General features: G+C 41.1%; 1 protein-coding gene and 2 pseudogenes across 5 annotated transcripts; 1 reads left to right on the top strand and 2 right to left on the bottom strand.

Moving 5' to 3' along the window:
* Positions 1-6,491: 6,491 nt before the first annotated feature.
* Positions 6,492-9,926, bottom strand: LOC126931705 (probable ribosome biogenesis protein RLP24; annotated as a pseudogene). The gene has a single exon (XR_007717904.1). The product of XR_007717904.1 is annotated as a probable ribosome biogenesis protein RLP24 (transcript).
* On the bottom strand, positions 6,492-43,357 carry MDM2 (MDM2 proto-oncogene). 4 transcript variants are annotated; one of them, XM_050750069.1, is made up of 11 exons: positions 43,016-43,357; positions 42,223-42,307; positions 37,578-37,652; positions 35,169-35,302; positions 31,823-31,872; positions 27,978-28,045; positions 27,755-27,851; positions 22,886-23,046; positions 16,008-16,163; positions 15,243-15,320; positions 6,492-12,419 (listed from the first exon to the last, which is right to left on the bottom strand). In XM_050750069.1, exons 1-11 carry the CDS (start codon positions 43,027-43,029, stop codon positions 11,844-11,846), a joined length of 1,494 nt encoding a protein of 497 aa, XP_050606026.1. In that variant the 5' UTR covers positions 43,030-43,357; the 3' UTR covers positions 6,492-11,843. The 4 variants fall into 4 exon arrangements, with proteins under 4 accessions (XP_050606026.1, XP_050606028.1, XP_050606027.1 ...); XM_050750071.1 differs by having other exon boundaries at positions 43,027-43,357; XM_050750070.1 differs by lacking the exon at positions 43,016-43,357 and adding an exon at positions 42,435-42,718.
* Positions 43,358-45,446: 2,089 nt separating this feature from the next.
* Positions 45,447-47,046, top strand: LOC126930043 (SUZ domain-containing protein 1-like; annotated as a pseudogene).
* The last annotated feature ends 13,902 nt before the right edge of the window (positions 47,047-60,948 follow it).

Raw genomic sequence — 60,948 nt, 5'->3', positions numbered from 1 at the left:
AGATGCTACATTTTTGGTGCTTGCTCAGGTTTAGGAAGGATAGTTAACACTCAGGTAATAACTATTTTGAAGGCAGAATAATATACCTTAAAGAGTACACCTACTCAAATGTTGGTAAATGTTGACATGACTGAATCTAAATGGCAAAGAGTATTTTAGAAAAACATTAAGTCCCTGCAGATAAATGCTTAATTTAATTACATTCAGACTTGAACTGTTGGATGTATTAGAAATGTTAAAAGCTTTTTCTCAACATTTCCAAAAGTCTTTCCAAGAAATCGGTGTTATGTTTTGTTCCAGAAGCAAATTTGCATTTGTGATCTGTTTCTACAAATGGTATAAGTTAGCTCTATGTTTAGAAAGTAAAAATATCTGATGTTAGATTGGAAGTATCTCTTCCTGGGGAATCCAGAAAAGTAAGCATAGCATATTGTCTTACTGCAACAGATAAGTTGCTTATTGAGAACTCTGGTTGTTATTCTATATGGTAACAATATAGTTGGTGTATATTTTATGATAGATCCTTTATATTTTCCTCATGACTTTGGAAGGGGGAAGGGGGAGAAAATTATGATGACCAGACTAGTGAAAGAGCATTGAAAGTCCACAGTACTGTATCTAAAGTAGAAGTTTGGGTTTGTTATAGACTTTATATCGACTAATAAGCAGATACTGTACAGTATTGCTCACCATTTTATCATACTTTTGCATATGAACTACTCCATAGCCTTTTATAGATGTTTTATAGCTGATTTTACCAGTTTTCCTGGTAACTTGTTTTCCTTTTTTTTTTTTTTTTGAGATGGAGTCTTGCGCTATCGCCCAGGCTGGAGTGCAGTGGCACGATCTCGGCTCACTGCAGCCTCTGCCTCCCAGGTTCAAGCAATTCTCCTGCCTCAGTCTCCCAAGTAGCTGGGACTACAGGCATCCACCACCACACCCACTAATTTTCTGTATTTTTAGTAGAGACAGGGTTTCACCGTGTTAGCCAGGATGGTCTCGATCTCCTGACCTCATGATCTGCCTGCCTCTGCCTGGGCCTCCCAAAGTGGGCCTCCCAAAGTGCTGGGATTACAGGCGTGAGCCCCTGTAATCTTTCTTTAGTACTATAACTAAGAATTTATTAAAATGCACAAATTGTCTAAGACTGTAAAGTTTATTGGGGAAAGGCCACGACTACCTCTGAATTTAGTAAATTTAAAATATTTCTGATTCGCAATAAAGAACTAATATTCATATAAATAATATATGCTTTTTTCCCATTATGTTACCTGAAAATAAGTACTTATACAAGTGTAACAAAGTCCACTAAAAATAACTGATTACCACCAAATAAAGCTTGGGAAAGACCAAATTTAATGACCTTTTATGAGGCAATAATATTGCAACAACTCTTCAAAGTCCAGATAGTTCTTCCAGAACATGTTATATATATTATATATAACACATTCCAAATTAATTTGTGTTGTGGGGCAGTGTGTTCTATGGACAAGATGATGGATGGAAAGTATGCCTTCTGGTCAGAAAAAATATTTGAAAATTCACAATTTATATTAATGTAATAAAGAATCTGAGAAATGCAGAAAAGAAATGGATTTCCCAAACATGCTAAGCTATGGGACCATTTCCTTAAATAATACAGCCTCATACCATCCCTTGGACTAACATACCTATATTTCCAAACACATTTTGGGAAATACTGATATATAGAGAAGTCTTTTGTTCTGAATAACAAATTTTATTGATTTCCAGGTGCTTTTGAAATACGGAGAATAGTGGTAAACAAAGAATTAAGTCCTAACCCCTGCTAATACCGATTTAGTCATAGGACAGAGGATAGGCCCAAGTTTACATCTGCTCTTTGAAACACGCTCAACAAATAATAGTTTAAATGAGACATTGCTGAGTAGGAAATGGCTAAATTACAGGTACCAATTTTTAAAAAGTGATAAATATCTCAATTTAGAAAATAAGCAGGAAATAGTTTCTCTGTTTTCAAGAGGATTCATTACATAGAAACCCCTTAAGCAGAAGTTCCCTGGTATATTTTAGCTAGATTTCAATATTTAAATTTGCAGCTTTTTTTTTTTTTGCAATGGAGTCTCACTCTGTTGCCCAGGCTGGAGTGCAGTGGTGGGATTTCGGCTCACTGCAACCTCTGCATCCCAGGTTCAAGTAATTCTCATGCCTCAGCCTCTCGAGCAGCAGGAATTAACAGGCACGCACCATGACACCTGACTAATTTTTGCATTTTTAGTAAAGACAGGGTTGCACCATGTTGCCCAGGTTGGTCTTGAACTCCTGGCCTCAAGTGATCCGCCCACCTCAGCCTCCCGAAGTGCTGGGATTACAGGTGTGAGCCACCACTCCTGGCTAAGGGTTTTTTGTTTGCTGTTTGACAACTGAGAATAGAACTATTATTTCTCTCCTCTCTTGGAGTGGTCTCTCAGCGCTGTTAAGAGTCTACCGAATGTACTGATTCACACCTGTAATCCCAGCACTTTGGGAGGCTGAGGCGAGGGGATCACCTGAGGTCAGCAGTTTGAGACCAGCCTGGCCAACATGGTAAAACCCCGTCTCTACTGAAAATACAAAAATTTGCCAGGCATGGTGGTTCATGCCTGTAATCCCAGCACTTTGGGAGGTCAAGGCAGGCGGATCAGGAGGTCAGGAGTTCAAGGCTAGCATGGTGAAACCCTGTCTCTACTAAAAATACAAAAAATGAGCCACACATGGTGGCATGCACCCGTAATTCCAGCTACCGGGAGGCTGAGGCAGGAGAATCATTTGACCTTGGGAGGCAGAGTTTGCAGTGAGTGGAGATAGTGCCACTGCACTCCAACCTGGAGTGAGAGATTGTCTCCAAAAAAAAAACGGCCAGGCGCAGTGGCTTACTCCTGTAATCCCAGCACAGCACTCTGGGAGGCCAAAGCGGGTGAGTCACCTGAGGTCAGGAGTTCGAGACCAGCCTGGCCAACATGGTGAAACCCCGTCTCTACTAAAAATACAAAAATTAGCCAGGTGTGGTAGTGGACCCCTGTAATCCCAGCTACTCCAGAGGCTGAGGCAGGAGAATCACTTGAACCCAGGGGGTGGAGGTTGCAATGAGCTGAGATCACGCCATTTCACTCTAGCCTGGGCGACAGAGCAAAACTCCATCTCAAAAAAAAAAAAAAAAAAAAAAAAAAGTCTACCATTAGTGGACACCTTTAGTCTTCCAACAAGATACTTCCACCTCCCACCTTGTAGTTAAAAAATGCTTAACTTTGGGCTGGGTGCGGTGGCTCATGCCTGTAATCCCAGCACTTTGGGAGGCAGAGCGGATCACGAGGTCAGGAATTCGAGACCAGCCTGCCCAATATAGTGAAACCCTGACTCTATTAAGAATACAAAAATTAGCTGAGCGTCGTGGCAGGCGCCTGAATTTCCAGCTACTCGGGAGGCTGAGGCAGGAGAACTGCTTGAACCCAGGAGGCAGAGGTTGCAGTGAGCTGAGATTGCCCCACTACACTCCAGCCTAGGCAACAGAATGAGACTTCGTCCCAAAAAAAAAAAAAAAAAAAAAAAAGCAAGCTTAACTTTGAAGAGATTTGGTCTTCTCATACGCCTCCTATAAAAAGAAACAAAATAAATGTGAGAAAAGGTAGAAAAGGCCTTTGTCATAGGGAGCAATTTTTTCTAAAAAGGTTTTTCAGCAAGACCCTCTCTCTTAAAAAAAGAGTTGTTACAATTCTGACACCATAGCAACTTTTAAAGACCACTGTTTTCTTAGAATGTTTCTTTTTTTCCATTTATTGCACAAACAATAATTTGGGGGGGACTTTAAAAAATCATAATCAGGCCAGGCACAGTGGCTCAATGCCTGTAATCCCAGCACTTTGGGAGGCCGAGGCGGGTGGACCACATGAAGTCAGGAGTTCAAGATCAGCCTGGCCAACATGGCGAAACCCCATCTCTACTAAAAATGACGAAATTAGCTGAAATATCACAGCTACTTGGGAGGCTAAAGCAGGAGAATCGCTTGAACCCAGGAGGTGGAGGTTGCAGTGAGCCAATATTATGCCATTGCACTCCAGCCTGGGCAACAGAGCGAGACTCTGTCTCAAAAAAACAAACAAAAAAATTCACAATCAGTAAAATTAATGTTTAATGAACATAGTGTTATTTATTTTCTATTTTTTGAGAGACAAGTCGCCCTCTGTCTCCCAAGCAGAGCGTAGTGGTGCAATCATAGCTCATTGTAACATGGGACTCCTGGGTTCAAGTGATCCTCCCACCTCAGTCTCTCAAGTAGCTAGGACTATGGGTGCATGCCACCACAATTTTTTGGATGCAGGGCGTCATTATGTTGCCCAGGCTGACCTCAAACTACTGGCCTCAAGTGATCCTCCCTCCTTGGCATCCCAAAGTGTTGAGATTACAGGTGTGAGTCACCAAGTCTGGCCCAGGATGTTACTTTAAAATTGTCTTTTCATCTTCTAAATCAATAAGAACTTCATAGTTGCTTTCAATGCCAATCAACATCCTTTACTACTGTATACACAATGTATTTATTTGACATTTGAAAGGAGATACAAAAGGATGTTACAACCTGCTATGGCAAGAAGTTACAAAGGAACATATTGGTATGAACAGAACACCTCAGAGTTGAGTGTATAAAAAAGGCTTAATTCACCAGATGCAGTGGCTCACACCTGTAATCTCAGCATTTTGGGAGGTCAACATAGGAGGATTGCTTGAGCCCAGGAGTTCAAGACCAGCCTGGGAAACATAGCGAGACTCTGTCTCTAAAAAAAATACATATATATATGCATTAGCCAGGCGTGGTAACAACAGGCCTGTGTTCCCAGTTACTCAGGAGGCTGCAGTGAATCATGTTTGTGCCACTGTACTCCGGCCTGGGCGATAGAATGAGACCCTGTCTCAGCAAAAAACAAACAAAAAACTTCAAGGTGGGAGTAGGGGTTAATTCAAGGCTACCTAAGCTGGATTTGGGGTGATTATGGTCAAAAATGGATGCAAACAGAATATTAAACTGCCATTCATTAAAAGTGCTTACTACCTGCCAGACCCCGTACTAGGCTCTATATATTTACTGTCTCTAAGGTCACTCGGTAAGTAAATACCAGATCTGTGACTTTTAACTTCCCACTACAATAAGCTTATGAACTTCGTTGAAGCAAAAATGGTTTGAGAAGTGAAAATCAAGCACCTGTTTCATGGTGTTCTAAAAGTCTAAAATAATCCAGTAGAACATCAGAGATAAAATCCAAAAAGCAAGGTTTCCCCCCAATATTTAAATCAGGAAAGCAACATGATGATATCTGTAAACTATAACTGAACCAAAAATAGGACCAAACGTAGTGAAATCCATTTGGGGAGATATTACTGTGATCTTGAAAGAAGGCCTCCTTAATACAGGACAGTGGGCTGGGGAGGTGTGAACCAAAAATAGACATATGCAAAAGCTCTAAAATTTAACCCTGAGAAATAAATGAAATTCACCTAGAACATAATGGTAATGGAATACATTTAAAAGGTGAAATTTTGGGCTTGGCGTGGTGGCTCACGCCTGTAATCTCAGGACTTTGGGAAGCCAAGATGGGCAGACCACATGACCCCAGGAGTTTGAGACCAGCCTAGGCAACATGGTGAAACTGTCTCTACAAAAAATACAAAAATTAGGCCGGGTGCGGTGGCTCACACCTGTAATCCCAGTACTTTGGGAGGCCGAGGCGGACAGATCATGAGGTCAGGAGTTTGAGACCAGCCTGGCCAACATGCTGAAACCCCATCTCTACTAAAAATACAAAAAAAAAAATTAGTTGGGTGTGGTGGTGGGCACCTGTAATTCCAGCTACTCAGGAGGCTGAGGCAGAATTGCTTGAACCTGGGCGGTGGAGGTTGCAATGAGCCGAGATTGCGCCACTGCACTCCAGTCTGGGTGAAAGAGCAAGACTCTGTCTCAGGACCGGTGGCGGCGGGCAGGAGGTGATTAGCTGGACCTGGTGTCTTGCAGCTATAGTCCCAGCTACTTGGAAGGCTGAGGTGGGAGGACTGAGCCCAGGAGGTGGAGGCTATAGTGAGTCATGTTTGCAGCACTGCATTCCAGCCTGGGTGACAGAGCAAGACCCCGTCTCAAAACAAAACAAACAAAAGGTGAAATTTTGGAATTAGGAAAGATGCTATTTTTATAAATTGGCTTTAAGTTGTTGGCTGGACATTTAAGTTGTAGCATTCTGAAGGCAGTAGAGATGTGGGACTGTAGGATTGAAACAGGTGAGAGGAAAATGCCTAACGATTTTTTAAAAGTCTTTAAAGGAGAGCTTTAAAGGAAAGCAATACGAATTGAAGTATGTTTCAGGACACTCCTCTCCTAAAGACAATCAATTATGGTTTTTATTCAAAATACTATTACTCTAACGTTAAATATTTGAGTATAGCGATCATTTCAGATGCATTATGAATAAGTTAACTGAACACGCCTCCCATCTGCTTGCTTTACGGTTGTTTTATTTTATGTTGCCTTTCATTAGCTCATTTTATAATCTGTTACTTCTGAACACCTTCCACGTGCTGGTGCTTTCAGATATCTATCTCAAAGTATTATTTGTAAATGTCAAAAATTCCCTATTATATATAATTGAAAGCTGGCTACATGGTAGACAATATGATCACAAACTTTTAAACAACTTAAGCTGAAGGAATACTTTTTTGTAAGTATCAAATCAAAATGTAATTCAGCATCCAACCATAAAGTGCAACTACAAACTTTTCACAATGCCATTCACAACTTGTGGTTACCATCATAAGCCTGCAGACCTACACACTAATTATCTTTAAAACCCTTATTAGGCTAGGCACGGTGGTTCACGCCTGTAATCCCAACACTTTGGGGGGCCAAGGTGGGCAGATCACTTTAGGTCAGGAGTTCGAGACCAGCCCGGCAACATAGTGAAACTTCATCTCTGTTAGAAATACAAAAATTAGTGGGGTCCTGTAACCCCAGCTACTTGGGAGGCTGAAGCAGAACCACGTGAATCCAGCCAGGAGGTGGAGGTTGCAGTGAGCCAAGATTGCACAACTGTACTCCAGCCTGGGCCACAGAGCTAGACTCCGTCTCAAAAAATAAATAAATAAAATTAAAATAAAACCCTTACTAAGGATTTAAAAAAACCTTAATTACATGATGCCAAAAGCTAGTCCCCATCTGGCTTAGGGGCCCACAAGCTCCTGCTTTAAAGTCAGTTTTGTTTTTCTGATGTACTTACATTTGTGCATCACAATCAAGAGGTTCCCAGCTTGGTGGAACTTTCAAAGATGAGGCAGAAAAGTAAACAGGCAATTACAATCTGACTTTTCATGCTGACAAGTGGCACAGTGGCTAGCCCAAATTCCCCTCCCTGACCCAGCTACCTCCCTTATAGACCATTCACGATCACTTAGACCAGGCTGCCACGAGACCTAAGTGAAGACAGGGAGAACACAGCATTTCTTACTCCTACTAACTTGCAACATCATTCTCTCAAGTTGCTCTCACTAGAGGCTCCCAATTGCTTCAAGCTGCCCAGTGATATTTGTATTTCTAAAGTTGGCAGGCATGGCCATTCCAGAAAAAGAAACATTTGGACTTGCGCCTTTTGTTACCCAAATATATGATATTCAAACAATTTCTATTTTAACTCATTAAAAATTTAAGATCAAATAATCACATTCTTGAAACAATTCTTAATCACTTAATTTATTTTCAACACGTGTACTATAAAGAACCTAAGAAATGAGATAATTTTAATAACCTATAAACATGTTGATTCCATTTGCAGATTTAAATTTTGTATAAATAGCAGTCATTGCATACATATATCAAGTGTACTTTGTTTATAATCACATTTATGCTACAATACTCCTCAGAAAAAGAAAGGTTCTACTTGGTTCTGGGCTTCAGTATTACGAACTCCAAATAATGCTTTGAGGACCTCCAAAGGTAAAGTACTAATCCCTTTGGCCATTTATTGAGAGACAGAGAGAGAGAGAGAGAGAGAGATTTTTTTGAAGCAACAATGTTCCATTAGTAAAGCTGCTGTGCAAAATTACCCCAGTCCTATTCTAAGCTTACAGTTCAATTGATGTTATTGTCCTCACCTAAGTATATACAATTCACATACGAGAGAAAAACACTAAATCAAGATGGTTATTTTCACTATTTTACTTAAGATTCATATCTAAATATAAATTAAGAAGCTAATCCACAGTTTGAGAGGTACTTTTTACATTAGAAATGTTTTTTAAAATGTTAAACTGATACGTAATTGTAAATATTTATGGTGTATGACTTTCACATACAATGTGTATCAATCAAATCAGTGCAATTAGCATACCCATCAGCTCAAACCTTTATCATTTATTTGTAGCAAGAACATTCAATACATTAACTACAGTCACCCTACTGTGTCTCTCTCTCTCTCTCAATAAATGGCCAAAGGGATTAGTATTTTTACCTTTGGAGGTCCTCAAAGCGTTATTTGGAGTTGATAATACTTCAGCTAGAATGTATTCCTCATTTAACTTTGTACCCATTAAAAGTGGTTTTGTGTGCAAATAACAGATGTTCTACCCATATATGTATTCCAAAATTATTGTGTGGCCTTTTAAAAAAAAAAAAACACACATACAACAAATTGTAAAAGGCACCGAGATAACATCTGCTTCCAGATCAGTGCTAGGCTCGAAAAATAAAGCTTGTTCTACCAGGAATCACAAGTTAGAACTGAGTATTTGTGCAAGCAGAAAGTACATAGTATCAGTCATTTCAGGCAAATGTTATTTGGCTCTCATCCCCAGCTATCTGTCAGAACAATTAAAAGAGGTCGAAACAGTCCAGCATAACTAGGCTTCATTATATAAGGCCATTTTGGTCTAAGATGCTAATAAACCAAAATGAGAAATAATAAAAAGATATTATTTGAGCTATTTTCATACAAACTGTTGGCTCCTTATATCCTCCCTTCTATAATAAAGGGCATATTTTACTGCAAAGAAAATTTTACTTTATATATATCACTAGCCACAAATTTTTGAATGTCATTACATAAATGTTGCCTAGTACCATTAACCAAATAGTGTAACTATTTTATGTCCACGTTTCACTTCTGTATTTACAAACATATCTATCAGTAAAGAGTTAACAATGAGATGCAATCAAACATCCATATTATCTGACATTCTGTAGACAGCAATGTAGATGATTTTTAAATCACCTTTCATTTGAGTGACCTTATATAAAAAATAAGTCAATAATTTAGAGGTTCTAAGTCTCCAAAGGAGATTTTCACAAATGTAAATATAGAAATGGTTATAGACAATGAGATTTTTTAAGAAACCTCTGCCATGTCTGCATCCTGTTGTAACTGCTGTATCATCTTTTCTTCCAGCTGCTTTCCTTTGCCTGCAAGAGGGGTCAAGATGAGTTTTGTCTAATTTCTTTGATGTCCTGAACTTTCTGTAGTCCTTTATTTTTCTTCAATTTGTTCATTATACATTTAGCTTGGCATTTAATCTTTTCAACTGTCTTCACTGCATCAGTAGTTTTATTCCATAGCTCTTGCTGGTGTATGACAGGCTCGTTTCTGTATTTTTCAAATTCAAAAGAATTATCCACTGTAAGCTCATTATTAATAGTTGCTTTACAGAATGCTTGAGTCCACCTAACCTTTTGAGGATTGCACTTCTTTTAAAGTGTTTATGCCATTTGTATTTACACACTCTGAACACCTTGCAACTGCTGCAGATGAACATCGTAATGTGGTCAGGGTAGATGGGGCCCAAAGAAACCAACACTTCTCAGTACACATGCTGAGCTGGGATGGGCCTCCACCGAGCAAACACAGAGCTTGAGAGGAAGTCAAGAGGTATCTTGGATTCCACATTCTGACCCTGTCATTCTTGAAGGAAAATGATGCATCATTTCTGAATAATTCGGAAAGAACTTTCCAGTTAGTTTTTAAATAACAATTCTGTTTATCAAATTTCTGAATTAACTTTTCTGAATTCACGGGTTTCTAAAACTGGCCTTAAGCAGAAGGCTGAAACCTAGTCTGGGAACTATGTAACCCAGGCCAAGAAGTTGCTTTAAAGTGTCTTAGAGTTGTTTTTCAACTTAGGGGGAAACAACAGATTCCATTAAATCCCAAAAAGGATTTTTTTGTGTGAAAAAGGGCCTGATGCACTAAGTTAGACTCAGGATGCTTTAACAAGTTTTATCTTATGGGTAAATGGTGGCTATTTTCACAGATAACATCAATACTCCCATCCCTTACTACGGTTTATACAAAAGAGGCTGGAATATAAGTACATTTTTACAGCTGGGTGTGGTGGCTCACGACTGTAATCTTACTTAGCACTTTGGGAGGCTGACACAGGAGGATCTCTTGAGCCCAGGAGTTCGAGATCAGCCTGGGCAACATAGGGAGACTCTGTCTCTATTGTTAAATCAAGAAAACCTAAAAAACATTTTCACTTACATAGCACCAAATATAAGAGCCTTTTTTGTTTTTGTTTTTTTTTTTTAAACCTAGAAAGAGTATTTTGGAGAAAGAAACTAAGGATCAGAAGGTTTAAGAGTATCAAAAATCTGGGGCCAGGTGCAGTGCCTCACACCTGTAATCCCAGCATTTTGGGAGGCTGAGGTGGGTAGATCACTTGAGTTTAGGAGTTCAAGATCAGCCTGGCCAACATGGTGAAACCTCATCTTTACGAAAAATACAAACAAATCAGCTGCTATGGTGACACATGTAATCCAGTTACTTGGGAGGCCGAGGCAGAATAGCTTGAACCCAGAAGGCGGAGGTTGCAGTGAGCCGATTTCACTCCACTGCATTCTAGCATGGGTGACAGAGCAAGACTCCGTCTGAAAAAAAAAAAAGAGCGTCTAAAATTTAAATACTAACTCTTGGCTGGACATGGTGGCTCACATGAGGTCAGGAGTTCGTGACCAGCCTGGCCAACATGGCAAAACCCTGTCTCTACTAAAAATACAAAAATTAGCTGGCCGTGGTGGTGCATGCCTGTAATCCCAGCTGCTCCAGAGGCTGAGGCAGGAGAACGGCTTGAACCCGGGAAGCAGAGACTGCAAGATCATGACACTGCACTCCAGCCTGCGTAACAGACTCATCTCAAAAAAAAAAAAAAAAAAAACCTACATCTTTCACACATTTTCTCTTTACATCAAAGGTACTAAATCAATTACATTTAGGCCGGGCGCGGTGGCTCATGCCTGTAATCACAGCACTTCGGGAGGCTGAGGTGGGCAGATCATGAGGTCAGGAGATCGAGACCATCCTGGCTAACACGGCGAAACCCTGTCTCTTACAATAAAAGTACAAAAAATTAGCCGGGCCTGGTGGCGGGTGCCTGTAGTCCAAGCCACTCCGGAGACTGAGGCAGGAGAATGGTGTGAACCTGGGAGGCGGAGCTTGCAGTGAGTCGAGATTGCGCCACTGCACTCCAGCCTGGGCGACACAGCGAGAATCCATCTCAAAAAAAAATTAATAAGTTACATTTAAATGCCATATACATATATTTAAAAAAAAAAAAAGACACTTCTCATTTAAGACAGAATAGAAATTATTTAAAATTAGGGGTTGGGGTAAAGGATGAGCTACATATTCAACGCAAATTATAGTAAGTATTCACTATTCTGCTACCAAAGTAGGTCAATTATACTAAAGAGAAGACATCTATGTGGACTGAAGCATTTTCTCACTTTGATATATGTAAATAATTTTCATGTTGTCTAAATTCTTAGGGTTAGTTAGAAATATATAATTCTCTTACAGACAGGTCAACTAGGGGAAATAAGTTAGCACAATCATTTGAATTGGTTGTCTACACACTGGGCAGGGCTTATTCCTTTTCTTTAGCTTCTTTGCACATGTAAAGCAGGCCATAAGATGTCCTGTTTTGCCATGGACAATGCAACCATTTTTAGGTCGACCCTGACAAATCACACAAGGTTCAATGGCATTAAGGGGCAAACTAGATTCCACACTTTCTTCTTTGTCTTGTGTTTCTTCCCTTTCAAACTCTTTCACGTCTTCTTGGCTGCTATAAATAATGCTACTAGAAGTTGATGGCTGAGAATAGTCCTCACTTTCTTGTGATTGTGAGGCTTGTGTGATTTTATCATCATTTTCCTCAACACACGACTCTTTGGAATCATTCACTATAGTTTTTTTACAATCAGGAACATCAAAGCCCTCTTCAGCTTGTGTTGAGTTTTCCAGTTTGGCTTTCTCAGAGATTTCCCCTTTATCTTTCCCTTTATCTTCAGGAAGCCAATTCTCACGAAGGGCCCAACATCTGTTGCAATGTGATGGAAGAGGGGGATTCATTTCATTGCATGAAGTGCATTTCCAATAGTCCTTCAATGAAATAAGACAGAGTCAGTTGCTGTAACCCTTTAACTACTAGTCACAGGAATGCTAGCAACTTTGCTATGTCTAAGGTAAAATATATCATACAACTCAGTATTCAGTGTTTCATGTTTTATATAAAATAGTCACCGTGAACAGCATGAGGACTATAGCTAGTTATATATTGGTATACTGGAAATTTACTAAAAGAGTAGATTTTAGGTATTTTTACCATGCACACAAGAAAGGTTAACTATTCAAGATAATGGATTACATTAATTTGCTTGACTGTAGTGATCATTTCACTATTTACAAGTGTGTCAAACATCATGTTATATGTCTCAATTATACACAAAACAGATTTTTAAAAGGTCAATATGTAGGCCGGGCGCGGTGGCTCAAGCCTGTAATCCCAGCACTTTGGGAGGCCGAGGCGGGCAGATCACAAGGTCAGGAGATCGAGACCACAGTGAAACCCCGTCTCTACTAAAAATACAAAAAATTAGCAGGGCGCGGTGGCGGGCGCCTATAGTCCCAGCTACTCAGGAGGCTGAGGCAGGAGAATGGCGGGAACCCGGGAGGCGGAGCTTGCAGTGAGCCGAGATCGTGCCACTGCACTCCAGCCTGGGCAACAGCGTGAGACTCCGTCTCAAAAAAAAAAAAAAAAAAAAAAAAAAGGTCAATATGTAACAGTCTCTCCTGAAGTAGAGTAAGTACACCCATTTTTTTCACTCATACCATCCTGAAAACTTCTAAACTAAAAATGTATTAACTGTGATGTGATATTAATCATGTACCTATAAAGTTCTGTTTCAGGACACAAATGCAGTTGCTTCCTTTAGTTGAAGCAAGTCTATGGGATCTTTTACTCTGTCATGCAGCCTATATCCACGCCCACCCTAGACGCTATTCCAAGAGTCCATCCAACCAATCTAGATGAAACCTGCCTCCTAGAGAAAGACTTCCCAATCCACCAGTGACTAGAAGTACCTTAGAAGTGCTCTAAAACCATGGCTTAACTGAGTATTCCCTAACCCTATCCACAAGAGAAATGCTAAAACATTTTTCACAGCAAGCATTGCCGCTAAAACCTATCATCCTTGGTCAATAACCATAATATATGCCCTTTACTTGTCTATCCTTTCCTGTGTTCTCATCTCTGTAACTGCTCAATGCTTCTTCCTTTTCCCAACGTTTCATCCCGCAAACCTTTCCACCGTGCGATTTGGATAATAAACTCTCCCACATCCCCAGCCTTTTTACATAACCTATCTTTTTGCCTTAGCTGAAGCATGGTTCTTGCCTGAGGACATTTAACAAGTGAAAACTGGTAAGAGGTCTTTCCATAACCATTTTGAGATTGCTTCACAAATGACCTTAAGACAGGGGCAATAAAAATAGATTATTCATTCTTCTTTTTTCAAGTTATACAAGGGGGTTTTTCACAGGTCATAAAACCAAAGAAAAAGGTCTTGCAATATGGAGTAAAAGTACATCAAAAAGTCCAATAAATTGCAAGATCAATATCTAAAATAATTTGAGTCTTTGAGTCTTAAAATAAATTTAAAAAATTAAAAGTATCTAAAATATTTTACTCAACATCAAATGATTCAACTAGTTATTTAAATTATTTTCTAATACACTAAAAACTTTGGAAACTCTTGAATTTCCATCCTTTTTTGCATTTGAATACTTAGTAACTGTTTATAACTCAGAAAAAATGGAATTTATTTCCTATTTAAATATAATGAAGGCAATATTAAGAACAAAAACTAAAGCACAATAGTTTTAAAAACACCTATAATACCCCAGGAAGTCAGTGAAGTATGCATGAGATGTAAACATTTAAGCCTTAATTTCTTTAATGGCAAATCCTACCACATTTTATAATACAAATCAATAATAAAAATGTTTACATTTGACTGGGTGTGATGGCTCACACCTGTAATCCTGGCACTTTGGGAGACTGAGGCAGGTGGACCACTTGAGCCCAGGAGTTCGAGACCAACCTGGGCAACATGGTGACATCTCTACAAAAAATACAAAAATTAGGTGGGTGTGATGGCATGCAACTGTAGTCTCAAGCTACTCAGGAGGCTGAGGTGGGAGGATCACTTGAGCCTGGGAGGTGGGGGCTGCAGTGAGCCATGATCGTGTCACTGCACTCCAGCCGGGATGACAGGGCGGGACCCTACCTCAATTGAAAAAAAAAAATAGTTTACATTTGACAAGGTTGGCAAAATGTTGGTAATAGTTAAAGCTGGGTGATGAGTATACTGGAGATACGTTGACATTTTCCAAAATAACATCAAAAAGTGCAAATTCAGCTGGGCACAGTGGCTCATGCCTGTAATCCCAGCACTTTGGGAGGCCAAGGTGGGCAGATCACTTGAGGTCAGGAGTTCATGACCAGCCTGGCCAACATGGTGAAACCCCATCTCTACTAAAAACAAAAAAATTAATGGGGTATGGTAGTGCATGCCTGTAATCCCAGCTACTCGGGAGACTGAGGCATGAGAATCACTTGAACCTGGGAGGTGAAGGCTGCAGTGCACTGAGATTGCACCACTGCACTCCAGCCTGGGAGAAGGGTAAGACCTTGTTTTTTTTTTAAAAAAAAAAAAAAAGGTTCAATTCCAGCACCTAAAAATAAAAATTATAGCTACATGTCTCATCACAACAAATAAAAGAAAAATGCTTTATTCAGACTTTACAAAAACATTTTAACTTTATAAAAATCAGCTCATTTCAGAAAGTAGGCTAGACATATTTTCCTAATCTTGACCTTAATGAAATTTTTTTTATTTCTTAAAAAAGTAGATATATACTTACAGCTAAGGAAATTTCAGGATCTTCTTCAAATGAATCTGTATCACTCTCCCCTGCCTGATACACAGTAACTCGATATACCTAATAAAACACATTCGTTAGCATCAATTCATCACCCTTTTTCCTTCAATCAGAAGGCTTCCTAGTAATAAGTCCTAAACAAGCATCATGTACTACAATATATGAGAAAGTCTTAGACAATTTCAAATAGAGTGAGTGAGTATAAAGGGGGGAAAAATGCAGGAGAGAGAAATCCTTACCTACAATGGTAAAAGTCAATACAAAGGATGTTTCGGATGAATAAAACAAAACATTCAGCTAAGTGGTTTTACTTTATAAATAAATAATATGGAGATATTAAATAATAGGGAAATAGCTAGAAATGTTAAAGGCAGTCACTTCTGGGAGACAGATCTCTGAGGGTACTATTTGACTTTAACTGTATGCATGTTTTACTTTTATAACAAGTAAGTTAATATTAAAACAGTAATTGAATTATATTTTTTAAAAGTGAACAGACCATTATAATAAGCATGTTCATTGAGGTCTATTGATTTCTTGGCATTAGTAGTAATATAATAATATAAATCAGATGATAAAGAACTATGAAATCCTCAAGTCCACAAACCAATGTGTTAGTCTGAACAAATCAAGAGGTAAAGATTTCAAGTGAAATCTGAATTTATTATTATTCTAATCTCAAAGTCAATGAACATGGAAAATATTTAATAATTTTCCAATATAATTAGAGGGGAAAAAAAATACTACCTCATCATCTTCATCTGAGAGTTCTTGTGCTTCTTCACTAAGGCTATAATCTTCTGAGTCGAGAGATTCAACTTCAAATTCTACACTAAACTGATCTGAAACTGAATCCTGATCCAACCAATCACCTGAATGTTCACTTACACCAGCATCAAGATCCTAAAACAAGAAAAAAATATATAACTTAATAAACATCAGCTCTTGACCTCTGTAACAGTTTCCTAACTCATCCCTGTGCCTCTGCTGCTGCTAGTGGGGTGTAACACTTGGGGGATGGGCCTGCTACTCCGATCCGGGACGTCCCGAGGGAAATCGGTGGTGGGAGGACTGGCCCCCCCCCACCCAGTCATCCTGGAGCTGGTTGCCACACACATTTCCTCCTCAGATCCATGCTGCACACTTAAACTAGATTAAGATTTCAAGGTTATTACTATGTTATTTTCCCTGTTCAAAACCCCACTGCATAAAGGAAAAATGCCAAAGTCTCTTGGCATTGAAAGTACATACAGTGTGACTGTATTAACATCTTTGTCTGTCTTCAACTAGACACCCTTTCTCCCTTACTAAATATGGACAATCCTGCCAGATCTAGATTGCTTCCTCAACTAATCTTGGCATTTCAACTTCCACACTTTCCCCCTCTAACTAGAATAATTTCAGTTTCAAAATCCTATTCATCCTTCTTTGACTAAGCCTTTGTCAATACCGTAACTGAAAAGGCTCTTCCACCTTTAATTATCCTTACTACTTGTATAATAATGAATTATATAGTCTCACAAATAAATTATGGAAAACATAACTTTGCAGGCATGATTCTCATCTGAAATATATCCACTTTGGGCTAAGACCTGTCTTTACTCAACTTTATATGTCCAAATTGGTAGAATACAAGTAACAAGACACAACACTTATAATACTTATGGGTTTTTTTTCTTAGAAAAATGTCTCTTGAGTCATAGATACTTACGTTTTTTAATAAACTTTGAGATTTTCTTTTAAAGAGCCTTTAGAAAATTAAAAAAGAAAATCTGTAGCTGCTCACCTGATTCCTCATTTCAAGACTTCAATAAATTGTGTACGAACCTAATAAGACCTTCAGGCCAATAACATTTGCTGTTAGTGGCTAAGGGTAGGAGCATATATTAAGCAGAAGGTTACAAGTGGAAAAAGTCTAGCAGTCAGGATATGACTTATTCTACACTTGCCACTAAGTAGCTAATTTAACCTTAGACACACCACTTAACTTATTTTATCTATTTATTTATTTTGAGACGGAATCTTGCTCTGTTGCCCAGACTGGAGTGCAGTGGCCTGATCTCGGCTCACTGCAACCTCCACCTCCCAAGTTCAAGCGATTCTCCTGCCTCAGTCTACCAAGTAGCTGGGACTACAGGCGTGTGTCACCATGCCTGGCTAATTCTTGTATTTTTAGTAGAGGTGGGGCTTCACCATGTTGGTCAGGCTGGTCTTGAATTCCTGACCTCAAGCAATTCAACCGCTTCGGCCTCCCAAAGTGTTAGGATTACAGGTGTGAGCCACCGTGCCTGGCCCTTTTTTTTGCTCTATCGCCCAAGCTGAAATGCAGTGGCATGATCTCGGCTCATTGCAACCTCCGCCTCCCAGGTTCAAGCTATTCTCCTGCCTCAGCCTCCCAAGTAGCTGGGATTACAGGCATCCACTACCACAACTGGCTACTTTTTATATTTTTAGTAGAGACGGGGTTTCACCATGTTGGCTGGGCTGCTCGAACTCCTGATCTCTAAGTGATCCAACACCTTGGCCTCCCAAAGTGCTGGGATTACACCCGTGAGCCACCGCGCCCAGCCCATATCATTTAACTTCTAAAGGCTGTAGCTACTTCATCTAGAAAAGGAGCTTAGATTAAATGATATCCATATCTGCATCAGTTCTAAAAACGGAAACAAAGTATATTATTTTTAGGCCTCTGATGTCAAAAGACTTTTTTAAAAGAGTAGTGTTAAGAAGGAGAGTAAAAGCAACATTCATCAAGTTGCAGCTCTAATTCCTAACGGGGCTCTACTACCAATCAGATTAGAATCACAAGTCAAGTTAGGACACAATTAACACTCTAACAAAGCAACCCCACAAACCAAATACTTCAACTAACTAAAGTGCACTAATTTTAGAATAAGGGGGTAAATTACAAGAAACATTAAGTCTCAGAAAACATACTCTATGGTAGGGGGTGTGCAAACTGTGGCCCATCACCCATCTACTTTTATAAATAAAGTTTTATTGAACACAGCCATGCCTATTTGTTGACTTGTTGTCTATGGTTGCTCCTGCATTACAAGAGTGGAGCTGAGTAGCTGTGACAGAAACCACGGCCCTGCAGAGCCCAAATAATTAACTATCTGGCTCTTTACAGAAAGTTTGCCAATTCCTGTCCTAGGATACTATAAAAAAAAATGCAATATTGGGAGTGGTTTTTAAAAGTTTTGGCTAATGTTCATAAAAGAATGCCCCAGAAACTATTAAATTCTCTCTCTATATATATTTTAAATATTATATATAAAAATATATATTTAAAATATGTTTTTATATAATTATATATTTTATATAATTATATAAATATAAATTTATATGTAAATTTAACATATAAATATGTATTATTTAAACATATATATATATATATATATATATTTTTTTTTTTTTGAGACAGAGTCTCGCTCTGTCACCCAGGCTGGAGTGCACTGGCATGATCTCGGCTCACTGCAATCTCCGCCTCCCGGTTCACACCATTCTCCCACCTCAGCCTCCCCAGTAGCTGGAACTACAGGTGCCCGCCACCACGCTCGGCTAATTTTTTGTATTTTTAGTAGAGACAGGGTTTCACTGTGTTAGTCAGGATGGTCTCGATCTCCTGACCTTGTGATCCGCCTGTCTCAGCCTCCCAAGGTGCTGGGATTACAGGTGTGAGCCACCACACCAGGCCTAAATACTATATATTTTAAAAGCATCAGGCTGCGGGTGGTGGCTCATGCCTGTAATACCAATACTCTGGGAGCCAAAGCAGGAGAATCACATAAGCCCAGTGGTTTGAGACCAGCCTGGGCAACAGGCCGAGACCTCATCTCTGAAAAAAAAGAGTAAAAAAAATTAGTCAGGTGTGGTGCTACACACCTGTAGTCCCAGCTAACTCTCAAGGCTGAGGAGGAAGGATCGCTTGAACCCAGGAGGTTGAGGTTGCAGTAAGCCATGATCATGCCACTGTACTCCAGCCTGGGCAATGGAGTGAGAGACTATCTCAAAAATTAAAAAAAAAAAAAAAAGTTTTTAAAGCATCAGATAGGCTTGCTCTGCAAAGATCTTAGATTTTTGCAGTCAGAAATACCTAGAATTGTTTGAATTCCAATTGCGACAGTTGTAGGAACCTTAAACAAGTTATTTAAAACCCCAGTCTTAGCTAAAAATGGAATCTAAGGCTGCAAAAATGACAGAAGATCATAATATAAACTGTGTGGTGTACAGTCTAGAACACAGTCTTAGTTTCCCACAATTTACTAAACCCCAAAGAAAAGATGGGAGTGGAATGCACTTTCCTTTAACTCCCTTCACAAACTGGTGAATGATGACACCCAGTGATGACTATAACATTCTCAAATGAGGGAAATTAAAATGCAGAAGAGAAAAAAAAACGGGCCCTACCAAAAGCTTTCACAACTAGGGACTTAACCTGAAAAACGAGATTTTGTTGTTGTTGTTGTTTAAGATGAGTTTCGCTCTTGTTGCCCTTGCAATGGTGTGATCTCAGCTCACTGCAACCTCCACCTCCTGGGTTCAAGCGATTCTCCTGTCTCAGTCTCCCGAGCAGCTAGGATTACAGGTGCCCGCCACTACACCCAGCTAATTTTTGGTATTTTTGGTAGAGATGGGGTTTCACCATGTTGGCCAGGCTGATCTTGAACTCCTGACCTCAGGTGATCCACCCCCGCCTGGACCTCCCAAAGTGCTGGGATTACAAGCATGAGCCACTGTGCCCAGCTGAGATTTTTTAATAGATAGGGTGTTTTTAAGAGAATGCAGGACAGGACTAACAAAAAGAAAAAAAGAAATACCCCTCTACTGCACACTTTGATAATGTGGTGGGAGTTACTAAGAAATTATTTTAGGCAAATAGAAAGGGAAAGTGGTCCTTGGAAGGTTTTTCGTAGCTCCAGAAACATTTCTTGTCTAGCATAAAACCCTGGCTCTTAAAGGCCGGCAACCTTTAAGATGCAAATGCAAGAGGGTCCACCCAACATGGCAATTCCCACTGTCATCATCTTGCCCTTGCCCCAACAGGTACCTAACAGCATGGCCACCCCCACATAACCCCACGTGTGTAAAATGTCATGGCACGCTGCATTTGCAGTATTAAAGGACTAGAGTGGGAGGGCTAGTTTTCTCGAGGGCTAAATGACATGCCTGGTTAAACCAACCCTCTGAGCCCTATGCAAATAAGACACCACTCCCTCCAGCCATCACATAAAACCAGCTAGTATGTGAGGTCTCCTCTTTCAGCTTTAGAGCACCCCCACCCCGGCTCTGTAAGGGGGAGCTTCTTCCTTCTGCCTTCTCCCTTCTTGCCTATTAAACTCTCTGCTCCTTAAAACCACTCCACGTGTGTCCATGTCGTTTTACCTAACTCAACTCAAAACAAAAAATCTGATGTTCCTCTACTCCTCAAAGCCGTATCAGTAACAAGGCAGTGTCCCAGGTACAAAGCAAGAACAAGGACTCCATTCAGCTAGAATTCTGATATAACTTTAACAAAACTATACATTTAATGGGGGTCCGGGTGTTGTGGCTCAACGTCTGTAATCCCAGCACCTTGGGAGGCCAAGGCAGGCACATCACTTGAGGTCAGGAGTTCAAAACCAGCCTGGCCAACATAGTGAAACCCTGTCTCTACTAAAAATACAAAAATGAGCCGGGTGTGGTGGTGGAAGCCTGTAATCCCAGCTACTCAGGAGGCTGAGACATGAGAATTGCTTGAACCTGGGAGGCGGAAGTTGCAGTGAGCCAAGATTGCACCACTGCACTCCAGCCTGGGCAATAGAGACTCAATTTCAATAAATAAATAAATAAATAGGATATGATAATCCTCTTTTTAACCAACTTGTAGGTTGTGTACTCATCAAGTTTTAATTGGATTCAATTTTATCACACATATTTCCTCTCAAGCACCTGTTTTTTCACTGGATTTATTAAATTTTTTCATTTTTGTCATTAATGATCTATCTCCCCATGAAGACAAGAATCATATCTACCTTGACTACTACTGTATCTGCAGTGCCATCTCAACTGTATGGAATCTGGTATAAACTTAAATTATCTACGAATGAAGAACCTGCTCTCAGACCGAGCAAGAGCTCATTATGCCATCTAGTGGTCTACATGAGTAACAGCTCCATTAAGTACAGTAATTCTAGAGGGCAGGTATGTGTTCAAACAATCACTACTTTGGAAGAGAAAAATAAAAATACAGGAATTAACAAGAACAGGTAAAAGACTGGGATTACTACCACAATTGGTTCCATCTCCTACATCTTCTAGAGAACTATACAAGGATTACAAGGATTACTAATATCCAGAATAATGACCATCAACACTGCCATATTACCAAAAACTATATCCAATCCTTTGATTTCCCTGGGCCACATTGGAAGAATTGTCTTGGGCTACACGTAAAATACACTAACAATAGCTGATGAGCAGGGAAAAAATTGTAAAAAAAAAAAAAAAAAAAAATCATAATATTTTAAGAAAGTTTATGAATTTGTGTTAGGCCACATTCAAAGCCATCTTGGCATATGGCCCACAGGGCATGGGTTGGACAAGCTTGTTTAAAGACATACAAAACAAAATATTCCACTTGTCAAGCATTCTTGTTAACAAAAAAAGATTTTACCAAACGTCTTTCAGTGACATCTCTTAAGAAATGCTGCTCGCTATTATTTTGGAAGTCTGTATTAATAATTAAAAAGTACTGATACTCTCCCGTCATCCATGCAATAAAAAATCTGCATTTTTTTTTTTCTTTTTTTTTTTTTTTTTGAGACTGAGTCTTTCTGTCACCCAGGTTGGAGTGCAGTGGCACAATCTCGACTCACTGCAACCTCCACCTCCTGAGTTCAAGTGATCCTCCTGCCTCAGCCTCTCGAATAGCTGGGACTGCAAGCGTGTGCCACCATGCCTGGCTAATTTTTGTATTTTCAGTACAGACATGGTTTCATCTTGTTGGCCAGCTTGGTCTTGAACTCCTGACCTCAGGTGATCCACCCGCCTCAGTCTTCCAAAGTACTGCGATTACAGGCGTGAGCCACCACACCCAGCCCAGTATAAACCTGTATTTTACAGCATAAGTAAATAGAACTTACCTGATGTCTAGACCTATCTGGCAAATGTTAAGTTCAGACTATGTTGACTTTTTTGCTGATGGCTGTAATAAAAGATATTTTTACTCTAAATAGTCAAATTTGCCTTAAAATGCTAAAATATTTAACTGAACCAAATTTTGGGTTTTGTTCCTTTATTTCAAAATTCTCAAACAACTCTATGCTCCAATTTATTTGAATGTACTATTGGTGCAGTGGTCCACAAATATTCTCTAATACATACAGTGACACCGATAATTACTAATACTACTACTAATTTTACCAATACTAGTGTTACTCCACTATTTTCCACATTTCTCACAATACCTTGGGTTGAAGGCAGAGATCAATACAGTGGTTTTATTTTAAAGTAAAATTTAGCACCGTGTTTTGCATCAATCTCGTAAGACACATGTACATTCGATCAGTATGCTTATTAGGACTGCCAGGACTAGAGTTTAACAGTAAGAGTCTTGCCTTACTTAAAAATGAAAACATTACCGGATTCGACGGCGTCCCTGTAGATTCACTGCTACTGCTTCTTTCACAACATATCTCCCTTATTACACACAGAGCCAGGCTTTCATCAAAGGAAAGGGAAATACTATCAGATTTGTGGCGTTTTCTTTGTCGTTCACCAGATAATTCATCTGAATTTTCTTCTGGATATGTAAGGGAAAAAAAATAAATTGCTGTACTGTGATTTAGAAAATTGAGCTGTTTTTCTGTACAGAAACTTAGTTCCAATAAAATTAGCTTCAAAAGTTAACACTGTTTTATTGAATCTGTCCAACTAAGAGTTACAACAGAACACTAGCTGTATATGTGTATTTGTTTGTTTATTTATTTATTTTCTGAGACAGGGTCTTGCTCTGTCACCCAGGCTGGAGTACAGAGGTGCAATCTCAGCTTACTGCAACCTCTGTCTCATGGACTTCAGCGATCCTCCCACCTCAACCTCAGCCTCCCAAGTAGCTGGTACCATAGGAACGCACCACCACAGCTCACTAATTTTTCTATATTTTGTATAGACAGGGTTTCACCATGTTGCCTAGGCTGAGAATACTATTTTTTAAAAGGTTTCTATTCTTCTTTCAGAACTCTATCTCCATACATCACAATTTAATCCATCTAATAAAGTTTTTATTAACCAAACAATCTAGGAATTTTATTTTCTGCCAAAACCAAACTTTAAAATATAAGAGTTCTTTTTTTTTTTCTGAAAAGAGCCAAAGTGGTTAATTTACTTATAAGGTATTCTTAATGTTTCAATTTCTTCAGTACCCTACATTTTTTCTTTTGAGACAGTCACACTCGACCATCCAGGCTGGAGTGCAGTGGTACATTCTCGGCTCACTGCAGCCTCTGCCTCCCAGGTTCAAGTGATTCTTGTGACTTCAGCCTCCAAGTAGCTGGAATTACAGGCGCGCACCACCATGCCTGGATAATTTTTGTGTTTTTGGTAGAGATCGTTTCACCATGTTGGCCACACTGGTCTCAAACTCCTGGCCTCAAGTGATCCCAGTGCCTCAGCCTCCCAAAGTGCTGGGATTACAGGCCTAAGCCACTAAACCTGGCTCTTCAGTATCCTGTATTTTAAACAGAAATCAAAACCAGTAAAAATTTTCCATTTTATTTTAAATAATAAATTATCTCTGAATGGGTCAGAATGTTAGACAAATCTGTTAGACATGAGAATCCTACCTTACACTAGACATAAAAATGAATTCCAGGTGGATTAAAGATCTAAATATAAAGAACAAAACCATGAAAGTACCTATAACAAAATATTCTTATAACGCTGGGGTGGAAAAGTACTTCATAATACTGCAAAGCCCTCAAAAAAAAGACTATCAAGATTAGATCACGTCAAGGTTTACATGGCAAAATAACATACCAAACAAAAGTTAAAAGGCCAAGGTCAAATTCAAAGATAATATCTGCAACATATATAATAAAAAAATACCCATATCATACATATTATACAAAGTCCTACCATATCAAGATAGATTGGATTTTTTTTTTAAGGAAACAGGAAAAAGCAGGTCACAGAAGAAATACACATGACTAATAAACATATGAAAAATCTTGAGTCATATACTTGAGTAATGGAAAAAAGAAATCTCCTACCTCCTAGGGATCAAAGAAATGCAAAGGGAAATGATCTCATTTTTCACTCATGAGAATGACAAAAATTAAAATGAGACAATATCAATGATTTGAGAAAGGATTTACTTATTTATTTATTTATTTGAGACAAAGTCTCACTCTTGTCCCCCAGGCTGGAGTATAATGGCGCAATCTTGGCTCACTGCAACCTCTACCTCCCAGGTTCAAGAGATTCTCCTGCCTCAGCCTCCTGAGTAGCTGGGATTACAGGTGCTTGCCACCACACCTGGCTAATTTTTGTATTTTTAGTAGAGATAGGGTTTCACCATGTTGGCCAGGTTGGTCTCGAACTGACCTCAGGTAATCTGCCCGCCTCAGCCTCCCAAAGTGCAGGGATTACAGGCGTGAGCCACCGCGCCCAGCCAAGAAAGGACATTTTTATACAGTTAGTAAGAATATTAAATCGTCCATCATTTTGCAGGCAATTTCTCTATCCTAGAGAAATATATTCTATCCTAGAAATATATTCTCTATCCTAGAGAAATATCTCCATAATAATTTAAGAATATATGTGCAAAGGTGTTCACTGCAGCCTTATATGTAAGTATTTAATAGGCTTATGGTATTAAGTGAAATAAAATCCACATCCCTGAAACAGGTACAACTCTCACACCTTTGCTCATTTCATTTCCCTCTCTTGGCCTATCTAACCAAAAGTCATCTCCTCTTCCTCTCAATTCCCAAAATACTCTTACATCCCACTAAGAATTTTTATGTTTTATCTCCACAACTAGATCACAAGTTCTTCACATGAGCTCTTAATCCTGTTTGTATTCTCTATCTTAAAAAAGGTGATCTTGGCCGGGCTGCAAATTATAAATAATGCTGTAATTAATATCTCTACATATAAATCTTTGAATTTTTAACTACATCCTTAAGATAGATTCCTAGAAATGGAGTTACTAGGATAATGTTAAGAACTCTAAACCCAGGCCGGGCGCGGTGGCTCAAGCCTGTAATCCCAGCACTTTGGGAGGCCGAGGCGGGCGGATCACAAGGTCAGGAGATCGAGACCACAGTGAAACCCCGTCTCTACTAAAAATACAAAAAATTAGCCGGGCGCGGTGGCGAGCGCCTGTAGTCCTAGCTACTCAGGAGGCTGAGGCAGGAGAATGGCGTGAACCCAGGAGGCGGAGCTTGCAGTGAGCCGAGATCGCGCCACTGCACTCCAGCCTGGGCAACAGCGTGAGACTCCGTCTCAAAAAAAAAAAAAAAAAAAAAAAAAAAGAACTCTAAACCTTTTTTTTTTTTTTTTGAGATAAGAGTCTCATTCTGTAACCCAGGCTGGAGTGCAATGGCACGATTTGGTTCACTGCAACCTCCACCCCCTAGGTTCAAGTGATTCTCCTGCCTCAGCCTCTCGAGTAGCTGGGATTACAGGCGCCTGCCACCACACCCGGCTAATTTTTGTATTTTTAATAGAGACGGAGTTTCACCATGTTTGCCAAGTTGGTCTCGAACTCCCAACCTCAAGAGATCCACCCGCCTCAGCCTTCCAAAGTGCTGGGATTACAGGTGTGAGCCACTGCAGCACCAGGCCATTTAAGCTTTTTTATAATCTGAAAAATTTAATCAATTTTTACCAACTTATACCAACTTGTAGACCAACAGTTTATCAGTGCTAATACACAAGTTGTAAGGATGAGTAAAAAATTTATTTTTGCTAATTTGATAGACCAAAAGGACACCCTTTAGGCATTTTTTAGTATCTGTAAAGCTAAAATCACCAAAATTCACCCTTTCCCCCTATTTATTAGTCATTTGTATTTACTGTGGGAAATTTCTGTGAACTGTCTGCCCTTTTTGCTATTTGAAGTTTCAATGTTTTCCTTATTGATTTGGGGAGACTTTTACGTAATACAGATATTAACAGTCAAATTTAAAGTGACTATCTTTCAAGTATGTTGCATTCTATTTTTATCTTTTAAACTCATTTGAAATTCATTTTGGCATAAGGTACAGATGTAACTTCACCTTTTTCCCAAGTAACTACCATTTGTTCTAGTTCCACCTCTGCCTAGACACCTCTGCCCTTCCTGTCTTCTGCCCGCATGTACAAGATTCTGGTCTGGGTTCATTTACTCTGTTTCACTGATCTGACATTCTCTTTCATCTGAATCATATGGTCTTAGTTACTGTGACTTCCTCAGGCTACAGTCTTCTCCTCTACTAACTGTTCTCAACTATTTTCTCTGTCTTTTTTTTCTTGAGACAAGAGTCTCGCTCTGTCGCCCAGGCTGGAGTGCAGTAGTGTGATCTCAGCTCACTGCAAGCTCTGCCTCCCCAGTTCATGCCATTCTCCTGCCTCAGCCTCCCGAGTAGTTGGGACTACAGGCACCCAACACCACGCCTGGCTAATTTTTTGTATTTTTAGTAGACACGGGGTTTCACCGTGTTAGCCAGGATGGTCTCAATCTCCTGACCTTGTGATCTGCCTGTCTTGGCCTCCCAAAGTGCTGGGATTACAGGTGTGAGCCACCGCACCTGGCCCTTATCTCTTCATTTCTAAAATGCTATTTACTTTCTGTTTTAAAACTCATAGGTATGTACTATCATTTATTAAAAACAACAATTTAAAATTTTAACTGTTAAGGTGACTAAGAATAAAGGCGAAAATGGAGTTTATATGCCTGCCTCCTATTATCTTTTTTTTAGACGAAGTCTTGCTCAGTTACCCAGGCTGGAGTGCAGTGGCGCAATTTTGGTTCACTGAAACTTCCACCTCCCGGGTTGAAGCAATTCTCCTTCCTCAACCTCCTGAGTAGCTCGATTACAAGTGTGCGGCACCAGGCCCAGCTACTTTTTGTTTGTTTGTTTGTTTTTAGTAGAGAAGGGGTTTCACCATGTTGGTCAGTCTGATCTTGAACTCCTTACCTCGTGATCCGCCGGCCTCAGCCTCCCAAAGTGCTGGGATTACAGGCGTGAGCCATCACACCCGGCCACCTCCTATTAGCTTAACAGAGAGTTGGCTAACTATAAACTCCAGGTGGGGCACAGTAAACTATGCCTGCTGTAGTCAGCCAGAAAAATATTGCTAAATAAGCAATTTGTAAATCTAATAAAATCAAGGATGAAAAAACTCAGAGGTTAATTCATCTCAACCAAAAAAAGGGAACAATTTTAATTAAGTCTAAAAGCACTAATTTCATTAAAGAAAACACATCAAAAAGCTGTGTGAATGTGTCAAATACTCATATATACCTGTCTCACTAATCGCTCTCCTTCTAGATGAGGTAGATGGTCTAGAAACCAAATGTGAAGACGAAGGTTTCTCTTCCTGAAGCTCTTGCACAAGGTCCTAAGCATTCAGGAAAAAAATAAAATACAACAAACTTAACATAACCAGTAAGCTAATTTGTTGTAAATAACCTTTCCAACTGGCAAATAATATTACATTAGAATGAGAAATTTACTTAAAGATTACCTTTTGATCACTCCCACCTTCAAGGTGACACCTGTTCTCACTCACAGATGTACCTGAGTCTGATGATTCTGAGAGAAAAGAAAAAGAATCAGAAACTTGGTGGGTGGGGGGAGGGCAGCTATTCAGTAGATATGTGATCAGTCTAACACAAACCCTTATGCAATTTAACCTTTCAATAAACATTAAACATGTATTTTCCAGGTGGCACCCTCATACTAAATGTTGCAGATGTAAGTAAAATAATTCAACTTTAATGTAGAAGAGCAAAGTATAATCAAGACATTAAAAGACTGTAAGATAAATTAGCAGAGAGACAGGACAGTCATTATTTGGTAGGGACAGGGAGTGTCTGAGGAGCAAAAAATCAGGAAATATTTTGTAGGACAATGTGAAAATAGGGCTAGGAAAGGCCATTCCAGACCAAGAAAACGCCATGTGAAAAAGTATCCAAAAGCAAACTAACAGTTCCTGTTGCAGGACACCACAAGCAGTTCATTATTACTGGAATGTAGGCAGGTTCAGATTGTAAAGGATCCTGTGCGTCTAGCCAAAGCAGGACTCAGGCTGTCATTCCCTGATCACTGCATTCTTCCCAGCAGATACTTCAGAATCCTCCCTAATGCGATGTTGCAGCCACTCACCATTAAAAAGGATTTAATCCAAGAAAGAAAACTGATTTCTAGCTCACAGAAAATATTACATCCAGAGAGCAATAATGAACTCCTAAATGGTAATTTTAAGCAGAGAGTGACAAATCACTCTGGCAAAATATAAGAAAAATAGGGCAGAGGCAGGAAAACCAGTATTAGACAATTGCAATACAAACTAAAAACGATTAAAGCCTAAACTAAGGCATGGAAAACAAATTCCAGAGAAATTAAATAGGTAAAAACCAACAAGACCTGGTATTTAATAATAGAAGGCAAAGAAGAAAGGAGTTAAGATGATTCCAAGACTCTGCCTTGGGTGAATAAATGAGTGGCACCATTCACGAAAAGAGAAACTTTAGAAAGATAAACAGATCGGATGGGAAGATAACAAACTGAGTTATTCAGACACATAGGTTTCATTTGTAGTGGGATATACAGACTTGGAGCTCAAAAGTCAAAGTTTCAGATTTGGGATATACAGACAATCATCATCAAATACTCTTTACTACCCCCTTGGAAACATTTTCATCTTAACAGTGAACTTATGCCTGGACATTAACATTTTGAAATTATGCATTATCATATGTTAATTTTCTCTTTATACTACGGGTAAGGTATTACACTAATTTTCTTAAGTTGTACATAATAAGTTATATTGTCCAGGAAGTTTGGATTAGTATAAACAGATGCTACAAAAAAGATGTAATAAAAAGGAAGCCCTAGGCCAGGCACAGCAGCTCACGCCTGTAATCCCAGAACTTTGGGAGGCCAAGGTGGGAGGATCACCTGAGGTCAGGAGTTTGAGACCAGCCTGGTCAACATGGTGAAACCTTTTCTCTACTAAAAATACAAAAATTAACCAGGCGTGGTGGTAGGCACCTGTAACCCCACCTACTCAGGAGGCTAAGGAAGGAGAATCGCTTAAACCCGGGAAGCAGAGATTGCAGTGATTCGAGATCATGCCACTGCATTCTAATTTGAGTAACAGAAGAGACTCCATCTCAAAAAAAAAGTGACAAAGTTGAGAACATGGAATAGGAGTTCTGAAGTTAAATCTACTGGTATCTAAATCAAACTCAGACTGCAAATAATTTGTAAGTTTCCATCTCAGTAATATAATTTTTCTAGTAATGTGCCAAAGTTTATTTAAACAAATGAAGGAATTAATACATCAGGGATACATACTTCAGAAAATTCAAAATACTACTACAAATACTATAATTGTATATTTAGCTATCATACAATTTCTTAAAGAGCTTTAAAACAATAAAATGCCAAATCATCAGCCTAGTAACTACTTTTATTCTGGGATAAAATGGAGGTACTTTTCTGGGCTTTAAATCCTAACTTTGGAAGAATAAGTATTCAACACATTTATTAAATACATTAATAAAACACTATACTGTGTGATGCAGAATGCAAACCTGAATAGGACATAGGTAACAAAAATATAAACAAGTATAACAGCCAGGCGCGGTGGCTCACGCCTGTAATCCCTATACTTTGGGAGGCCGAGGTGAGAGTATCTCTTGAGCTCAGGTTGAGACTAGCCTGGGCAACAGAGCAAAACACCATTTCTACCAAACATACAGAAAAATTAGCCAGGCATGGTGGAGCGTAACTGTAGTCCCAGCAACTTGGGAGGCTGAGGGGGAGGATCATTTGAGCCCTGGAGGTGGAGGATGCAGTGAGCCAAGACCACACCACTGCACTTCAAGCAGGGTGACAGAGTAAGAGTCCCTCTCAAAAACAAAAAACCCACACGTGTAACAAAGCAATTTTACAATAAAATCTGAATATGGAATAGAGGAAGTACAAGGGAGTGGTCATTTCATTCTAGGAACTATATAAGCTCCTGACAGGTGTTTTTTTGTTTTTGTCTTTTTTAAGAAATGAGGTCTTGCTCCGTCACCCAGACTGGAATGGCATGAGCTCAGTTCACTGCAGTCCTGACCTCCCGGGCTCAAACAATCCTCCTGCCTCAGACTCCTCAGTAGCTAGGACTACAGGCATGCACCACTATACCCAGCCGATTTTTGTAGTTTTTGCAGAGGCAGGATTTTGCCATGCTGCCCAGGCTGGTCTTGAACTCCAGGGTCAAGTGATCCTCCTGCCTTAGCCTCCTAAAGTGCTGGAATTATAGGCATGAGCCATCACACCTGGCCTAACAGCATTTCTTAACTGTAGTTCGAGGATGGGCTTTAGGAAGGGTGTAGTGCGTTCAAAAGCAAACTGTGGGGCCGGGTGCAGTGGCTCACACCTGTAATCCCAGCACTTTGGAAGGCCGAGGCAGGCAGATTGCAAGGTCAGGAGTTCGAGACCAGCCTGGCCAATAAGCTGAAACCCTGTCTCTACTAAAAATACAAAAATTAGCCGGGCATGGTGGCATAAGCCTTTAGTCCCAGCTACTCGGGAGGCTGAGAGAGAAGAATTGCTTGAACGTGGGAGGCAGAGGTTGCAGTGAACCAAGATCGTGCCACTGCACTCCAGCCTGGGTGACAGAGCAAGATTCCTTCTCAAAAAAAAAACCAAACTGTGTACATCTCTTCCCAACTCCATGTTTTTAGCCTTCAAATGAGAGTATTATACTATGGGAGTCAGCAAGCACATAAATCAGGGCTTTTCTCATGGAAAGAAGGTTGTAAAACAGTTATTGACTTATCCATGTATATGTACCCATGTGCATCTTTCTGGAACAAGAACCCAATGCTTTTATCAGCTTATTTAAGAGAGATGTGACCCAAAAATAACCAGTTAAGAACCAGAAGTAGGAACATAAAATTCCACTTCCACAAATTGGTAAACAAAATTTTGTCTATAATCAAAGAAAAAGACCCATCCTTCATCCTCACACAATGTCCTACCTAGGTAACTGTATTATTTCCCAAAGCCTTTCAATACATTTTCAAGGTAGATCACTCCTAAATAGGAGCTTCTGAAATTATGGACCTTTCAAAACAAATCCTAACTCTGATATCCCAAGTCTTAAATTAATGTAACAAGGTATTTAACCTTACATTAGAACCTCAGTATAATGTGGTTTTAGTTCATATGTACTTCTAATAAATTTATCATATTTTTATTACAATATTAAAGCAACTTTTAAAGAGAATCAATTACAAAACATGCACATGAACAAAAATGTCTTTAAAATCTTTTTATGGTATTTATTCATGATGCTCAAAATTAACTTACCCTGCTGATTGACTACTACCAAGTTTCTGTAGATCATGGTATATATTTTCCTTGTAGACAGAAAAAAAAAATAACAAGAGATGTATATTTTAAAATAATTTGTATTAAGCTGGATTTAACCAGACTTTTACATACATACTTAGTATGAACTACTGCACACATTCAAAACCAAATTTATCATTGGCAAGCTTGTAGGCACATAAAAGCACAATAATTAGTAGCACAATGATTACGTACAGCTACTTTTAATAATTATTAAAGTCTCTCTAGTTGAAAGATTTCACACTGCCAATTCCTGAAATGTGCTTTGTTTGGACTTTACCAAACCTCAAAAAATGGGTGTGCAAGCAGGAAGCAGTTTAACGTACTTATTTTCAAACAGGAATGTTTTTAGCTATGTGCTTAGTAGCAAACTGCCAAAAAAAAAAGTATTGAGTTATGCAAAATCCATTAAACACAAACTGCCCAAAAAAGTATCGAGTTATGCAAAATCCATTAAATAGGAATTTGATTATAATCTTGACTTTCATCAAGCTTCAACTTCCTTTCTTGATCTTAACACTTATTAACAGAGGCTGGACGTGGTGGCTCACACCTGTAATCTCAGCACTCCGGAAGGCCAAGTAGGGTGGATCACCTGAGGCCCGGAGTTCAAGATCAGTCTGACTAACATGGAGAAACCCCATCTCTACTAAAAATACAAAATTAGCTGGGCGTGGTGGCGCATGCCTGTAATCCCAGCTACTTGGGAGGCTGAGGCAGGAGAATCACTTAAACCCGGGAGGCAGGGGTTGCGGTGAGCCGAGATCATGCCATTGCACTCCAGCCTGGGCAACAAGAGCAAAACTCCAACTCAGGAAAAAAAAAAAAAAAAAAAAAAACTTATTAACAGATAAAGCAGCACTCATTCATTCAATAAATACAGACTGAAAACCAACCATGTACCAGACACTGGGGAAAACAAAGAATCAAACAGAAATGTATATGCCCTGATGAAGTTTATATCCTAACAGGAGGATAATTCATTTACCCCAGTATTCGTTGATGTCACAATGGATTTTTCCTTTTCTTTTTAAACTAAGGATTTGAGAGAGTGTTAGTCACAAAATATTGCTCCTCACTCAATATTAAGAGGAAATATGATCCCAACGATCTTTTTTCACCCTTGGGAATAAGGATACGGCAACCTAAACCCAAAACATTTTAAATTCATATCCTTTTCAAGTAAGTAATTTCTCCTATTTCTTATCTCTCAACATTTAGAATTCAAATCCAAGGAAATCATACTTCCAAACACTATCCGAAGATTCAATATTCAGACCAGGCACAGTGGCTCACGTCTGTAATCCCAGCACTTTGGGAGGCTGAGGCAGGCAGATCACGTGAGGTCAGGAGTTCGAAACCAGCCTGGCCAACATGGCAAAACCTCATCTCTACTAAAAATACAAAAAATTAGCTGGACATAGTAGCATGCACCTGTAACCCCAGCTACTCAGGAGGCTGATGCAAGAGAATCACTTGAACCTGGGAGGCAGAGGTTGCAGCCTGGGTAACAGAGCAAGACATCTCAAAAAAAAAAAAAAAAAAAAAAAAAGAAGATTCAATATTCAATAGCTAAAAAATTCACCAATATACCCATATATTTTTTAAATTTATAAAATTAAATCATATATCCCAAGGCCAAGTTTAAAATGACAACATATATGGATATTAAACAAAGTGATTCATCAATGAAAAAATAATTATATATTTATAATATATATTAATTATATTATATAAAAATTATAATATATAATATTTAAAAGCTAGATGAAATTAAATACAGTACTATATTTAAAACTAGGTTAAAACACAGTTGCACATAATATACAAACGACTGGTAAAAATAACTTTTGGTAACAAACTATAGTCCTTTTATTCTCCACTTTTCTTAGTTTTCTGTCATTTCCTAATGTTCAATAATATAATATATACTATGTTTACAATAATGAGGTTGTTTTAAAATTATAAAATCCCTTGCTCAGTTGAGGAAGTTATCTATTTTAATAAAATAAAATCCCATTTAATTATCATCTTTTCAGCTATACTATTGAGCATTAAATACTAGCAGAAGCTAGTTAACTGTTCCAGGTGAAAGCATTCATTCTATTAATTAACAGAATGAATGCTAAGGCTCAATACCGATTGCCTGTGCTAAACCAAATGTGACAAAGAATTCCAAACGTAGGCCGGGTGTGGTGGCTCACACCTGTAATCCCAGCACTTTGGGAGGCCAAGGCGGGTGGATCACCTGAGGGTGGGAGCTCAAGACCAGCCTGCTCAACATCGCGAAACCCTGTCTCTACTAAAAATACAAAAATTAGCCAGGCGTGGTGGCGGGCACCTGTAATCCCAGCTACTCGGGAAGCCGAGGCAGGAGAATCTTGAACTCAGGAGGCGGAGGTTGCGGTGAGCCAAGATTGCGCCACTACACTCCAGCCTAGGCCACAGAGCAAGACTCCCTCTCAAAAACAAAACAAAACAAAAAGAGTAATTGAGATGGAGTGTTACTCTTGTTGCCCAGGTTGGAGTGCAATGGCGCGATCTCGGCTCACCACAACCTCCACCTCCTGGGTTCAAGCAATTCTCCTGCCTCAGCCTCCCGAGTAGCTGGGATTACAGGCATGCACCACCACGCCTGGCTAATTTTTTATTTTTAGTAGCGATGGGGTTTCTCCATGTTGGTCAGGCTGGTCTCAAACTCCTGACTTCAGATGATCCACCCGCCTCGGCCTCCCAAAGTGCTGGGATTACAGGTGTAAGCCACTGCGCCAGGCCTAATTCTAGAATACCTGGGTTAAATTCTGCTGGTTAAGTGCCATAATGGTAAGTGACCACGAAAATGATCTCCAAAATATCTAAGGCTCAAATTTAAGCCTTTACTACTTGGTGGTATACTGTTTCTGGGAGTGACTGGAATAAAAATTTATAATAGCTACGACTAATACTTGAATGCTTGGTATGTGCCAAAAACTATGCTTTTTTTATACAACGTCTCTTTTCAAGAGCTTTAACCTCCACATGAAGTATTTAATTATCCCTATTTTATAAATGGGGAAACAGGTTTATAGAGGTTAATCTACCTAGTCACAAAAGTAGTAAATGACTGGGCTAGGTTTCAAACACTGGTTTATAAGATGCCAGAGCTCAGGTTTTCAAATAATATGCCACAGAGCTAAAAAATTAAATTTCAGCATGTCTTTTATATGTTTTAACAGTTTTTCTCTGACAAAAGTGAATGAGGGTAGAGGTGAACTGAAATGTTAGCCCAACGGGCTTTTTACAATGGACTAAACTGAAGAATTACCTGTGCTCTTTCACAGAGAAGCTTGGCACACCAAACAAATCTCCTAGAAGATCATTTGAACAATATACAATATGTTGTTGCTTCTCATCATATAATCGTTTAGTCATAATATACTGGCCAAGATAAAAAAGAACCTGAAATAGAAATATGATTTCTGAGCATTAAAGAAAACTAAATGTTAGTTTTAAATACATTTAATAATATACTATTTATCTGAATGGGGTAAACAACCAGCAACCATATCCACAACTATGTAGAACAACCACCATTTTGTACTTAGAAGCTACTTTTGGCTGGGCGCAGTGGCTCACACCTGTGATCCCAGCACTTTGGGAGGCCGAAGCGGATGGATCACCAGGTCAGGCGATAAAGACCACCCTGGTCCCATCTCTATTAAAAATACAAAAATTAGCCGGGCATGGTGGCGGACACCTGTAATCCCAGCTATTCCGGAGGCTGAGGCAGGAGAATGCTTGAACCCAGGAGGTGGTGGAGGCTGCAGTGAGCCGAGATTGCGCCACTGCACTCCAGCCTGAGCGACAGAGAGACTTCTCTCAAAAAAAAATAAAAATAAAAAAGAAGAAGAAACTGGCCCCAGCTCTTCTGACTCTTAATCCAATGCTCTTTTTACTACCCATACTAGCTTTCACTACCTTCCTGTGTGCCCCAGAACAAAGATCCTATAACTGAGAACTACATCAGACAATACATACATTACTGTTACATAGTTTAGCATAAGCATTCTAAGTCTTTATGATGGCCTTGGCCAATTTTCTCATTTCTATCTACTGCTAAATCCATACTTTTTTGTTTCCTTAACTGATTATACAATGATAGTAAGGTCAATCCCAAATTAGCCCTAAAAATACCATTTAACCTGGCACTTCCCTACAAGCACTGTCTTTGGATTTAACTGGCTAAGCAGGCATCAGTCTTAAAGGAATATTCTTATGTGACTGGACAGATTGTTGTCCAGCAGTGGGAAAGGAAAAAGGAAGAGAACTTAGATTTATTCCACCAAATATCCCTTAAGGAAGTTTCTAAAAGCATAGCTGGAGAGGAAAAGGATAAGGAAGCTCTTCCTGCCCCACTATACTGTTGTAGGAAAAAAACTTTAATGTTTTAAGTAATCTGAGTCCCACAAACTAAGTGGGAGAGAGAACAGGCATATTTCAATCACACTGAAATTTTGCCTAAGGTGGCTCAATCTCTCACTGAAAAGCATGAAAATCATGCTTCTGTGCACAAATTTAAAGCTGGGGAATGCACTAAAATGCTAGATCCATTAAATAGAATATATGGTCATGAATCAGCTCACCTCTATCCCAGAAAGATCAGTATACTGTACTCATGTATCTCTAGTGCAGAAGTTCTTAACCTGGCATCCAGGGATGCCCAGGAAGTCCTTGGATAGAATTCAGGGGGTCCATTAATTTGGATGGGAAAAAAATTCTATCTTTATTTTCACAAACTTCTAACTAGAATTTAGCTTTTCCTTCGATTATAAATGTAGGCAACAAATCACAACAGTATTAATACCTGTGATTTCATCACCAACAAAAATCACAGGTGTTTTCATATCATACTGTGCTTATGGCAAACATTTCAAAATATGACTTATATTCCTCACTAAATCAAAATTATATTTATTGGCCATGTATGGTGGCTTATGCCTATAATCCCAGCATTTTGGGAGACCAAGGCAGGTGGATCACCTGAGGCTAGGAGTTCAAGACCAGCCTGGCCAACATGGCAAAAGCCTGTCTCTACTAAAAATACAAAGGATTAGCCAGGCATGGTGGCAGGTGCCTGTAATCCCAGCTGTGTGGGAGGGTGAGGCAGAAGAGTGGCTTAAATCTAGGAGGTGGAGGTTGCAGTGAGCCAAGATCCCGCCACTGCACTCCAGCTTGGGTGACAGAGCGAGACTCCATCTCAAAAAAAAAAAAAAAAAAAAAAAAAACACTATATTTATTATAGCTGCTTCTAAATCTTAGTACTTATTGTGTTAATAAAAAAAGCACATATATCACAAATACTATTTTGGTAACCGTATTTTAGTATGTTTCCTTTGTAATTCTATACATTTTATTTCATATATTTAAAAACATGATTCTTAGAAGGAGTTACCAGTCTAAGAAGGCTTTCACCAGTCTACCAAAGGGTTCACAGCATAAAATGGTCAAGCGCCCCTACAGGGCTTCTGCTTATCTGAGTTCCTAGCTGAGAAATGAAACTCGAGTATAATTAGAATTTTCAGCTTTAAAATATAGTCCAAATGACCACAAAATTAAATGTTGCTGCTTAATGAAAAATCCTTCTATATGGCCAATTTCTCCCCACAGTCTTGAAAACTTTAAGTATGGCTACATGTAACTAGTAAGATGCTAGTTACCTCTTGATTCAGCTTACCTCTTTCATAGTATAAGTGTCTTTTTGTGCACCAACAGACTTTAATAACTTCAAAAGCAATGGCTTTGGTCTAACCTATAAAGAGAAAAGAGCTGTTATTATACTTCCAAAATTATCCCAGAACTATAGGCCCTGCAGCAAACATATCGATCAACTTCAATAAAGGGGGTTTGGAAAAAATGCTGGGGAGGATCTAATTATTATGCAAGTATCATGGAATCATCAAGTATCATTAGTTGTGATCACAGATAGCATCCAATCCAAGACAGGAAAAATTACTTTTTCCTTCAGCTATTTATATTACCTGCTTACTGCCTTACAAACAACCATAAATTCTTAAGATCCAATGAGCTTACCGTACTGATCCAATGAGCTTCTTGCAAGCTAACTTAGAGAATCAAAGAGAAATGAATAAATCTTTAGAGTGGATCCTGTTATCAATCTTCTCTAAAGATTAGGTTCCTGAAAGCTAGAGAACTTAACTAACTAACCCAAGCTGACAAGAGTAATTAAGAACAGATCAGACATACCAACCCAGGTCCCTCAACTACAACTCACCATTTTCTTCCTACTATATCATGCTGCCTCTTAGTTGGTCTACATTTCAAATATCTACTTGACAAACATTTACTGAGCTAATACTATGCACTGGACAGTAGTAGGTACTGCAAAAAAAATTACAAATAAGACATATGACCTATATTCAAGGAGCCTGCCAACTAGATTACGGGTCAATTTTTTTCTGTAAAGAGCCAGACTGTTAAGTATTTTAAGCTTTTCATACAAATGGTTCTATCCAAGTAAAAAGTATAGTTACTATGTAAACCAACAGGCATGGTTGCATTCCAGTAAAATTTTCTTTACAGAAAGAAAGGAAGCTGGCTGGGCGAGGTGGCTCATGCCTATAACCCCAGCACTTTGGGAGACTGAGTGCTAGAGGTTCGCTTAAGGCTAGGTGTTCAAGACCAGCCTGGGCCATACTGAGAGACCCCACCTCTACAAAAAAATTTTAAAATTAAAACAAAAACAGGCAACAGGGCAAAGCTGGCCAACAGGCTAAAGTTTGCCTGCCACTTATCTAGAAGTTTTACAAATGGTATTGAGAAAAATAACTGCCATGGGGGAGGGGAATGTAATGTACTTACATGCATTTTCTCTCTTCCTTTTATCAAAATCTGCAAAACTCAGTATCTTTACAGCTTGCCACCACCCACACAAACTGGTACCTCTGCACCTCTCTTTGATATGCCCCAGTCCTGTGTCTAAATCTGACAGCTGTTTAAAATCTGACAGCACCCCCACTGGGAGTGTCTTAAAAACAGATTTTTAAAAAATTGCCTATTTCCAGCTAATCAATAAAACAAATATTAAACAACTGAAAAATTTAAAATACATATTGAATTATTAATTTTTCTGATTGCACTTTTTTTTAACTGTGCGTATATATGCACTTTACTTTCAGGCAAAATAATGAATTCTCTCAAAAAAGATTTAAAAATTATCTTTTTTCTTCTGAATTTTTAATATATGCTATATTAGCTTCAAATTAGATAAAATAACTCTAAGTAAAAATCTGTAATGGAAGATGGGTGTGGTGGCTCAGGCCTGTAATCCCAGCACTTTGGGAGGCTGAGGCAGGCAGATCACCTGAAGTCAGAAGTTCGAGACCAGCCTGGCCAACACAGCGAAACTCTGTCTCTATTAAATACACAAAAATTACTTAGGTGTAGGCCAGGCACAGTGGCTCACACCTGTAATCTCAGCGCTTTGGGAGGCCAAGACAGGTGGATCACGAGGTCAGAAGTTCAAGACCAGCCTGGACAACATGGTGAAACCCTATTTCTACTAAAAATACAAAAATTAGCCGGCTGTGGTGGTGGGTGCCTGTAATCCCAGCTACTCAGGAGGCTGCAGCAGAACTGCTTGAACCCAGGAGGCAGATGTTGTAGTGAGCTGAGATCATGCCACTGCACTCCAGTCTGGGCAACAGATCAAGACTCAGTCTCACAAAAAAAAAAAAAAAAAATTCTGTAATGGAAAGCCATCAGTATATTAGTGACTTAAAAGACATGTATTAGTGAGAAATGGCTATAAAAGATAATAGCATTCGTAATCTTACATTGAAGAACAGGAAGATAAATTATAGATAAAGATCTAAATATCTAAAAAATTTAAATCTAGAAGAAAATATAGGAATATATTTGCAAGATAGGAGAGTTCTTCCAAAGCATGATAAGAAATTCAAAAGCCAACAAATTTTACTTCATAGAATTGTTCTCAATGGGGAAAAGACAACATAAAAGCAAATGCTACATTAGTAAGCAACAAAAGTTAAATATACTTGAAACACATAGAGCTACTCCAATTACTAAGAAAAATTTTAAAGAACCAAAAGGAAAATGGCCAGAGAAGACGAGGCAAATCCCAGAAGAAACAAATGACAACAAAATGGAGGCCCGCTGCAGTGACTCACGCCTGTAATCCCAGCACTTTGGGAGGCCGAGGCAGGCAGATCACATGAAGTTGGGAGTTCAAGACCAGCATGACCAACGTGGAAAAACCCCATCTCTACTAAAAATACAAAATTAGCTGAGCGTGATTGCGCGTGCCTGTAACCCCAGCTACTTGGGAGGCTAAGGCAGGAGAATCGCTTGAACCTGGGAGGCAGAGGTTGCAGTGAGCCAAGGTCTCGCCATTGCACTCCAGCCTGGGCAACAAGAGTGAAACTCTGTCTCAAAACAAAAGGAAAGGTGCCCAGCCTCACCAAGAAACTAGGGAAAAATGAATTTAAACAATGGCACAGTATCAAAAAAAAAAGTAATAATAATTAAAGATTGGTAATATTCAGTGTTGGCAGGAGTGAAACTGTTAGAGCCTTTTGGTGAGCAAGTTACCAGCAGCAATCAAATATGAGTAAAATTTACGACTCATCAAGCCTGTAATCCCAGCACTTTGGGAGGCCGAGACGGGCGGATCACGAGGTCAGGAGATCGAGACCAGCCTGGCTAACACGGTGAAACCCCGTCTCTACCAAAAAAATACAAAAAACTAGCCAGGCGAGGTGGCGGGCGCCTGTAGTCCCAGCTACTCGGGAGGCTGAGGCAGGAGAATGGCGTAAACCCGGGAGGCGGAGCTTGCAGTGAGCTGAGATCCGGCCACTGCACTCCAGCCTGGGCAACAGAGCAAGACTCCGTCTCAAAAAAAAAAAAAAAAAAAAAAAAAAAAAAAAAAAATTTAGGACTCAGGAGTTCTAATTCTATAAAATATTTTTCTTTTTTCTTTTTTTTAAGACAGTTTCACTCTTATCGCCCAGGCTGGAGTAAAATGGCGCAATCTTTTTTTATTTTTATTTTTATTTATTTTATTTTTATTTATTTATTTTTTTTGAGACGGAGTCTCGCTCTGTCGCCCAGGCTGGAGTGCAGTGGCCGGATCTCAGCTCACTGCAAGCTCCGCCTCCCGGGTTCACGCCATTCTCCTGCCTCAGCCTCCCGAGTAGCTGGGACTACAGGCGCCCGCCACCGCGCCCGGCTAGTTTTTTGTATTTTTTAGTAGAGACGGGGTTTCACCGTGTTAGCCAGGCTGGTCTCGATCTCCTGACCTCGTGATCCGCCCGTCTCGGCCTCCCAAAGTGCTGGGATTACAGGCGTGAGCCACCGCGCCCGGCCTAAATGGCGCAATCTTGGCTCACCGCAACCTCTGCCTCCCAGGTTCAAGTGATTCTCCTGCCTCAGCCTCCTCAGCAGCTGGGATTATAGGCACGCACCACCATGCCCGAGTAATTTTTGTATTTTTAGTAGAGACAGGGTTTCACCATGTTGGCCAGGCTAGTCTTGAACTCCTCATCTCAGGTGATCGGCCCGCCTTGGCCTTCCAAAGTGCTAGGATTACAAGGGTGAGCCACCGCACCCAGCCTATAATTCCATAAAATCTTTCTTACAGAAATAGTCACACGGGATGGATGTACAAAGCAGCACTATCTGTAATACTCAAAAACAGGAGGCAATTTTTAAAAAGCTGTCAGTAAAGGCATAATTTTTAAAATGGTATACTCATGCTATGGAATACTATGCAGCCATTAAAAAGAATTCTGTAGACTTTATTGACAAGGATGCAAGTCACAGAACAACTATAATTTCATCTTGTTAGTACAACAAACAGGACAATAACATAGATTTAAATTCAAATGTAAATATATGTGGGTATGCACACAGAAAAAATCTAAAAGGGAACATGGAGCAAAAAGACTGGAATTTTCAGGTTTTACTTTAAAATTTCTCTAATGACAAAAATCTTTAAAACAAGCATAAATAATTTTTGTGACTTTTAGAAATCATTTTTAAAAATTAAATACTGGGAGGTCAAAAAGGAAAAAAAAAAATCAGTCACATAACAAACATAACTTCAACCACGCTTAACAATGTAATGGAACTAATTTTTAAAGCCTATGTGGCAAAGGGCTAAGAAAATACTGACCAGTTCTTAACAGTTTTTAACTCCACGCAGTCATGCCCGAGGTAGCACACTTTAAGTTATGCACATACAAAGTCATTTACAGAGCCATGCTATAATTGAGGTATATGAAATTTAGTTTATCACTTCATAAAATAAACTATTAAAAGTTACACGAGACAAAAATACTAACCAGGGTCTCTTGTTCAGAAGCTGGAATCTGTGAGGTGGTTACAGCACCATCAGTAGGTACAGACATGTTGGTATTGCACATTTGCCTACAAGAAGGAAAAAAAAGACGATGAAAACTGGAAATCATGAAACATCTGCGAAAAATTAATCATATATAAAGGACATAAACAACGCCTTTGTTAAAACTAAAGCTACAAGCAAGTCGGTGCTTACCTGGATCAGCAGAGAAAAAGTGGTGTGCGTCTGTGCCCACAGGTCTACCCTCCAATCGCCACTGAACACAGCTGGGAAAATGCATGGTTTAAATAGCCCCAGCTGGAGACAAGTCAGGACTTAACTCCTTTTACTGCAGTTTCGGAACGTGTCTGAACTTGACCAGCTCAAGAGGAAAAGCTGAGTCAACCTGCCCATGGAACTGGCCCAATCCCGCCCAGACTACGCGCAGCATTCACAAGACCGACCCGACAGGCCCCTGCGATTACCCGGACCCCGCCACCGAGGCGGCCCCGCAGCCCCCAGCCCACGTGACCTTTACCCTAGACTCCCGCGGAGACCTCCGAACCACTCCCGCCCCCCACCGCCGCGAGAGCCGTCCGAAACCCCGCCCTCCTCCCTGGCGGCGACTGCCTAGCCCCAGTGCAACAAAACCTCCGCAAAGCCACGTGCCCCGCGCCCCGAGCCCCCAGCCACAAACCGCACAAAGGCTGCGAGCGGGCAGAGGCTGGGAACCAGCGATGCAGGGGACACCGTCACAGCCCAGAACCAGAAGTGACCGGTCGCTGCCGGGCCGGTACCTGCTCCTCACCATCCGGGGTTTTCGCGCTTGGAGTCGGGGGTCCCTCGAGACTCCCCAGTTTCCTTCACGGGGCCCGCGGAAGCACGACGTCCTGGGCCTTGGGGACCATTCCACTCTCGGGGCCAGGGCACTGGGCGCTCGAATGCACTAATCCGGGGAGGGACGGGGCTCCTGGCTGCGAAAGCAGCAGGATCTCGGTCAGAGGGGTCGGGGCCGCCCCTCGGGCTCGGCTTCTTGCTCCATCTTCCCGACACACACTGCCGGAGAGGGCCCACGAGCAGCCAAGCTAGCCGCGGTGCCGCGGTGCGCGCCCCCTACCGCCGGAGGGGAGCGCGCGGGGCGTCGCGGCGCATCCGGGCATTTGTGCGCGCGCACACACACGGCCCCGCTTCCGCCAATTGGGTCAGGGGCTGGGCCGCACCGCCTCCGGGAAGATGGAGTTGGGAGTGTCGCCCCGCGGGCGCGGCGTACTCTGAGGCGGGGTGGGGGTCTTGGCCGCGAACTGGGCGGGTGGGGCTCGGCCCGGGAGCGGCGCCTGCCTGGCTTGGCACCGGGAACACTCCTTTAGCCGTTGCGCTATTTTTGTATTTCTTGTATTTACGCTTCCCGCCCGTGGTGGAAACTGCGACAAATGCGGATCTCCGTGTCGCTGTTACCAAAAAGAAACCAAAATTAACAGCTGTTTAATACGTTAAGCCCACTGCACTAGCCGCTGGAGTTGTACACAAATGAGTCAAGGCCTGTTTTTAATAAAGATTAAAAATAGCACTTAAGGCAGGCTTATACACCGGTGCATACAGCTGCTATGGTTGGAGAACAAAGACGCTGGTTACCGTTGGTGGGGAGGGGAGCGGTTACTCTTAGAATGTTTGGGTTTGGCCAGGCGCGGTGGCTCACGCTTGTAATCCCATCACTTTAGGTAGGCCGAGGCCGGTGGATCACTTGAGGTCAGGAGTTCAAGACCAGCCATGGCCAACATGGGAAACGCTGTCTCTACTAAAAACTACAAAAATTGGCCGGGCATGGTGGCGGGCACCTATAATCCCAGCTACTCGGGAGGCTGAGGCAGGAGAATCCCGTGAACCCAGGAGGCGGAGGCTGCAGCGAGCCAAGATCATGCCACTGCACTCCAGCCTGGGCAACAGGGCAAGACTGTTTCTCAAAAAAAAAAAAAAAGTTTGGGTTTGTTAATCTACACATTCATTATCATTAAAATATATATTTATATGTTATGCACTCATTCTGACTCACCTACTTGCCCACAGAGGTGTGGCAAAAACGTTTTTGATGCGGTCTCATAAGTTGAGGACATAAAGAATTGAGTTAGCTAAACCCAAAAACACAGCCGTTGCAAAGAAGGAACACCTTTCTTTGGCCAGTAGGTGATTAGCTCTTTGTAAACAAGGGCCTTTTTTAATAAAGTTATATCCTTCCCTTCTGCAGCTTTTTTTATAAAGTTATATCCTTCCCTTCTCCTGCTTCCCAGCCTACCAGAAAGTAACCTTCCTTAAACATAGTGGTCACTCAGTTGATTGAAGTTGATTGTCAATATTATTAACTTAAGAGATTTAATATGTGGCTTTTAAAAAGGTAATCTCCATCAGATCAAATACAGTGGGGTTTCTAATTGTTAGACTCAGTGCTTGAAATTGGATGAAAGAAAATCTCAAGCAGTGAGAAAATGTTAGCATGAAAAGAAAGATAAGTGATAACGCTGGGCACGGTGGCTCTCGCCTGTAATCCCAGTACTTTGGGAGGCTGAGGTGAGCAGATCACGAGGTTAGTAGTTCAAGACCAGCCTGGCCAACATGGTGAAACCCTGTCTCTACTAAAAACGCAAAAATTAGCCGGGCCCAGTGGTGGGCACCTGTAATCCTAGCTACTCGGGAGGCTGACGCAGAAGAATCGCTTGATCCTGGGAGGCAGAGGTTGCAGTGAGCGGAGATCGTGCCACTGCAGTCCAGCCTGGGTGGAGAGCAAGACTCCATCTCGGAAGAAAAAAAAAAAGATAAGTGATAGAGGTTGATATTTGTTAAATATCAAGTGAGCGGATAGGTTTGTGCTATAGAAGTTAAGAGACATAATTAATTGCTTAGTGAACGCTGGAGGCAGTTCACAAAGGCCTCAGAGAAGATCACACATATTTTGTGTCTTGAAAGATGGTGAGACTTAAATAAACGCAGAAAATATTCCAGGCACAAGAAAACTATCAAAAAATACAGAAAGGAAAATATAAAGAGGGCTGTTTGAGTTACAATAAATCAGTTTGACTTGCATGAAAGTCAAGAAGAAGTTTTAAGAACTTGGAGTCTTCTTAAATGCCAAGCAAGGAAATTTGGGCTTTAGACAGAGTAGATATTAGAAGCATAAAAACAGGTGATTTGCTTCAAACTGTATTTTAACAGGACCACCAGGAGTTGATTCAAACTCAGAATAGTCGGGCCAGCTGCCTTCTGGACCGACTTTCCCCCTTCTCATTGGCCTTGTGCTTTGAAAAAATTCTCTTGACAAAGTTATTAGAGTAGAAACAAAAGGCAGAACTGATAAGATTAGTCCTTTTCTAATGGAACCAGAAAAGAAGGGGCAGAAATGAAGGCAGAAGGGAGAAGCGGGGGTGGGGGAGAGAGAAGCAAAAAGGATTCACTCAAGAACCTGGTATTCAAAACTATGTGTACCAGCACTACCACAGCGGTATGACTCAATGTCCACCTAAAGCATGATAATACTGCTTACCAAAAAAAGTATGGAGGGAATGAAAAGTTGGGTGTAGTTTTAAGTGATGCGTCACAGAACAGAATTCAGTGGTAAAAAGCTTAGGCTGGGAACAGAGCTTGAAACAGCAAAGAAATGAGAGGAACGACCAAAAAGCCAAGGGCCATATAGTGATGTCTGAAAAATCAGAATCAAGTAATAATATTGAATACTGCAAAAGTCAGAGAAAATGCGGAATAAGAAAGCAAGCGATCTGGAAAGTGGCGAGTAAGATGGAATATGAGGAGGTCGCTGAGAGCTGGGAGGAGGCGGTAGACAGCGGGGAAATAGACGTCTGGAAAAAAAAAACTGAAGATCACACAAAAACAGCAGGAAATCCAAATCTCCCAAAGTGCCCATGGTGATTCAGGACGATAGTTTTCCCCAGGTACCCCCTCCACCGCATCCTCAAGAGGCCCACCAGCAACGGTGTGGTTAACAGCCCCAGGTCCGCTAGCAGACCCGCCCTTCCAGTCAAGTCCCTGGCACAGCGGGAGGCCGAGTACGCCGAGACTCGGAAGCGGATCCTGGGCAGCGCCGGCCCGGAGGAGAAGCAGGAGAAACCCATCCTCGATAGGCCTTTCTCTGATCTTTTTCCCTTCAGGCTAACCAGGATCTCCCAACCCGAAGACAGCAGGCAGCCCAATAATGTGATCAGACAGCCTCTGGGTCCTGATGGGTCACAAGACTTCAAACAGCGCAGATAAATGCAGGCAAAAAGATATGGCGCGACTGCCGCGTCAACGCTTCCTGCGTTGTCCGCCAAGGGTTGCACTTTCGTGGCGGACAGCTGGACTTGAGCAGCGGGAACCTGACTTACTTGCCCGGTGATCCCCGTTGCTCCGCCACTGTGACCTTGAACCCCATGCACTGTGACCTCCCCCCTTCTCCCCTTCCCACTGTGATTGGCACTTCGACAAGGACTGTCCCAAGTCAATGGAAAGGGAAAGGGTGGGGGTTAGGAGAAGGTTAGGGGGAACCCACCAAGTACTCAGAGAGTCAGACAGGGCCAGAAATAACGGTTTATCATGCTCATTAATTTGGGATTTCAAAACACAAATGAACTCACACCTATCCACCCCAAGTGCATGTCTTCATCACTTAAAAAGTGAGTTCCCTTTGAAAAAAAAAAAAGAAAGCAAACCATCTGCTCACTCTAAAAGCAGTTGCTATTGTTTATGACTTTACCATTTAAAAAAATACAGACCAGCTGCTGCTGTTTGCTTGCATTCCACAGTTATCCTGTGTCACTTTGCCCTTTGTTGTGCTTACTTGAAGTTTCTCTAGAGGCAAACTGCTTATTTTTAGTAGCATTGTTCTTGATGCCCAAGAGGTGTTTCAAGAGGTTGAGATACTTCGAGTGTCTTTATATTCTTTGGGACATAAACTCTGCAAAACAAGGCTCACACCTGTAATCCCAGCATTTTGGGAGGCCAAGGTGGGAGGATCTATTAAGGCCAAGAGTTTGAGACCAGCCTGAGCAACATGGCAAAACCCTGTCTCTACAAAATGCAAAAAAATTAGCCAGGCATGGTGGCACTCACCTGTAGTCCTAGCTACTTGGAAGCCAGAGATGGAAGGATGGCTTGAGCCTGGATAGGTTGTGTGTGATCCTGCCACTGCACTCCAGCCTGTGTGACAGAGTGAGACCATGTCTCAAAGGAAAAAAAAAAAGTCTACAATAGACTTATCTTGACCCAAGGGCCATTTCATACTTTATTAGTCACAACTAATCTTTTTTCTTTCTTGTTTTTTTTTTGAGATGGAGTCTCACTCTGTCACCCAGGTTGGAGTGGTAGCACGATCTCAGCTCATTGCAGCCTCCACCTCCTGGGTTCAAGTGATTCTCCTGCCTCAGCCTCCTGAGTAGCTGGGATTACAAGCTTGCACCACCATACCCAGCTACTTTTTGTATTTTTAGTAGAGGCAGGGTTTCAGCATGTTGGCCAGGCTGGTCTCGAACTCCTAGCCTCAGGTGATTCACCCACCTCGCCCTCCCAAAGTGCTGGGATTACAGGCGTGACCCACTGTGCCTGGCCACTACTAATCTTTAAAGCATGGTGAAAACGAAACAAGATTTAGCTCAGAAACCGTGTTTAGAATGCTGAGTTTCACAATATTTATGAGACTATCTAAAATTACAGAAGTAGTTCAAATTCCATATGTCTTTCCAAACATCTGGAACTGAATAGTGTTATTTAAAAGGCAAAATCTGGGCTGGGCACAGTGGCTCATGCCTGTAATCCCAGTACTTTGGGAGGCCAAGACAGGCAGATCACTGAAGGTCAGGAGTTTGAGACCAGCATGTGAAACCCCGTCCATGCTAAAAATACAAAAATTAGCCAGGCGTGGTGGTACAAGCCTGTAATCCCAGCTACTTGGGAGGCTGCGGCAGCAGAATCGCTTGAACCTGGGAGGCAGATGTTGCAGTGAGCCGAGATTGTGCCACTGCACTCGAGCCTGGGCAACAGAGCAAGACTCTGTCCTGGAAAATAAAAAAGTAAAAAATAGGCCAGGTGCGGTGGCTCACGTCTATAATCCCAGCACTTTGGGAGGCTGAGGCGTGTGGATCACGAGGTCAGGAGTTCGAGACCAGCCTGGCCAGCATGGTGAAACCCTGTCTCTACTAAAAATACAAAAAATTAGCCGGGTATGGTGGTGCACGCCTGTAATCCTAGCTACTCTGGAGGCTGAGGCAGGAGAATTGCTTAAACCTGGGAGGCAGAGATCGTGCCACTGCACTCCAACCTGGAAGACAGAACGAGAATGAGACTCCATCTCAATAAATAAATAAATAAATAAACAAAAAGCAAAATCCCAGCAAATAGTGGATACAAAGACTTTTTGTTTTTACTTTGAAAATTAATCAACTTTTTGTTTAATTTGACTGAAACATGCAGAAACATTCACAGAACAATATTCAACAAAAGAAACCACCACCTGAAGTTCTGCTCTTAAGAAAAAAAAAAGAAAAAAAGAAACCACTACCCAGAATTCACATTTGTCATTCCTGCATCAAACATATTTTTTTCATTTTTATTTATTTATTTTTGAAACAGAGTCTTGTTCTGTTGCCCATGCTGGAATGAAGTGAGCCGAGATTGTGCCACCATGCCTGGCTAATTTTTAGTATTTTTTAGTAGAGACGGGGTTTTACCATGTTGGCCAGGCTGGTCTCGAACTCCTGGCCTCAAGCAATCCACCTGCCTTGGCCTCCCAAAATGCTGGGATTACAGGTGTGAGTCACTGAGCCTGGCCTAAATATATTTTTTCAATGAAACTGCTTAAAAAATTAAAATTTCACTGTTATTCTTTATCCCATTCCCCTCCTCTTGATAATGATCAATTTGATGCCTGTCCACTAAGTCTGTGTTTTATACATTCACTGTAAATGTATGAATCCATAAACAACAGGGACAGTAGACTGCATACCTATAAGAGAATAGTCAGCCTTAGAGTAAGTTTCAATATGTAACAGGAAAAGCTCTCCTTATCTTTTTCAGTATTGTTTTGGCTCTTCCTGGATGTTAACTTTTAGAACCAGTTTGTCTAATTCACAAAAAAAATCCTCTTGGGATTTTGCTTTGCGTTGCATTGGATTGTTAGACTAATTTGACTTCTTTTCAGTATGAATTCTTCCCAGATAAGAACATGATATATCACTCCATTTTTTAGGTCTCTCTTAACATCCTTTAATAATGCTTTATCGTTTCCTCCTTAAAGCTCTTGTATGTTTGGCTAGCTTTTTTCTGAGGTGCTTAAGTTTTATTGCTGTTTATACCTTTTAAAATTTTATTTTCTATTTGGTTATTGCTGACATATGAAACAATTACTCATTTTTGTGTTTTGATCTTATAGCCAGCCAGCAATACTACTTTTTTTTTTTTTTGAGACGGAGTCTCACTCTATCACCCAGATGGGAGTGCAGTAACATAATCTCCGCTCACTACAGTGTCTGCCTCCCTGGTTCAAATAATTCTTCTGCCTCAGCCTCCTGAGTAGCTGGGACCACAGGCACGTGACACCATGCCTGTCTAATTTTTGTATTTTTACTACAGATGGGGTGTTGCCATGTTGGCCAGGCTGGTCTCAAACTCCTGACCTCATGATCCACTCACCTCGGCCTCCCAAAGTGCTGGGATTACAGGCTGCATTTTCTTTTATTATACAGTACTATTAGTTTTTCAGTAGATGCTCTTGGGTTTTCTTTGTAGATAACATCATTTGCAAAAATCACTAACTTGTCTCTTCCTTAAACCTTTTTCATTTTCTTACAACCATTAGAATGGAATAGTAGCAATGATAGTGGACATTCTCATCTTATTCATGACATTAGTAAAAATGCTTTTAAAATGTGATGTTTGCTGTAAATTTTAGGTAGATGCTCTTTGTTACATAAAAGTTTCCTTCTATTCCTGGTTTTTTGAGGTTATAAAAAAGTATGAATGAGTGTTCAGTTTTGTACACTGCTTTTTTATGCATCTAGAAATCACCATGTGGCTTTTCTCCTTTAATCTGTCTATGTGGTGAGATTATATTGATAGATTTCTAATACTGACCTTCCTTGTTTTACCCAGATAAAATTCCACTTAGTTACAAAAGATCTCTTTTTTTGGACATTTATGAACTGAATTTTTTTTTTTTTTTTTTTTTGAGACGGAGTCTCGCTCTGTCACCCAGGCTGGAGTGCAGTGGCCGGATCTCAGCTCACTGCAAGCTCCGCCTCCCGGGTTCACGCCATTCTCCTGCCTCAGCCTCCCGAGTAGCTGGGACTGCAGGCGCCTGCCACCTCGCCCGGCTAAGTTTTTGTATTTTTAGTAGAGACGGGGTTTCACTGTGTTAGCCAGGATGGTCTCGATCTCCTGACCTCGTGATCCGCCCGTCTCGGCCTCCTAAAGTGCTGGGATTACAGGCTTGAGCCACCGCGCCCGGCCTATGAACTGAATTTTTAACAGGAAAAGTATTACATGATGATATGGGGGCATAATTGAGTTCCTGCTCTTAGAAGATAACAAGTATTTCAGAGATTTTAGTAAGAACATTGCCCCATTAAGAACATTCAGTTCTCTAAAGCTAAGTTCAAATAAGGCCCAGTTCTTGGCCTGAGACTCTGGTTCCCACAGAGGCAATACAGGCTGAACTGGTTTGATAACTTTTACCACTGAGAGCTTTTTTTTTTTTTTTTGCGACGGAGTTTTGCTCTTACTGCCCAGGCTGGAGTGCAGTGGCGCGATCTCGGCTCACTGCAACCTCCGCCTCCCAGGTACTAAGCGATTCTCCTGTCTCAGCCTCCCAAATAGCTCGGATTACAGGCATGTGCCACCATACCCAGCTAATTTTTTTTGTATTTAGTAGAGACATGTTTCACTATATTAGGCTGGTCGTGAACTCCTGACCTCAAGTGATCCACCCACCTCAGCCTCCCAAAGTGCTGAGATCATAGGCGTGTGCCACTGCACCCAGCCATGACTGAAAGTTTTAAGAAAGGACAAGTAACAATAGAAGTCATCCTTTGGTGGAATGAAGCGTTTATAATCTCCCAGCTGACCGAAATCTGAGATCTGTGATCATATCTTGTCTGATAGTTACAGAGCCACTCAGCTGGCAGAAAAAAGGTAGTGAGGTTGAGCAGCATCCCCACTCTTTGGGGTGAAAAGGTTGTTGGAGTTTCCCCCAGATTAAGTGGTTCCTGGAGAAGATGGAAGGAGTATAAGCAGTTCTGCTGGTAACTCCTAAGATGGCCACTACCTGGGTAATAGAACCCTGGAAACAAAAGACATAGGATATCTATTGGTAGTATGTGCTGGACTAGGGCAAAAGAAGTTGAGCTTCATTCACATACCCTTGCTCAACTTCCTACCGGGACCATGCCACAAGTCTTTGGAGAAATATCATTTGGACACCTGCCAGATGGAGGGAACTGATGGCCAATTGGTAATAATCAGAGAAACTGGGACAACCAGTAGAAAGGGGCAGAAATGTTTCCCATCATCTAGCTGAGGTTGTTCATACAATGAACCACAGTTATGTCCTGCTAATAAAAGGGCAACTAATTTTGAAGGGCAATTATGTAAAGAAATGTAATTTTCCTCTCCTTCCTCCTTGCCACCCCAACTGGTATTAGGATGGCAGGAGTCATGTGTGGTTTTCTATTGCTATGTAACAAATTACCATAAATGTAGTAGCTTAAAGCAACACAAATTATTAGCTCACAGTCCATATATCAGAAATCCAGGTAGGCTCACCTGGTTCCTCTGCTCCAGGTGTCATAAAGCCTAAATCAAGGTGTGGGCCAGCTTGGGCTCTTAGCTAGAGGATCTAGGGAAGAACCTGCTTTCTAGCTTATTCAAGTTGTTAGCCAAATTCAGTTCCTTGTGGTTGTAGGATGGTAGTCCCCTTTGTCTTGCTGGCAGTGAGGACCACTCTCAGCTCCTGAAGGCTTCCTGCATTCCTTGCCACATACTCCCCTCCATCTTCATGCCAGCAACAGGGTGTTGAATCACCCTTGTGCTTCGAACCTGACTTACTCTCCTGCTACCAGCCAGAAAAAACTCTGACTTTAAAGGCTCATGTGATTTGATGAGGCCAACCCAGATCATCTCCCTTTTGCCGTGTAATGTAACAGAATCATGGGAGTAATATCTCCTCATAGTCACAGGTTCCTCCCACACTTAAAGGGGAGGGGATCATCCATAGGCAAGGTCACTGGGAGTCATTCTTGGAATTCTGAGTACAAGTAATAATTGGGAAGACAGAATGGGATGTGACATGAAGACCTATGCCCTACATCCCACACCCCCATTCCCAGTTCCAGGTCACCAGGGCCACAAGTCCAGCCTGCTCTGGTGAGAGGAGGAAAGCTTTGAACCAAATATTACTTGAAGTTTCAAAATGAAGAAGTCAATATTAATTACTGAAATGAGACTGCTTTAAAAACTAAAAGAACTGGCTGGGCGCGGTGGCTCACACCTGTAATCTCAGCACTTTGGGAGGCTGAGGCAGGTGGATCACGAGGTCAGGAGATCGAGACCATCCTGGCTAACACGGTGAAACCCCGTCTCTAATAAAAAGATACAAAAAAATTAGCCGGGCTTGGTGGTGGGCGCCTGTAGTCCCAGCTACTTGGGAGGCTGAGGCAGGAGAATGGCATAAACCTGAAAGGCAGAGCTTGCAGTAAGCCGAGATCACGCCACTGCACTCCAGCCTGGGCGAAAGAGTGAGACTCCGTCTCAAAAAAACTAACTAACTAAAAGAAGTGAAAGATTATGGATTTGGATTAGATGTCATTGTGGGAGGCTGCTTCCCAGTGAAAAAGGGTATTACATGGTACAGTCACCAAAACACATTTGATTGCAGTAAAACTCCAATAAGGAACCCTTTATATTGATCTTTTTAAATTAGGGCTTTTTTGTGTGGGTTTTAGAGATTGATCTATATTGTTCTTTCCTTATATACTCTTGTCCAGTTTTGAGATCAAGGTTTTAATGGTATCATAAAATGAGTTGAGTAGCTTTTTCTATTTTCCAAAACAGTTTGTATAAAACTGGAATGATCTGTTCATTGCAGGTTTGATGAAACTAAGCTTGAAGATGTCTTGGTATTAGAGATTTTTGACTACCATTTTTAATTTTTTAAATAATTATTGTTTAGGGCCAGGCATGGTGGTTCACGCCTGTAATCCCAGCACTTTGGGAGGCTGAGGCAAGCGGATCACTTGAGGTCAGGAGTTTGAGACCAGCCTGGCCAACATGGTGAAACCCTGTCTCTACGAACAATGTTTTTGAAAAATTAACTGCTGGGCCGGGCACAGTGCCTCACACCTGTAATCCCAGCACTTTGAGAGGCCAAGGCAGGCAGATCACCTGAGGTCAGGAGTTCAAGACCAGCCTGGCCAACATGGTGAAACCCCATCTCTACTAAAAATACACAAGTTAGCCAGGCGTGATGGCGGGCGCCCATAATCCCAGCTACTCAGGATTACAAGCATGAGAATCACTTGAACCCAGGAGGCAGAGGTTGCAGTGAGCTGGGATTGTGCCATTTTACTCCAACGTGGGCAACAGAGCAAGACTCCATCTCAAAAAAAAGAAAAAGAAAAAATTAGCCAGGCATGGTGGTGGGCGCCTATAATCCCAGCTACTCAGGAGGCTGAGGCAGGAGAATCACTTGAAGTCAGGAGGCGGAGGTTGCAGTAAGGAGAGATAGCGCCACAGCACTCCAGCTTGGGCAACGGAGTGAGACTGTCTCAAAATAATAATAACTATAATAATTATTATTATTGTTTAGATTTGTTTCTCTTGAAGTCAATTTTATGTTTTTTCTAGAAGATTATCACAACTTTCTATTTTTTAGATATGATCTTTTGATGTATGTGTCTACTATATCTGTAACTATGTTGTCCTTTTCAATCTTATTATATGTCATTTAATATTAGGGATGTCAGCCAGGCATGGTGGCTTATGCCTGTAATCCCAGCTACTCGGGTGGCTGAGGCACAAGAATAACTTGAACCCAGGAGGCAGAGGTAGCAGTGAGCCGAGATCACACCACTGCACTCCAGCCAGGGTGACAGAGTGAGACTCTGTCTCAGAATAATAATAATAATAATAGGGATGTGTTCTAATAAGCTAGAGTGAGTGGGTGATCATAGTCCTAATGGAGGCCTATTCCCAGCAATATGGAGAGATATTTATGGCCCAAATACAATCATGCACCACGTAACAACAGTTCAGTCAGTGTGGACCACATATACAACAGTGGTTGCATGAGATTATAATGGAGCTGAAAATTCCTATCACCTGTTGCCATTGTAGCTGTCTTGATACGGTAACAAAAGGCATTACTCATGCATTTGTGGTGATGCTGCTGTAAACAAACCTATTGTGCTGCCAGCTGTATAAAAAAATAGCACATACAGGCCAGGTGCGGTGGCTCAGGCCTGCAATCCCAGCACTCTGGGAGGCCGAGGCGAGCAGATCACGAAGTTGGGAGATCAAGACCATCCTGGCTAACACGCTGAAACCCCATCTTTACTAAAAATACAAAAAATTAGCTGGGCGTGGTGGTGGGCGCCTGTAGTCCCAGCTACTGGGGAGGCTGAGGCAGGAGAATGGCGTGAACCCGGGAGGCAGAGCTTGCAGTGAGCTGAAATCACACCACTGCACTTCAACCTGGACGACAGAGCAAGACTCCATCTAAAAAAAAAAAAAAAAAGCACATTCAATTATGTGCAGTACACATACTTGATAATGATAACAAGAAGCCACTGTTACCAGCTTATGTATTTACTATACTATTTATCGTTGTTTTAGAGTGTACTCTTTCTACTTATTAAAAAAAAAAAGGTATTCCAGAGGAAGGCAACTGCATGAGTGGAATTGCCCATGAGGACATTCCAGTGGAACCAGACATGGAGATGGAAGACAGTGATACTGGTGATCCTGACCTGGCATAGGCATAGGTGTGCATTTGTGTTTTAGTTTTAAACAAAAATGTTTAAAAAGAAAAAAAAAGTAGGCCAGGCGTGGTGGCTTACGCCTGTAATCCCAGCACTTTGGGAGTCCGAGGTGGGTGGATCACCTGAGGTCAGGAGTTCGAGACCAGCCTGGCCAACATGGTGAAACCCTGTCTCCACTAAAAAAAATTAGCTGGGCATAATGGCACATGTCTGTAATCCCAGCTACTTGGGAGATTGAGGCAGGAGAATTGCTTGAACCCGGGAGGTGGAGGTTGCAGTGAATGGAGATCACACCAATACATTCTGCCCTGGGCGACAGAGCGAGACTCTGTTTTAAAAATGTAAATAAATAATAGAAAAAGCTTATAGAATAAGGATATAAAGAAAGAAAATATTTTTGTACAGTATATTCATGTTTTAAGCTAAATGTTATTACAAAAAGTTTAAAAAATTTTTTAAAGCTTGTAAAGTAAAAATGTTGGCCAGGCATTGTGGCTCACGCCCGTATTCCTAGCACTTTGGGAGGCTGCTTGAGTTTAGGAGATCAAGACCAGCCTAGGCAATATGGCAAAACCCCATCTCTACAAAAAATGCAAAACTTAGCTGGGTGTGGTGGCGTGTGCCTATAATCCCAGCTACTCAGGAGGCTGAAGTGAGAGGTTGGCTTAAGCCCAGGAGGCAGAGGTTTGTAGTGAGCCAAGATAGCGCCACTGCACTCCATCCAGCCTGGGCAACAGAGCCAGACCCTGTCTCAAAAAAAAAAAAAAAAAAAAGTTACAGTAAGCTAAGTCTAATTTATCATTGAAGAAAAAAAATATTTTAAATAAATTTAGTGTAGCCTAAGTGTACAGTGTTTCTAAAGTCTACAGTAGTGTACAGTCATGCCTTAGGCCTTCATATTGATTCACCTCTCACTCACTGACTCACCGAGAGCAATTTCCAGTCTGCAGGCTCCATTCAGAGTAAGTGCTTTATACACGTGTGCTATTTGTTTCTCTTATACTGCATTTCTGCTGTACCTTTTCTATGTTTAGATATGTTTAGACACACATACTTACCGTTGTGTTACAGTTGCCTATAGTATTCAGTACAGTAACATGCTGTACAGATAGTAGCCTAGAACAATAGGCTACACCACATATTCCAAATGTGTAGGCTCTACCATCTCAGTTTGTGTAAGGACACCTCTATCATGTTCACATAACAATGAAATCACCTAAGCAGAACATATTCCTGTTTTAAGTGACACATGACTGTACTTACTTTCCCAGCCTCCCTTGAGGGAGGGGCTGTTACCTAGACTTAAAATTGGGAACTAGTGTATAAAAGCCAAGATCTAGTAGCTCCATTCTTGGGGGGGAGGGGTGCCTGAAGGTAGTTGGGAGTTGCAGCATAGCAGGTCAGCGATACTGGAATAGTCCAAGCCGTGGTGCCCAGTGTCCTGCAGAGGTCAGGATGTCCTCACTGGGCTGCTTTGGGGTATGATTTGAGGAAACAGCTGCACCCAGCCTCCCCCGTACCTGCTCATTTTCCAAGCTGCTGCTTCAGCCTTTCCAATGGTTCTTTAAGTCAATATCATTTAAATACATTTTCTCCCTAAGGCATACAAGGTCGGTGTTATGGGTTGAACCGTGAACCCCAAAATTCTTATGTTGAAATCCTAACCCCTCATATATCAGAATGTGACCGTATTTAGATTGTTACAGATGCAATTAAGATGAAGTCATACTGGAGCAGGATGGGCCCCTAATCCAATGTGACTATGTGACCTGTGTCAGATGTTTGGGGTCAATCTGTTCCCTAGAACCCAAAGTCAATGGCAGAAAGTTAAGCCAAAGAAACACAAATGACCCATCTTGCAGGGCATGCCTGGCTGAGGATAGCTCAGGTGAGTACTCATTGGCTGAGAGTCTTAGCAACATAGTACATTTACCCTCATTGGCTGCAGCAAACAGTGCAGCTGCCTTACTAGCCCTAATTGGTCGTGACCATAGGTGGCACTATGAACAGAAGTGTAAGAGATTATTATATACAATGTGGGGGTTGCACATTTAACTTGCTCCAGCTCAGAGAGGCAGATAGAAAAGTTGCACTTTAATTTTGCCTATAAGTGTTCCTGGGGCTGTACCTGCAGTGTAATAGGAAAAACTAATTAAATGTCCAATATTATTTAAATCTGGATGGATCTGTTTATTTAATCAGCAATTTAGGCAGTGTCTCTTAAATAGAAATGTCAGTCTTTTTTTGTTTTTGTTTTTGTTTTTAAGATTTCCCTGACCCTCTGCTTTTCTAAGTCAGTATCCTAGTATTTTAGCGGGGACCTCCTGGCCATGTGCTGTCCTGTCAATTCTGCTCACATCTACTGCTTTCCAGCCCCAAGTCTTTTATCCACCCTTTTACTCTCCATTCTGTTAGCCTCTGATGCTGCAGCCCGGAGGTTCAAGCCCAGTCCCCAGTAGTAAAGTCTAATCCTGTTTGCTTTGCTCTGTGAGTTTTGTTAGTTTAAAATTTTAGATGTTATGAATCACGGTCATTTTCTTCCCCATAATATTACTATGTAAATGATTTGTTTCTGCAGAGAGTTATAGGCAGACAGTTTGAAGTAGAGCTAATTATATGCAAGGCAGATTTTAAACATCTCATTCATTTATTCACTCATTCAGTAAAAACTTGCTAAGTGCCTACTAACTTGGATGCTCTGCCCTGGGGAATACAATAATCATAATTTTTTAATTTTTTATATATATATTTTTGAGATGGAGTCTTGCTCTGTTGCCCAGGCTGGAGTACAATGGTGTGATCTTGGCTCACTGCAAGCTCTGCCTCCTGGGTTCACGCCATTCTCCTGCCTCAGCCTCCTGAGTAGCTAGGACCACAGGCGCCCACCACCACACCTGGCTAATTTTTTGTATTTTTAGTAGAGACGAGGTTTCACCATGTTAGCCAGGATGGTCTCGATCTCCTGACCTCGTGATCTGCTTGCCTCAGCCTCCTAAAGTGCTGGGATTACAGGCATGAGCCACCGCACCCAGCCAATAATCATAATTTTTTTTTTTTTTTTTTGAGACGGAGTCTCGCTCTGTCGCCCAGGCTGGAGTGCAGTGGTGCGATCTCGGCTCACTGCAAGCTCCGCCTCCCGGGTTCACGCCATCCTCCTGCCTCAGCCTCCCGAGTAGCTGGGACTACAGGCGCCCACAACCGTGCCCGGCTAATTTTTTGTATTTTTAGTAGAGACGGGGTTTCACCGTGGTCTCGATCTCCTGACCTTGTGATCCGCCCGCCTCGGCCTCCCAAAGCGCTGGGATTACAGGCGTGAGCCACCGCGCCCGGCAATAATCATAATTTTTAAAAGAAACTGTCCCGGCTACTCAGGAGGCTGATGTAGGAAGATCACTTGAGCCAGGGAGTTCAAGGTTGTAGTGAGCTGTGATGGTGCCATTGCACTCCAGCCTCGGTTGACAGAGCAAGACCTTGTTTCAAAAATCAAAACAAAACAAAACAAAAACCATAGTTCCTTTTTTTTTTTTTTTTGAGACGGAGTCTTGCTCTGTCACCCTGGCACACGCCACTGCGCTCGACTAATTTGTTTTTTTTGTATTTTTAGCAGAGATGAGGTTGCACCATATTGATCAGGCTAGTCTCACACTCTTGACTTCAGGTGATCCACCCACTTTGACCTCCCGAAGTGCTGGGATTGCAGGCGTGAGTCACCACGCCCGGCCCAAACACTATAGTTCTTACAGTGAAAGGTGGAAGAAGTTCCAGTTGAAAATAGTTAGATGTTCTGAGCGCATGTTGATAAAGGTGGGGAAACCAAGCGGTGTGTACTTAGAAATAGGAGAAGACTAGTAATCATTAACTAGAGAGGTCTATTGGTCTCTAGGGCCTCACTTATCCAGCAGAGGTTTAGGTGGCAAGCATAAGGTTAAAAATCCCAGGCCTTTCCAGAAGACTGGGGAGTCACACAGATGGGTGGACCAAGAACTGTTGGACATTTAATTGCTTTCCCATTTTTTTGCTGTTATCAATAATGTTGTTTCTCGGCATGATGGTGCAAACCTACTCAGGAGACTGAGTCAAAAGGATTGCTTTAGCCCGGGAGTTGGAGGTTGCAGTGAGCTATACTCGCAACACTGCACTCCAGCCTGGGCAACAGAGCAAGACCTTGTCTCTAAAAATGATAATAATAATGCTGTGATAAACTCTGCACAAAAATCTTTATGCAGGGCTGGACGTGGTGGCTTACACCTGTAATCCCAGTACTTCAGGTGGCTGAGGCTGGAGAATCACATGAGGCCAAGAGCTCAAGACTAGCCTGGGCAACAAAGAGAGACTTTGTCTTTACAAAAAAATTTTAAAAACTTAGCCAGACTCAGTGTCATAAGCCTGTAGTCTCAGCTGCTCAGGAGGCTGAGGTGGGAAGATGGCTTGACCATGGAAGTTTGAGGCTGCAGTGAGCTGTGATCTTGCCACTGCACTCCAGCCAGTGTGACAGTGAGACCCCATCTAAAAAGAAAATCTTCTTGCACATCTTTGCTTTCTTAGGATAAACTCCTGAAAATAGGTTTTCTGGGTTACAGGGCATGAGCATTTTTGTGGCTACACAATTTATGGTCTCATGATGAATGTGAGAGGGTACTTGTTTTCCCATACCCTTGACAGGACTAAATTTGGGAAAACATGGATTTATAGGTCTCTATTAAAATGTTCCCCAATTTTATAAGTTTAAAAATTTCACTTAAGAACCATTTCAATCCATTGGAAAGTGCTGTAGAAAAAGGAATTTGCTCTGTGTTGTATATCAGTGAGTGCTGGGTCTTTTTTTTTGTATTAATATTCCCGAGTTGAAGCAGAAGTGTTTATCAATGCTTTAACTTGTGGGCTTAATGGAGAGGTGTGATACAAGGAAAAAGGGGTGGTGGGAAATTTTTTTTTAAAAACATAACAGGCTGGTTGTGATGGCTCACTCCTGTAATCCCAGTACTTTGGGAGGCTGAGGCAGGTGGATCACTTGAGGTCAGGAGTTCGAGACCAGCCTGGCCAACATGGTGAAACCCCGTGCTAACTAAAAATACAAAAATCAGCCGGGTGTGGTGACACGTGCCTGTAATCCTAGCTACTTGGGAGGCTGGGGCAGAAGAATTGCTTGAACCCAGGAGGAGGAGTTTACAGTGAGCCAAGATTGTGCCACTGCATTACAGTCTGGGTGACAGAGCAAGACTCCATCTCAAAAAAAAAAAAAAAAAAAAAAAAGGAACATGATAAGAAATCAAGGTGAAAAGAACAAACATAGGAAAGGAAAATGATGGGAGAGCAGAGGGGCCTGGACTCCAGCCGCCACACGGGCTTTTGCCTGAACTTGCCCATTTTCCTATGTCATTGCTGTCTGGTGTTTTCAGTTCACAAGTTGAGCAACTGCAGCTTCTTTTATCATTAGAAGAGGAAATGAAAGAGCAAGGGTACAAGTAATTACTGGGGCCAGCACATAATGTTTTTTGTTTTGTTTTGTTTGCCCGGCTTGTTTTGTTTTTTTACAGGGAAAACCCATGTGTTGCAACATGTTCAATCACCAGGATTTTAGTCCTCTGACCTTCAGACGTTAGTCATTCCTTCCTCATAAACAGTTCCCTCCCTAGTGTTTGAACTGGTCTTTAGATTAAACACAACAGGGCCCTTCTAACCTCTCAGAAAAGTCTGAGAAATAAATTCAAATTCTAATAAGC

The sequence above is a fragment of the Macaca thibetana genome, chromosome 11, assembly GCF_024542745.1.
Source record: "Macaca thibetana thibetana isolate TM-01 chromosome 11, ASM2454274v1, whole genome shotgun sequence".
Classification (NCBI taxonomy): domain Eukaryota; kingdom Metazoa; phylum Chordata; class Mammalia; order Primates; family Cercopithecidae; genus Macaca; species Macaca thibetana.
This window is presented reverse-complemented; position numbering and strand designations above follow the sequence as displayed.

What these genes read in the sequence shown, in the direction of transcription:
- MDM2 (XM_050750069.1), bottom strand. An exon ending in GGTAGTAGTCAATCAGCAGG is followed by an intron (nt 28,046 to 31,822) that starts GTAAGTTAATTT and finishes CTTTTCTCTCAG; the next exon opens with AATCATCAGACTCAGGTACA. An exon ending in TCTCAGATGAAGATGATGAG is followed by an intron (nt 15,321 to 16,007) that starts GTAGTATTTTTT and finishes GTGTTTTATTAG; the next exon opens with GTATATCGAGTTACTGTGTA.